This window comes from Saccostrea echinata, unplaced genomic scaffold (genome assembly GCF_033153115.1).
Source record: "Saccostrea echinata isolate AGI-Se365-2 ecotype Australia unplaced genomic scaffold, CSIRO_AGI_Sech_v1 ptg000012l, whole genome shotgun sequence".
NCBI classification, from domain to species: domain Eukaryota; kingdom Metazoa; phylum Mollusca; class Bivalvia; order Ostreida; family Ostreidae; genus Saccostrea; species Saccostrea echinata.
Window position 1 is genome coordinate 23,751,749 of NW_026889761.1, and position 72,089 is coordinate 23,823,837.

Below are 72,089 nucleotides of genomic sequence, written 5' to 3' on the forward strand. Positions count from 1 at the left end.
AGAGGGGTAGTGTTTAGGTCATATAAATGACTTTCTCAAGTCTTTAATTTCTATAATTAGTAAACAAATTTTCATTAGGTTTGTTCGTTTTGCCAAGATGGTGCTATTATTATAACAAAAGAACAAACGGTTTCCTACCAATTTCTACTTACGGTGAAATTGTTTAAAATTAATTTATAGATATATGACTACCAGCTAATTTACTGCTATTTTGTTGAGTGTAGTTCTTCATTATTGCTGGAAGCGCTTTGAAACTATGAAATGAACAGATTAGCAAATTTCTTAAATGGTATTGATATTTTTGTGGCAATAGTTTCAATCAATAGCAAACCAATAAAGTGGAAAAGCTGCAAAATGTAAAATTTGTAAGATTAAATGAAGCGGACGAAACTTTAATTACATAGCTAGATTAACTAGCAAAGACATTGAAAGGAATATTGATATTTTTTCTCTGAAATTTTCTTGTACATTTCTGCCCTATCTTATGTAAGAGTGATAAAATTCACGCGGCAGTCGATAAAATTACACAGCAAGATGAGGTCGTGTTTATGTGATAAGAAAAAGACATCGTTAGATGAAAAGGACGATAAGTCAAGATGTAAATATAGGGGCATTATAGTGAATACTTGGTTTCAACCATTTAAACGCATAATGAGGGACCATCGCAGATCGAATGAAGTTGCGAGACATGCACAATCTGGGAAGACAAAAACATTGGATTTAAATCAGGATGGAGAAGAAGGGTTAAACAGAGACGAAACCCTTGTTGGAAGAGGTTATATGAGTTATTTTGACAACATCGACAATTACCAAAGGGATAAGTGTAAAGAATCTACATTCAATTCAAAAATTTCGCCGGGAAGACCAAAGACCGTATCTGAGACTAAAACGATAGCACTTTCTTCTTTGAATATATCTGATCCACATGTATACAAAGACAGATTGGATTTAAAATTTTATGAAAGATGTTTAATACAAACAAACAATGTTAGAAGAATTCAATCAGCGCCTGCAAATGTGAAAATTTCATCATGTCTAAGACCTAAACAGATAAATCAACTAAATTCAGAATCATCCATCTATAACAATTTATCACAGTACTGGAAAACAAGATCAGAACATCATAAGAAAACAGGCGTTTTCCCATCGAGAATAGGATCTTTACTTGATAACGAAAAATCAAAAGGTTCATTGCTGCAGCCATATTTCAGACCGATTATGCCAATGAAACATGACACTGGATGTCCCTATAAGTGTCAAAACTGTTTCCGAGCATGTTTAGTTTCCTCCAATTATATGGATACTATGAGAAACAGAAAGGATTCTGTCGCAAATAATTTCAGACATCGACCCAAACTTTATCACCAATCCATTGTCCAGAAAGCTTTAGCACAATCACAGCCTATTCAAAAATTGATTGCAAGAACAACAAAAGACGTTTCTTGATTTAAAAGGAAATGAAAAGCTGGGAAAGTGAAGTGTCTAAAGTATGTTTAAATTAGGTTTGAAGCGAATTTCTTCAATGTAATATACCTTTTAGAATCAAATATTTGAGAAGGGATTGTTTAGTATCATAGATTGTTTAGTATCAAACAAAAATCGAATGTTAATTTTGAAATCATATTAATAAATCATGAAGATAACGAATAGTTATCAAGCTCAAAGTCCACTGGAACAATACAAATTTGGAGCAGAGCAAACACGTACCTCTAAAACCATGAGGTGGGATCAGATGCCATTGAGGAGTAAGCATTCCCAGTCTACCGGCAAAAGCCGCATTATGCGCCTTGTCAACGGACAAACGGAAAAATCAATAGGCAGTTCAGTGTGAAAATAATGGCCTTATAATTTGTATGATATAGTCAGTCAGCATTCGGCTTAACGATAGATTGTGTTTGCTAACAAGGTCATTGTATCGACCATAGAATTTGTTGACTTTGAACGAGACTGTTAATATCTTTGTATCATCAGCATATTTTTCAATAGCTTACCTCGTTTTTAAAAGTGTTCGTACGTAGAATAAATCAACTGGGAGACATAAACTCCATATGTAGGTGATAATGGTACATTAAGGGGAAGTTGACGATAGAAAACTTGATGTCATCACTTTATCAAATTTTTGTCGTTTGTTTGCCATTTATGGCATTCTATATATCCAAATATGAAACAGATAGGGGACTCTGTGGTGTCTTTTATTTCGGGTTAAAATGATATATCGAATCAATGAAAATGAATATTATTAATTGATTAAACGTCGTCAATGTATGTAGATGTCAAGCTGAAGGCCACAGGCAGAAAGTTTTGACTGTATTCTGCTTCATCTGAGTATATAAATAGGTCTGCTAATAACGGGGCGCAATTAGTAACAATGGAAAATTTAACAGATTGTTGGAGGACTTGATTTCCAAAAACTACACAGATATTGTCAATCATAAACTCAAGCATCTCTTTAATATCGACGACGGAGTACTTGTTGTACAACTAGATTATTTTTTAAGAAAAATGATTTTGAAGATGACCAATGACAAGGTATGTAAATTCACGAGTTCCATTTTTGTTGAAAAAGCAGTTGTCTATGACATCAAAAAGGCTGGACTTTATCATGAGGAATGGTTGAAAGGTAATACCTTTTGATGCTATTGAATTTTGTGAAATTTTGTGATTTCTCATTTTGTAAAAGTTCCATGGAGTTTTTAAGTATCCACATCTGATTAACACCACTTCTCAAATATGTTGGTGTACAGCATTTCTAAAGTTTCTCTTTCACTGTTGTTAATAATCTGGCGAGGAATAAAGGAAGAGTCTTAGCAGAAAATTTTCCAGAATCCGCTATGTATCTTTCTTTGTAAGGATTTTTATGTAATTTAGGAATCCAATATTGGTATGGTAATTTGAATTCAATTTGATTGTTGAAATTTTTACAAATATCTAAAACTGGCGTATAATTTTGAAGAATTTCCTCCTTAGAAAGGGAACTATGAGTATAAGTTGGATTGCCACTTGGAGAATTAAATCCAAGTTCCTCTAAAATACAATTAAATACTGAGCCTTACAAACAAAGACAATGTTGTTACCTGCTTTTATAGCTGGGACCAGTACATATTGATCGTATAATCTATTTTATTCTTTTTTTCAAATCTGAATTATTGAAGACAGAAGGAAAGATGTTTTTCATATTGCCCCTGAACTGTTCAATGCGAGATTTAAACATGTATCTCATACTTTTTATTACCGGTCACGGTAGCATAGTAGTAGGCGTTTGCTTCGTAATCGGAAGGCCGAGGTTCGATTCTCGTTCGGCGCGCCGCGTCAAACCTAAGACGTACACATAGGTAGTGACTGTTCCTTCGACAAGCGCACGGTACTAAAAGTGAGTCACGGGTTTTTCGGATGAGACCTTAAAAACCGAGGCCCCGTGTCACGGTAGGCTTGTCACGATAAAGAACCTTCATTGCTCAATGGCCCTGAGTGCCGACTATAGGTCTAAAGTTGAAGCCCTTCACCGGTATATGGTTGCGTCTCTAAATGAGTGAAAAATTCTCGAATGAGACATAAAAAACATACAATCAATCAATCAATCAATCATACTTTTTATCCATTCTGACAAAGCGTCAAGGTCTTATTTTTCATGCCTGGCACATTGCCTGGCATAATCTTCGACAGAATTAGTAATATTTATGAATTTTGACGCCGGTTAAAAAAATTCTGGGGTTCCTTTTATTATAAAGTGATTTAAGATCTTTCACGTCACCAGTAATGAAGTGGCCAGCAGAACTATAGTTGTATGGTGAAGAAAAATATGAACATGTAAGACGACCATGTTTCGGATTTTCGATATACAGGCACTACAGAGTTTTTCATTTGGAAATTAAAGGAAATGCTCTTAATTTGTTTTTATAACTTCTGTAGTCTTGAAATCGAAAATATGATATGATCTAAATTAACCGCATATATACATTGGACAGAAAAAATTATGATATTAGTCTGTGCCAGCCACAAAACATTTTAAACATATTTTTTGAATGATTCTTCTTTTCAAAATAAAGTTAAAATATATTCTAGAATATTTTTCTTGGAAAAAATTTCTTGCGATTTGAAACCCTACTTTCCCTGATGGAACTCTCTTCACCGGATAATGTGGCTGTTGACGCATTGAAGATAGAATTAACGTTATTATGGCTCTACTCTAGTCGCCTTTTATGCGTCCAAAATAGAGGAAATACCAAAGGTCACGGTTCAGCTAGTGACAGTTAAAGGATTTCTATGGTCAATTTGTAGTGACCTCTTCCGCGTGTTTTAGGACCAAGACCATGAATGGACAATACGAATAACACGCTTAATGTTTGTTCATTGGAGTGATACAATGTCGTAAACCAAGTATACCACTTGAACTAAACTGACATTGGTGTACCTCGCTGACACTGGTTGAAATGCTACATCAAAAATCTGCACTACATATAGACGAGTGATGATTAACGATCTTCAGAAACCAACATCAAGGGAGGCATATGCATCATCTTAGACAAAACAATCTCGATTGACAATGATTTTATCATGTATAACTATAAATATACACTTATTTTAAGAATCAAAAAGTATTAATTTTTATATTCAGGAAACATTGGATTGAGCATACTGCATTTCAATGAAAGATCTAAGGAGCATTTTGTGTTTTTATTCAATTCTCACACCTGTTGCCCAGGACTCATTCACGTTTAATATTGAATCAGCAATTAAAAGCATGAATGCAAATAAAACAAGCATTTAAATAATTGTGTTTTAAACAATTGTTATTCTTATTCTAGATGGTTAGAGAATGATTATCAGCCTTTCAAACCTTTGGTGTACTTAGAAATGTTAAATAGTTTAACGACTACTTATATTATCTAAGAAAGTTAAAATAATTTTTTTTTTTAAATTCTGCATACCTATATTCGCCAGTCGATTTTTGAATTATGAAATAAATCTGTTTTAAAGAATCTATAGTAATTTATGGAATTTTCTCAATGAATCGGGTATAAAACTCATTATATTTTGTGCGGACATGTAATGGGCAGTGTTATTATAATGTCAATAATTACTACTTTCTTTGTCTTTAAAAACCATCATCTTATAATCGTATAAAAAATGGGGAATGATAACGTATTCAACATTGAAATTCTTAACAGAGAAAACTGCATTAGTATCTTGAAAAAAAGGACAAAGTGCTATACTATTTCAATATTTATTTAACTGTCACTTTATTTGAACATGTGTAATGATTAATAATGATAATTTCTGTTTAATCATAATAATTTATTATATTGTAACTCAATATAATATGTACATAATTACAAGAGATAAGGTCATACGTAAATTGAAACAAGAAGCATTTAAAAATGCATAACAGTTTTTAAAAGACAATCAACTAACCCTACTAATTTAGTAAATAAAAGATCTTTAAATTAGACATATAAAATAACAGGCTGGATTACAATTTCTATTTTTCAAAAATAAGAATGAATTGAGTTGTTTTAACTTCATTTTTTTCTTCAAAGATTCTATGATTTGAATAGTTTAACACATCTTCTTATCATAAGTTTTGATGTTAAAATGTTTAAAATGTTTAAACACATTCCATATTGTAACATTCGAATGTATAAAGTAACTTCGCTAATTATTCGCTATTTAGTATTTATTTATCTATTTAAATTTAATAATTTGGATTAAGTTGTGAAATATTTTAAGGAGACGGACATTGCTTTTTTATCGAAAAATAATGCACGTACTGAGCTGAAATTTTCAGCAAATGTTTATTTATTATATTTAAGAACATTGTAATACTTTCGATAAATTATATTTAAAAATAAAGATTTTATTATACTTGAATGTGCACAGGGTAAGTTCCTACTGCGCACGACCAAAAAGCCATAAAGGTTTTATCAGGTCCCATGTGTGTGTGAGATTGGTCCCTGGACTGTTTATTGAGTAAGAAAGGGGAACTCGAGTGAGTGCATCAGTAAAATTCCCGGAATTAAAATGGGCTTTTACAACTTTTTTAAGCAAAGATGAAACGCGACGTTGCTTTAAACATTTTGAAGTTATCATACGTGCGCCGTAAGCCGATACCACACGTAACATAAAATCCCGTGTTTAATATTTTAGCATATAACTCTTTGAAAGTTGTTATATTGATTAAAAAATGCACTGAAAAGTAGGGAAAATTTGAGTAACTTATTTTTCTCTCTAGACTACATGTACTTGTCCACGATTTTACTGGACAACCCATGTATAAGTTTATCAAACTTATTTCCGAATTGTTTTTTTTTCTTCTTTTTTGGTATTTTCATTCTATTTTTTTCAAATAAAATATTGTTTACATCAACGTAACCTCATACATGTACTATTTCTTATTTTCCATAATGAGATGTAACTAAGTTATTTTTAAATTAAATATATGGAGATAACGAACAGTATTTTTAAAACAATATATACTAGTAGACCATCTTTTATTTCATGATTACGTTTCAGCTTAAAAATGTGTATTAAATATTATTTCCATTAGTTCCTTTTCCTCATACTCAATGGGAGATACAAATCACAACTATTAAACCCTTAAAAGTGCATCAAATCATTATGTATCATCCTTTTTTTATTTACAGACAATCAGTTTTATGACCACATAAACACAGTTAGAGAGTGCATATTTGGTTGTGGTTAAGCTAATTTCAGGTTTGTTGTAAATTACTTGTTAATTAGGTACGTTTAGTTTTACAGACCATTATTTACGAGCTTAAACTGCACAATAAAGACAAATAAACTTTCTTGGTTTTTTTGTGAATCTTGAAGACATTAATTAAGATAAACATACCAAAAATAAAAAAAAATGCTTAATAGATTTCTTATGGGTGTTATCAAAAACAATAAATCTTTCTAAATCTACCACAAATTGTCAATGATATATCTGTGATTGTTTGTACTAGTACCGTGACAGCATATCGTGTCTCTGTCAAGTTTATGTCTGTTAGAACTAGTGTGCTTCACGTTTTCAATTTTGTAACATTCTTACATACATTTTTGTATTTTAATTTGCAAAAGAAAACTTGATTTAGTCACTGCATAATGATTATTTTTACATATATATTTCTCGATAAACACATTCAGCTATAGATAATGGTGTATGATGCATGTGTACACACTGGGTTTCGCGTGTTTGAAGTAAATGTAGTTCCGGGTTCAAGGTTCAAAAAGTGCATACAATCACACTGAAACAAAAAAGAGCCCTGTAGAACGTTCTATAGCTCTGTTTTATAATATTTTTAGCATTTCATACAGAGCCATATGTAAATCCCAGATAAGAGAATATAGGTGAATTTATTTAGGGTTCGACTCAGTCACTGAATAATGATCTTTTATTGCTCGAGTCCCTTTCTGCGTCTTTATCGCATAGTCTTTATTTCAAAAATGCGTAATAGTTATGTTTTCAGATTTACATCTCTTTCAAACAATATTTCGAAATTTAATATTGCATCATTTTGTTGAGGATACATTGTACATTTCTTAAATAAAAATTAGTCATTTTTAAAATGTTTTTATAAAATTAAATATTAAAAAATTACGCAATACTCTGAAGAAAATTGGAAAATTATTATGTTTACAAAAGCTTACACAGAACTTTTGTCTTGTTTATTTAATTTTTTCACTCTTTTGACGAACAGAACTGGCTTTCAAAAAACTGATGCACGTCACGTAAAACAAATGACAAGATACAAGTAATATCATTGGATGAATGGTCACACCTTACTTAAGACACCTCGACGGCTCGTAACTATAAATAGATAGCACGTTCTGCATGGACATCACATTATCAGAACAGGACGGTGTGTAAACATACCAACTGAATATTCATCATGTGGACCTCTTTATCAGACTCCAATGTCCTTATCATATTTGCCCTTTTATCTACCCTGAGTACTGTACATTCGGCTCCAATGATATCTAAAAATACAAAGGATTGTCATGATTCAAGAATAACTGATGGAATAAAATGCGGTAAGATATCATTCTTTTATTTACAAGATTTTCAACATTTATCTAAAAACAAGATGGATTTTTTAAAAAAATTATTTGATATGATGGTGATTTTATTTACTCAAATTTAAAATTATTCTCTAGTGGATTAACATTTTGCATTATTTTTAAAACATCTTTAAGAAGTTGTATTTGATATAAATCTCAGTTTTCAATTCTATTACAGCAAGGGAATTTGATAATCTCTGGCGAGACAGACCAACGAGGCATTGTCCTATGCAAATTATTATTTGTATGGTAAGTGTTATGTATTTCATGACATTATCTAATGAATGAATCTAATGTATAAATGTTATGTATAAATCAAATGTTATATCAATTTTGCTCTTCGAGACACAAAAATTGTTCTTTGGAATTTCTATACATTTGGCGTAGATGATTGACAAAATACAAAATTTAACAAGCTTATATTTGGAATGCCATGAATATAATATACTTGACATTCAAAATAAAATATAATCAAGACTTTCTGTTTTGTTTTGTTTTTTATTACTCTTGTTGAAAATACAAATTATTTTTTCTTTTTTTCAGTTTCACTTCCATACACAGGATTACGATTTTTTGAAGATGCGCGTGGATTTTATGTGATGATAATTTTATTTAGTATCATTAATTTTTGTTTCATTTCATGTAACATTTTATTTATTGCATTCATGTAAATTAGCTTTATTTCAATTTTATTGACTATTTATGCACTGTTATGCTATTGAATCCCTCCGAGTGCCAAATTGTTGCGATTTTTTTATCAATATTTTTACAATAAAATTGTAAAAAGTTCTTTAAAAGAAGTTTTCTTTTAATTTGATGAGTGAGCATACCTTCAGATAGCTTTACTAATGAAGTAAGCAGTGATATAGTCTTAGGAAATTTCCATGACATTAAGAACAGAGGAAACAAACAAACTTTTATCAAAAATCTTGAAAATAACAACTTCTATAAGTAAAATAAATAAGTTTAACTGCGTAGATTTTCAAAATTTCATTCAAAATTTTATAATAATACAATTTAAAGTGACAAAAAATTGTATAAATTAATAAGAAGGTTACAGAAAAGTAGAATATTGAACATCATAGAAAGTTTTCAATTTCTTAATGTTTTAGAAATTTATTATTGACATAATTTACAACAGAAATAGGACCATATATATATATATATATATATATATATATATATATATATATATATATATATATATATATATATATATATATATATATACCAATCCAGGCATCCATTTTTGTTTTATCATCTGCCCTAAAGACCCCAAAAAACGTCCTGATAAACTTTTTTTTCCAAATATATGCAGCAATATACCTCCATCACCTGCATACGGGGTTTATATCTTTCAATTGATTTGATAAGCAAGAGCATGCTCTACGTACGTACAATTTCTAAAAAGGAGGGAAATTATTGACAAACAAGTTGATGAAACAAGAATATCAACAGTCTCGTTTAAAGTCATCATTTCGTAAGTTCTATGATCGATACAATGACCTTGTCAGCAAATACAATTTATCATTGAGTCAAATGCTGACTGACGTTTTTCATACTAATTGTTAGGCCATTATTTACACACTGAATTGTCCATGGATTTTTCCGTTATTTCCCGATCATGACAAGGAACACACGGCGGGTTTGACCGGTCGGCAGGGTATGCTCACTTGTTCCCACCTCTGATGTTTTGGAGGTCCGTGTTTGCTATGCACCTATTTTGTAATGTTTAATGGACTTTTGAGCTTAATTACTGTTCGTTACCTCCATATATTTCATAAAGATGTCTTATGTATCTTATCCCCTGTTGGATTTCAGTACAGTTTTATATATATCATGGAATACTGCGGAAACAGAATTAAAAAAAAAATTCTGCTTCTTCTTTTCTGACCAAGATTTGATATCATTTAGTATACATCACATGCAGTAAACTTAAGAATGAGTTTTACTACTTTTTGAACCTAATTTTAATTAAATATTTTATATCGTGACATCACAAACTGATAAATGAAAATCCATATATATAAAAGGACGCCATTTGATTGTTCTAAATACTCTCTCTCCCTCTTTCTCTCTCTCTCCCCCTCTCTCTTTCTGCTAGATATTCGTAAATATTTAAATCATATGAATTCAGGAATTAGAACAATAATTTAGTCAAAACCAATATTTTATAACATGTCTATCTTTGTACCAATAGTAAAAAGTCGCATTCTTCTTTAATTTTGAAATTTCCTACTATAATAATCAAAGAAACAGGGAAAACCCAATGAATAATCGATGTTAAAAACGATATTATTTTTAAAACTGTTGGAAGTAAATATACAATACATTTTATTAAATTTAATTGTGATTTTTAGAGCTTGTTTTTAAATTTCCGAAGAAAAACAATTCTTTGAATGGCTCTGAACATCAGCAAACGAGATTACAAAGCATAATAGTGGGTAGTTTTAATGTTTCAACAGTATAATTACAGCGATATCAATTAGAATATTTAGATATTTTCTTTTTTAAACGAAGACTAAATTTGTATTCTCTTTGATTTTTTAAAAATCTGTTTTTTGTTACTTGATTTTAATTAGAATTTAAAGGAACTTTTTTTTTTATCATTTTATATCATTAAATTTATACACAGAACGCCTTTGCTATTATCTTTTTTCTATCACAAAGCTTTTTATGTTCCAGTTTTGTTTCCTACTTTTTTCTTCATTTAAAGAAAACTAATGCTAAACCTAGCTCTAATATTCTTGTTTAACTTATAAATGGTCACACATGTATGTACACTTAAACGTTCTTGAGAGGATAAAAGTTAATAACATTATAAGGAAAAGCGGTTTGAGTAGTATTGGATCAAATTACGCGTCGATGTATAGGCTTTCACATATTAAGAAATTATTCTTTGAATTAGATGAAAATAAGTGGCATGCAAAGTTGTATAATGAGAAGAAACTAAATGATATCAAATTATAAACATATCGTTTATATAAGAATATGTTATGCACTAGAAATTATGCAATAGCTTCAATTGCAATTTCGAGATCAGAGCACCTTGTCGAATTTTCGCAATAGTTCCTGATCACTTTTCGCAATAGTTCCTGATCACTAGAAATGGAAAAATGTAGATGCAACAAGTCGGTAACATTTTTACACTGTAAAACCTGTATATATATATTGTACAGAAAATGTTGTGAAGGATGATTTTTTTATTATTCTGTGAATTTCATAGCGACTTATAATTACGCTATGATTTATATGCACAAGCCAAAATCTTTGAGAGTAGAGAAAACGTTATGGTTTTCAAATCACAACTTTGATATACGGAGAAATATGGAGATAACGAACAGTATTCAAGCTCAAATTCCATTAAAAAATACAAATCAGGGAGCAAAGAAAACACGGACCTCCAAAAACAGAGGTGGGATCAGGTGCCATGGAGGAGTGAGCATCCCCTGCCAACCGGTCAAACCCATCGTGTGCTCCTTGTCATGATCGGTAAATAACGGAAAAATCCATAGACAATTCAGTGTGTAAATAATCGCATATCAATTAGTATGAAAAACGGCAGTCAGCATATGACTGAATGATAAATTGTATTTGCTGACAAGGTCATTGTATCCACCATAGAACTTAAGAAATGATGACTTTAATTGAGACTGTTGATATTCTTGTTTCATTAACTTGTTTGTCAATAATGTACCTTGTTTTAGAAATTGTTCATATGTAGAGCATGCTCTTGCTTATCGAATCAACTGAGGGATATGCACACCATATGCAGGTGATAAGGGTATATTGCTGCATAAGTAAGGGAAGTTGAAGATTAAAAAGTTAAAGTCATCACGTTTATCATAAAGTTTGGTTGTTAGATTATCATTAACGCCTTTTTCTAGTAAAATATCCAAATATGAAACATGTGTCAGACTCTGTAGTAACTTTTATTTCAAGCTCACTGGGATATATCGTGTCGACATATGAATGGAAATAACTATTGTTAATTGATAATACGTCCTCGATATATCTAAATGTAGAGTTGAAGCCCACAGCAAGAGATTTCTTTTTCTCATGTATAAGATTTTGAATAAATTCTGCTTCATATGAAAACAAAAATAGGTCTGCTAACAACAGGCCGCGGTAGCTAAAAATTATTTTTAATATACAAAAGAAGGAAAAGTTCAGATATATCTTTGTAAAAAAAAAAACAGTGAATGAGGGGATGTTTACTCCTCCTAGGCAGCTGATCCCACCTCTGGGATTTCCGAGCGTCCGTGTTATATGCCCTGTCCACAGATTTGCATTGTGAGTAGATTTCTTTTAGACCGATCACTGTTTGTTATCTTCACTTTTTCATTTTTCATTTTTATTCGACATTGCTTAAAAATGAAACATAACTTAAAGTTTTTTAAAATAGTGAAAGTATGCAATTTATATTTTTTCTTTTTTAGTGTCTCATGTGTCTTTGAGGTAGGATGCCATTATTTTATATGCAATTGTAACTATATTTTACTTGTAAGATTTGGTGTTGTTTATATAAACAATTACTTACTTAATTACTTATTTTTATAAAGATATTAGATAATGGAATGAATGTAAATTTCAATATATTTGAAAAGAAAGTTAAATAATCATTCTATATATAATGGATTTGGGTTTCACATTTAAATCTGAATCAATTTAAATTACGCATTTAGTAATAGAAAGAAAGTCCCGATTATTTTTCTGAAAAAAATGTTGCAAATAAAGACATACCATCATTAACTGTTATAAAAATTACTGTAATATTCTTTGAATGTGTGATATTGAAAAATCATGTTCTAGCAAGTTAGATGTCTGCATATCTACTTTAAGTAAATGATATGAAAAAATAAATTTATCATTTCCTTAATGTGTTTAAATGACGCAACTAGTCACAATTGTGGGCTACCACAAAAATTATCGACTACCCGTATACGCCACAGTAACTCAAAATTCTGTACAATCTGTAAATAGAGGGATTGCATACAGGGTAGGTTAAGTACAAACTTCACCAGTGTAAACAATCAATCTATCTATCTATTCAACAAGATGACAATCAGAAAACTAATTTGGGGTACCCGACGAGATCCATGAATGAAGCAGATGGATTAGTTAACATAAATATGTCATTGACCTACCACATATTAAGAACTAAATTGCACTCTTGAGTTGAGTTTTGGGTGCGATAATCACAAATGTGATAAGGTCCGTAAGCTTATAAAAAGAGTGGACATATTTTCTGGCGTTCAAGTAGATGTATAGAAATAAGAACAAACAACCTTCTAGAACTGTTGATTTAAAATCATGTAAACAGGGTTGTGTAAACGATAAGTAAGAAATTTTTTTATATAAAAAAAAAAACCCAAACAACTAAATAATGTATTTGCTTAAAATGAAAATAAAAAATGAACAAAAGGAATTTGAACAACAAAATTCAGACACAGTCAAACATGTAAAATACATACATACATGTTTAATTGAACATAGAAAAGATCATTTGATAAATCAATCTCTCTCTCTCTCTCTCTCTCTCTCTCTCTCTCTCTCTCAAACAAACAAACAAACAAACAAACAAAAAGTGAAATACAAAGAAAAATAATTCATACATTATGGGGACGAACTAAAGTTTAATCACCTATTTTTTATGGTTTGAAATATTATCTCCAAACGCTGACATCTAAATTCTACTTTAGAAGAAGCAAAAATAGCAATATGATTATTATATCTGTATGAACAGCAAATAGTTTCTAAATAATTATTTCTAAATCATTTAAAAAAGAAATAGTGTTTTTTCTCCTTGAATTCGTAAAAGGAAAACACTTTGAATTGGAAAACAATAAATATCTATTTCAGAGAATTATTTGCGTCAATTCAAATGAAAACTACATCACAAAATGCATAATCATCTTATTTTCTTTAGGAACAAAACACTTTTTACAGGGACTCTCAATTTTCATGAAATCAGATTATAAAGCTGAATTTTTAAGCATTAAATATGGGTCATGATAGGAAAGGGCAATTGACACTTTCAATCCTTCTACGTTTTAGAAAAATTATCAAGTATTATCTTATCTTTGGATTTCCTACATTTTTCACAATAATGGAGTTCCATTATAACTTCCGTGCGTGTTTGATATAAAATGTAAATTCTACCTAATAATGGATGAAAGAGGAATCAGTAACTCAATTTAAAAACGGTTTTTAAAAGGTACGAAAGCATATAATTTTTAATGGTTTATGTTGATCATGACCACATTATGTTGGTGGTTTAATTCCCCAATTCCTGTATAATACAACGAACTAAATAAACTGATGAGATTTATCTTATAAAAAAACAAACAAAATGCTACTTACTAATATATATAAATGTTTACTACTCCAAATAAACTCAACCTCTCTTCTGACTGAAGAAAAATAAAGGACAAACTATGGACACGAAAATATACAATGACGTACTAGCTCCAATGAATAATGTTAAATGCTTTATTCCAAATAAATCCAACAATGTCAAAACAACTCAACTTTTGGAATAAATTTGTCACTGAATCAAAATTTAGTTCTAATTACGTTGTACAACAATAAAAATAGAAGACAATTAACATTGCAGCCGTTTCCTACATTATAACTTCTATGAATCTTTCCAGTTTCATCTTATACTCTTAGGCTAATAAATACCATTAGAAACAAAAGACTCACGACTTCAAAGCCTCGAAGTTAAAACTTTATCAGTTGATGTATTTTGAATTTAGTGAGTCTTGAAACAATATAAATATCAAATAATTTTCATTTATATTTTATATATATTTAACAATAAAATATTGTTTATTTTCATTAAATAAAAGTGATATTTTTCACAGTGTGAAAAATATTAAAGTATATTTTATGTTATTAAAAGATATTTTTGAATATTTCTTTCTAGACTACGTACACGTATCAGGAATATACCACTTACAGTATCTGTATTTCTGTGGAATATGTAGCCAGTGTTTATCTAAGTCTCCCATTCAAAAACTTCTAAAAAGAAAAATAATCATATTTGCACTTTTTCTGCATGACACTTTATTAATTTATCATCAGGGCATGTCTTATCGAGGACTCTTCTGCTTTTCTACGCTTATCTTTATTCCATTGAATTTTGTCATTATTAGTAACATAATGATTTTTGATAGGATTATTGATATTCACACTTATTACAATTACTTACATTTTTAGGTAAAGTAAGATAAGAACTAGTCTATTGATTTCTCTTGTAACACCTGCACACCATTACATCGAGTAATTAATAAGACTGAAATATAAAAATGTATACAAGAAGTGACCAGTCGAGACCTTTATGTAACACATTATCTAATGTTAGAATTATTGTAATCTTCCCTAGCCTCGATTGATTGATTGATTGATTGTATGTCGTTTAACGTCCCTCTCGAGAATTTTTCACTCATATGGAGACGCCACCACTTGTCGGTGGAGAGCTGCAAATTTTGTCCTATACTCGGCATTTACGGCCATTGAACAGTGAGGGATCTTTTTCAAGCCAGCACCTACTGCGACACGGGACCTCGGTTTATACGTCCCACAGTGGGATTCGAACCCGCGACGTAAGGATCAACTCCTTACTTCGCGACTCTATAGCAGTCGCTCTAACCACTGCGCCACGCGGGCGACCCCTAGCCTCGAAAAGACATGGATGATAAAGCTTGAATTTTTATGGGACTTTTTCTTTACTATAAATTAATTATTTTGAAATATAATATTGCTTGGTTCCTGCCACCTAAAATATAGTAATCAAACAAAACACCTTAATTACTTTTCAGTTTTATTTCTAAAAGGTTGTTTATTATAAGATATGGATTTTTGACTCCCAAATAAATAAGATTTTCTGCAATTGTTTATCGTTATGATGTCTGTCATAGACAACAGATCAAGGTCAAATGAGTTTTTCTTTCTTTAGATGGCGATCAAATATGGAGATAAAGAATAGTAATCGTAATCAAGCTCAAAAGTCCATAGAAAAATAATAAAATCAGGAGCAGAGCATACACGGACCCCCAAAAAACATCAGAGGTGGGATCAGGTGCCAATGAAGATCAGCATCCCCTGCCCACCGGTCACATTCGCGGTGTGCTCCTCATCATGATCGGGAAAAAAGGAGAAGACCGTAGACAATTCAGTGTGTAAATAGTGGCCTAACAGTCGTTCGTTGTGATGTTACTGATTTTGGTAAAATTTTGTGATTTCAAATTTTCTAAAGATTCCTTGGAAATTTTAAGTATCTACATCTGATTTACAACACTTTTCGAATATATTATTGTACAGTACTCCTGAAGTTTCCCCTTCACTGATGTTAATAAACTATCCTATCACAGAAAATTGGTATATTGCAGATAATTCAAATTTTACACTAAATATCTTTGTATGCACCCAATCTGGGAATACTGGTAAATATGGTTACAAGCAATTCATCGTTATATCTCACTTTGTTTGAAGAGTTATTGATTATTTAGCAGGTAGATATATAGGCATACTGGGTCGAACATTACAACGTTAAAATAAATTGTTTATGTAGCATAAACAATTTTTATTCTTTTATCTCAATTCCATATTTCTCCCAAATGATAGAAAGGAATTATTTGCATGATTTGCAAATACAATATGTCTTATACAGATATTAATCTAGGCTCAAATAGTAATGCACTAAATATTTTTGACATGATCGAAATGTGTTTTGCAAGCTGGCACTATGATATGAATATTCAAGTGTAGCCGTTCCTTTGAGTAATGAAAATAGTCATAACAATGAATTTAAATGAATTAACATAACTTACGATTGGGGTTGCCAAGTAGTTTATTGTTTTGTTTTCCCCAAGCTTGTTAAGAATATACATTGTAAAAAGAAATATGGCAATCAGGCAAATGGACAAATTCGGTTCCTCCTCTGACAAAACGTTCAATTTACATATGCATGTAATTATTTTGTGTTATGTTCCCTGTGTCAGACTTCATTCTTATTTTAGAAAAAAGCATGTAAAATGGTCACATAGTGTTCATTAATTAAACTATTTTTGCTGAATTTCCTCATTTTGATGCATTGGTACGGAATTTTTCCTCCGGAACGCAACAACCGCAAGATGTTTCATTTTAAGGCCTAAGATGAATTGGGCTTACAAAGAAGAAAATAATATTGTGCTCCAATTATGTCTTTCAACCGTGAAATGAAATGGGAAAAATAATTTTCAAAAAAAAAAAAAAAAAAAAAAAAAAAAAAAAAAAAGAAATTTGAACAACAGAAATCTAGATTTATTGTTGTTGTTGTTGTTTTTTTTTTGTTTGTTTGTTTGTTTGTTTGTTTGTTTGTTTGTTTTCTCAAAAAATGCATCCCAAATACTCAATACTTATTATAAAATGTAAAAGGTAAATATAACAAACAGTGATCAATCTAATAAATACAGTAGACAAAAAAATTGCGAACAGGGCAAAGAAATACCACAGGTGGAATCAGGTGTCTAATTAGTATGTAATTATAATAAAGGTATTTTGAAAAGAAGTACATTTATGCACTCTAGAAGAAATTTTTAAATTACATTTTGTGTACAAATTATAATATACTTTATATGATAAAGAAGAATGTTTCTATAATATAAATAAATACAAACTTCCAAATATTTCCAAAATATATGCTAGTCGTTTAAAAGTAAATCATTTACCTACAATCAACAGTAAAATTTGCATGTATTTCTGAAAACACAAAGTAGTTGAAGCGAAACATGGACTTTGGAAGGTTTGTACATATTGAGTTTGTGTTGTACATGTATCGTTGTAATGAATGATTTTCCGTTTTTTAACTAGAACGCATTTCACCACCACACATTTGTTTGTTTTGCTTCACCTGCTTTATTATAAATTTAGCCTGAGTTTTATCACGTTTTATAGATATTCCCAAAATAACAAAATCACGTTCCAATGTTATTATCCTTGGCATCAAACCAATTTTTAAAGGAAAAAGACCTTAAAACACAATATATTTTGTCATGGACGATTTCAAGAAGATTCAAGAAGTGAACTTCAATAAGAAAAATAAGGAATTAGTGTGAGTCAAAAAACTATTAAGCTGTATAATTTATTGGCTAGGAGAGGAATTGAATATTTGCAAAATAAAATTATTACAAGTCATAGAAGAGTTTCCACATTGGCAGTGTGCGTCACTGAAAAAAAAAAGAGAAAGGAAAAGAGGGTTGAAAATAATGCATATTGCAAAAAAAGGTTTTAAAGTATTTTTCTTAATGCTGCAAAATATTTTAATTATTAATTTTAAATAAAAGCAATATTTCTCATGGCAAAATGAAGTAATTTTCATGTATTCTATGTAGCAAGGAAATAATATGTAAATATTTAAGATCTTGTAATTTCGAGACAAGTAAACGCATATTTATATGTGACAAAAATCCGATGAGACATTTTTTAAAGATAATGTTTATTTTAAGAAAAAAGTCATGTGAAAGTATGCTATATTTCTTATATCATTACACAACATCAGGCAAATATTTTATAACAAAAAAAAATGAAAAACTACTTGTCAACAAAGTGAATATTTGTCAAGATTATTTAAGTTGATCTTGAAAGCTTTCTTTCATAAGATTATGAAGTTTTTTTTTTTTTCGATATGTAACTTAATTAACTTGACCTTACTTTAAGAAAATAAATCTCAAATTCTTAAAAGATTGAAAATATTTACTGAGAGTTTTCTTTTTATGTTATAATCAATAATAAGTTTTGTTCATTAATTGATATTATTTGAACGATTTTCGTAATTTTAGTTTTAAATTTTCTTACCACTGGTATCCCCAAATATTTCTTTTTAACTCTAAAATTATCCAATTGATATATTAATATTTTTTTTTAAAAAAATGACAGAACATTAAGCTTTCATTATTTTGAGTAAATAATTGTAAATTGCCGGTATACTATTTGCAAGCATCGATATCTAGGTTTGAGGACATAAGAAAATATAAATGAAAACACTGTGAACATTTGTATTGTTCATGTTTGCGGAGTTATCCATTATCAAAATTATCATAAAAATTATTGGCTAGCAATTGGTGTGAAATATGTTTTATCAACAGGCTATGTAACTATATGCATAAAAGCTCGTTTTCCTCTATACATACTGTATATTTCATATTTGGGCCAAGTTTTTTTTTATACATATATCTGTGTAAACTGTACTGTGGTGGAAATATAATAAACTCATGGGTTTAAATTACGGATTACTCCTATTCCGGATCGATACAGAGGGCTAATGGCCGATTTAGCAGGTCAATAGGATATTTGTAATCCTATGCATTTGATCCCATATCTGGTATTTTCAGAGGTCCGTGTTTATGTCCTGTTCAGAAATTGCATTCTTTATTAGACTTCTGAGCTTGATTAATGTTCAACATCTGCACGCTTTTTGTAAATATGAATTCATCCCCTCGTAATGTAGATTCAAGTGGCAACAATTGTTGAAAAAATTTACACAGAAATACTGTGGAATCATTAGATTTCGTGGTGGCTTAGTATTCGTGGAATTCGTAGGTCCCTACTAATTTTGATGATTCCACAATATATAGACATGCTGAAGGATAAAAAAGCCAAAATGTATAAGGTGCACATCATACTCTAATCCACAGTAAAGTAAAATTGACAACAATTGGATATTGTCAAGAACAGAATGGTGATGATGGTGATGAGCGGTGTTGCCCATGGGCCTTTATAGTAATGAATAAGTAAAAATACTGATATCGTTCTTTTTGCTTCCTCAAGTATACAACTGTCAGAAAGGGTTTGTTGGGGTGTAACTATATGAAAAGTAAACATTACGAACAATAACCAATCTCCATAGTATAGATATACCAATATCGTTGCTGAGAGATTCCGGCAAGATATGAGTATTAGCCGACATCATCATATTTTCTTTAGCGGGGGATACATATTTTCAAGAGTTCAGAATGTGGGAGAATGTTTCGTTTTGAAACAACTCTCCAATTCTTTGTATACATAGACCACCAGAGGAATCTAATTCAATTAGTTGAGGCTGATAATGAGGAAAATACTGTCAAAAAGGGGGGTACAAAAAGTTTGGCAATCTGCCAAATTAGAATACAAAATATTCATTCAAGGTAAATGTAATGGAAAAATACCTATTTTTCTTTTATCTTTATTTTTTAAATATTAACATTTAAATTTTTAACAAGTAGAGAAGCGTTTATTGTGAAGATTGAGTTTAGTCACACCCCAGTGTTTGAGGGGATTGTGGAACTCCATGAGGTGGACAGGAATGTCGATTATCTCCCCTAGATACTGGAGTTCCTCCAGTTCTATCTGCATGTCCTCCACCAGACTTCTGTGATCTTCACAGCTCCACCTTAACCGGATGTCCTGTATCTCGTGGCGGAGGGTCAGTAGCTGTCTGGCGAGAGCCTGATCTACCAGTCTCATGGCCTTCTGTAATATCATAATGGAATACAACTTAATTCATTATAATTGAAATATCGCATGCTTTTATTAGGGGGCTCCAATGCTCATCAACATACAAAAGAATAGTTTGTTCTGTGTAGGACTTTGTCCTAGGAATATAAGGATTAGCAATGTAGATAGCAGTTTTCCAGGGGAAAGATAATTACATACATAATTATATATTTCATTGAAAATTTATATATCAACTTTTTTTCCTTCACATCATTATACGAATTAGACAATGAATAACCAATGTTAACTGGTCAACAAACTTGAGCATCTTAACCTTTATATTTAGCCACTGTGCTTTAGTCATTATGTTCAGAATTTTGAGTCATTCAATAACAAGTTGGTATTTATAGATAAACAACTAATTTTTTCAAATTCTGAGAATTCAATTTTCGACAGCAATGCTTTTGTAGGAAATGCACTGTCAAATATTTACGAGGTTTTAAGGAAATTGTTTCTCAAGGTAAAAAGGTAACCATTGAACACATTTTCTTCAAATTGCTACACGTATGCATCGTTTAATTGTTATTTTAAAGTCAATAAATAGATATATCTTTTACTGTTTAAAAAACAGCTTAATTTTGTAGTAGATTTCTGATCAAACAATACCATACATAGCAATGATGCAGTCCCTGTTGAGGACTATTTTAACAACCAAATCATTTGTGAAATGACAAATTAAATACATGTAGATATATATTTAGCATATTGGTTATAAATGTGGGGAACAAATTTATCGCACGACTTAAATGTGTCTTTGTTTGAATGCTTCGTAGAAAAACTACATCCTATACTTAAGTTCTGATGATACATTACTCGAATAACCGTCGTTGCATCTCTTCAAAATATACCAGAAATATTGATAATTGTTTTATTATCTTCTGATTTCTAATCTGTTTTCATAACGTCTAAAAATACATACAAATCAAAAACTATTATATCAGCAATTCTAGGATTATATTGCAAATAACATCCAATGGAATATGCACAAATGCCTGGTAATGCACTTCATTTTTTTTTGTAAGAAAACTTGCTTAAGGTCAAGATCTAGTAAATGACTTCAGACTAACTTTTTGGTGCTAGATCCATTATGACGTCATAATCAATTTTAACTTTCTCTTTCCCGTACTTTATGGCTCTAGTAGAATTTTGTAGAAAATAAAGTACTTTCATAGAATTCAATTTGAAATCATGTGAAAAGTAATCCCGATACCTATATTCAATTTGATATTATTTTAAAGAAGAGGCCAAGAACATACAAATTACCGTTTTCTGAGAGACTGTAGGCAATCTGGATGCATTTCTTTGTCTGATATGGAAAAAAAAACTCCCGTATTCATGACTAGTTTTCTTAATTTTCCATTGAAAATGACAGTTTAAAATATGATTTTTCGTCTTGTTCATCTACAAATTATGCCCCGAAACACCTTATCTGACCACGCTAAAGTTATAAAGCACCATTAAGGTCAAGATCTAGTAAATGATTTTAGACTGCCTTTTTGATGCTTGATCCATTATGACGTCATAATCATATTATACTTTATTTTTCCCGTTCTTTATGGCTGTAATAGAATTATGTAGAAAATAAAGTATTTTCCTGGAATTCAATTTGAAATCATGTGGAAAGTAATCCCGAAACCTATATTCAATTTGATATTATTTTAAAGAAAAGGCTAAGAACATACAAATTACCGTTTTCTGAGAGACTGTAGGCAATCTGGATACATTTAATTTGTCTGATATGGAAAAATCTTCCATATTCATGACTGATTTTCTCAATTTTTCATTGAAAATGACAGTTTAAAATTTGATTTTTCGTCTTGTTTATCTACAAATTATGCCCCGAAACATCTTATTTGACCAAGCTATACTTATAAACCTTCATTAAAGGAATTTATTTCTCAAATTTGAGAAATCTGTAGGCTCCTTTTATTTACTAGATCTTGACCTTTAGTATCAATATTTCAATCACGATTTCTTGGGGAAAATTATATATTATTGACGAACATATCGTCAGTCCTTAACCGAAACTTTACGAAACAATTAACTTTTTATGTACCGACTCAGTTTATTGACTAGTTTTTGGTTGAAGGTCTTAATTAGATAAAGAAGTCTTTTGAAAGATTTCAATATTTTTTTTATCTAATGTAGGTTCTTCTTCCTAATCAAATCATAAACTTATCTTGATTTTCCTTAATTCTTACTAAAACTGAATCTCCTTTGATTCACAACTTAAATGGAATATATATTGTGGAAAATTTGATCTGTTAATTATATTGTTTTATATATAAACCCGACAAAATTAATACAATTTTGTACACGTCTCTAAAAGATATTATTTCTTTTATATTATATAAAACTACTTAAAATTCTACCAAGGTCCTATAAAATGAGAAAAAAAGAAAACTTTTCCCAGTAACTATGTTGATGTTTCGAGATAGATGTTGGACAAAGAAGCATAAATCCTACTAATCAAAACTTCTTATATTGTTACTCGAGAATTAAACAAGGTAAATGTACAGAAATAGTTCTAAGTGAAACTGAGATTTTATAATTTACAATGAATATACATACATTGGAAAAATGAATTTCTCTTTCTCTAAAAAATATCTTTGGTAACATTTAAAAATCCTAGGAAAATAAGCAAACTCAAATACCTTTTCCACTAAATGCACATATACAGTCTGGAAGTTCACAACCTACACAAATATCAATTCTTATTTCAAAAGACAGTGAGACACAAACTTTTACTACGTTTTTAGTTCTCAAACTGGTTAATCATTACATGCAGATATATTAATCATAGTACCAGCTCTTGTCGAATCCAGTTCAAAGCCTGATCAATTGTCATCGTTTTCCCTTCACAGTCCACCTGGCCAGCAGGGAATCCTTTCCTTTGTGGTTTCGTAGTCCGACATTCCTCTGTCCAGTTCTTTAACGCATTCTCACATAAAACAGCCTTCCTGTTCCTCTGTTTGAAAAAGTTGTCATAATGATTCGTTTTCCAGTTGATGTAACTCTGTCTCTTGGTCTGGAGTCGTAACCTTGAAGCTGTGGCGCGTAATCGGACGAGGTCAGATGGGGAGCCCGGGGGTACAGGCTTTTCCTCCTCATGGTCAGGATTACAGTCGGAATTTTCGGATACTCCTTCTTTAATCACATTTAGACCTGGTTGTCGTGATACAGGTTTCATGTCCTTCGCAGTTTTGATGTATTTTACTTCATACAGGAGCACCTTTCTGATTTTCCGACATAGTTCCGGTTATATCTTTCCTGATTGACACAAGAAATTGTAATGTTTTTAGATAAACAGAACGTTATCCGTTTGTATCATTTTCTTATCCATCGTCTTAATTGACTCATCAGCATAAAAAGCAATCCCGACTTGTTATCGTTCACCCACGATTACAATGTGCGTGGTGCAAGATCTCTGTTCCTTATGAATTCAAGTGGTTCCTATCTTTTAAAAGTTCAAAGCGTTTACTTAAATATATTCATTTCAAGGAGAGATTCCCTGTGAGTACTGCGCTGTAAGCTGAGACCGTTGTTAATTACAGTAATGCTCAATTGAACACATGTTTGTTTCCTCGCGTCTAAGACTATTTCTGACTTCTGATCGCGAAGAGTTATCTGTTGAATGAGTGCGTAAGAATGTCGGCTATTTTAGAGAATGCTTTCGTTGGAGGCTTGACCATAGTTAGCATCAATCAAATTTACCATGAAAAAATGTTTCCACGATGGCAATTTATTGGCTTTATCAAATACTAATTAGTTTATTCTTTCTTTAGTTTCCACTCATTTCTCTATCTGAATGAAGAGCGCATTGTTCATTATGCAAAATTAAAAATTTTGTGCATGCATATGCTTGTAACAAGCTTATAATAAGCATTTTCAATTTTGTTAATCGAAACCAAGAAATAATCTAACAAAGAGGTGTTATTTCCATCAGCGTTTTTGAAATTAACGGCAAACGATAAAAAAATTTCTCGCCTTTCTCAGCTTAATGCCTGTCATAAGCTGTTAAACGCCAAGTGATTATGCGGAATTTCCAGTAATATACGTAAAGATTTATCTCCTTCGCTTGCATCTGTAACGTGTCAATCATAGATATAGCCGAGCCGAGCGAGTCAATCAACGCGTGATTAATAGAGAATCAACAAGTAAACACAAATTATACTGGCTATTTCTGTGTTGAATTTATTCTTCTGATGGCGAGGCCGAGCACTAAATAGACACAACATGTCCGAGAGGTCAAGATCCAGAGAAGAAAATTCCAATATTACATTATACGTCTATTGTTGAATTATAACAAAACGAAAGAAAATTTAATGTATACTAATTCGCAAACGAAGGTTTTATCTATTTTTTCGGAGGAAAAACTGAAAATAGCAATCAATTCATTGGCATAAATGATAAAAAAAATGTTGTAATGATTATCTAATGTACAGGAAAATTTCAATGAGTTTGATTTCTAATTAGATCTAACTGAAAGAAGATTTTTTTGTCTAATTCTAACTTTTGAAAAATTGTTCAATTTTGTTAAACAGTCATTACACCCCAAAATCATGCAGATTTCGACTGAACCGGTTAGCAATTACAATATATGCGGTCACGGACATGTATTTACAGTAAACCATTTCACTGAAAATTCTCAAGTTCAAAAATACTTGAAGATATCTAGAATCAATGGCATGCGATTATGGACTATAACGTGTATTTTAAATGCTATTTTATTCAGTTGCAATTCTATATTCCTTAATTTTCTATTAATCAAACGTAAAAATTCTTAATTTTATTTTATTATAAAAACAAATTTATGATTTTTACTGAATGCATATCCTAATAGCACTAGTTCGTCAACTCTATAGGATATACGCCCATAATGTTAAAATCACGTGATATTGGATATAACTGTAGCATGTCCACATTGTTATCAGAGTTTTGAGTTTAGGGATTCCTTGGTCGGAACTTTTCCGCCTGTCCCCATGAACAGCTGGGGTTTCCAGTTGGGGTCTGTCAGTGCTGGTCTGTCGATGTTAAATTTGGAAATGTCGTACCGAGTTTTGCCGTCAATCGCCAGTTCACTGAGAATCTTTCCAAGGAGACTGGCAAACCTGCGAAATGGATACTAATTTTTAAATTAGTATTTTAATTTTTTTGTTGTCTTTACATATCATAGTTTCTGCTTTCAATTTTCAATCATAAATGATTTTATGTTCTGTTTTTAGTCTTGTCGTTTCATTGGAAACATTCTATTATTACACATTTTGAGACAGAGTTTCATTTCATTGGTAACATACTGTTACATTTACATCAGAAGATTTATTTCATTGGTAACATACTGTTATATTTTCAGACTAAGGACACTTACTTGTAACAGTGCCCTGCTCCACAACAGAGAATTACATTGTTGTAACCTTCCACTCTCTTTCCACAGCTATCCACGACAAAATGCCGGTCAGGAGGCATAGTGTACAGACAGGTCTTAGTGTACATCAAAGGACCCAGAGACTGAAATTGTACAGAAAGGTCTTATTGTACATCAAAGGACCCAAAGACTGAAATTGTACAGACAGGTCTTAGTGTACATCAAAGGACCCAGAGACTGAAAATGTACAGAAAGGTCTAAGTGTACATCAAAGGACCAAGCGACTGAAATTGTACAGAAAGGTCTTAGCGTACATCAAAGGACCCAAAGACTGAAATTGTACAGAAAGGTCTTATTGTACATCAAAGGACCCAGAGACTGAAATTGTACAGACAGGTCTTAGTGTACATCAAAGGACCCAGAGACTGAAAATGTACAGAAAGGTCTTATTGTACATCAAAGGACACAGAGACTTAAATTGTACAGAATGGTCTTATAGTACATCAAAGGACCCAGAGACTGAAAATGTACAGAAAGGTCTTAGTGTACATCAAAAGACACAGAGACCGAAATTGCACAGAAAGGTCTTATTGCACATAAAAGGACCCAGAGACTAAAATTGTACAGAATGGTTTTGGTGTACATCAAAGGACATAGACTGAAATTGTAAAGGCAAGTCTTAGTGTACATCAAAGGACCCGGAGACGGAATTTGTATCTATTAGGCAGGTCTTAGTGTACATCAAAGGACCCAGAGACTGAATTGTATAGAGAGGTATCATAAAAATTCACCAAAATCAATAACATCAAAAGTTACGACTTTTAAACACTTAATACAACAATTCCCAACGATAAATTAAAGATCAGGGGCCGGTTGTTCAACTTTTCGACATCATAGACAACTGCTTCTTCAATAAAAATGGAAGCCACACATTTATATAACTTGTCATCCGTCACCTGCAAACTTGTTTTGTGAAAACATTATGATTCTACACAAAAGTACTCCATTGGAAAGACCTTTGTTTCTCATCGGCAATATATATATATATATAGTTTTTGGAGACCAAGTCTTCTAAAAATCTGTTTGAATTCTCATAGTTACTGAGCCAGCCCTCTTCTTAAAAAAAATTGTTTTCGTATTCAGATGAAGCAGAACGTCTTCAAAAAATACTACACGAAAAGAAGTCTCTTGCTGTGGCCTTCAATTCAACATTTAGATATATCAACGGCGTGTTTCAATTAACAATATTTAGTTTCATTCCTACGTTGATTCGATATATCCCATTCAACTCGAAAAAGTCGCCATAGAGACTTTTACATGAAATAAGTGGAATTAACGAACAGTATTCGAGCTCATAAGTCCATTAAACATTACAACATAGGAGCAGAGCAAACACGGACCTCTAAGACATCAGAGGTGGGATCAGGTGCCATGGAGGAATGAGCATCACCTGCCGACCGGTCAAACCCACTGTGTGCTCCTTAACATGATCGGGAAATAACGGAAAAATCCGTCGACAATTCATATGTTTCATATTTGGATGTTCTGTTAGAGAAAGACATTGATGGCATACTAGTAGCTAAATTCTATGCTAAATGTGATGACTTCAACTTTTCTATCGTCAACTTCCTTGCTTTATGCAGCAATATACCATTATCGTCTGCATACGGATTTATGTCTCCAAGTTGATTCGACTCGCACGAGCATGTTCTACAGTGTACGTACAAATAATTTTTAAAAGGAGACAGGCTACTGACAAAAAAGTTGATGTTACAACTTAAGATCATCAACAGCCGCGTTATAAGTCAAATTTCACAAATTCTATAATCGATACAATGACTGTTTGCAAATACAATCTGTTGTTTAGTCGAAGTTGACTGACGTCTTTCATACAAATTGTTTGGTCATTATTTTCACACTGAATTGTCCACGGATTTTTCCATTTACGCGATCATGACAAGAAGCACACGGCGGATGTGACCGGTCGACAGGGGATGCTTATTTCTCCATTGCACCTGATCCCACCTCTCTTTTCAGAGGTCCTTACCCTATTGATTTTTAATACCTTTTAGATTGATAACCCTTTACCTTATAGTTTTATAGGGTAGGTGGATATATTTTTATATGAAAAAAATATGTATTTTTTTTATATGAAAAAAACATGTAACGACAAGTACCTGTGGTCTTAGTATACATCAAAGGACCCAATTACTAAACATAAAAAAAGCAGTGTATAGACAGGCCATAGATTAAATTGATCGAAAGATCCAAGGACTCAACATAAAAAAATACAAAGAAAGGTCTTGGTGTTTATCTAAACATAATTATACAGACAGGTCTAAGTGTATAATAAAACCATTAAAAACGTATACAGACCGGTTCTAATGTATATCAAATGACCTAAAGTCCTAAAGGATCCTAAAACATTTTAAAAGATGAATAATCTTTAAAGCAATCCGAGGGATGGGGGGGGGGCTGTCTTCCTGAATTCCAGGCTTTTAAGTTCTGAATCTTTACAATACAAAAAAAAAAACTTATTTCTGTTCCAAGGAATACGGCATAGGTTCCATGAGTATTGCAAATAAGTTACGAATATCACTTGGATTAAAAACCAAGGAATGGGTGAAAATGGGCGAATGAATGGGCGAATAGCTATAGAGTACAGATTGTGAAATTTTGTTTTCTTCCTTTGCAAAACATATCTTCATAATTATTGCTTTGCAGATCACTACAACCAACCAAATACTCCTGGGATTTCTGTGAGGTGTTAGAGAAACAAAACAAAACAAAAACTCTGTGTATGTTGAAATAGGATAAAAATGTTATTATCTGAAAACAGTTATCTTTCTTTCACCATTCTCTTTAAATAGGACTTCTCATTATATGTTGTAAGCAACTTGTGCAATATTATGTATGAAATTTGTTATTTACTCTTGGTATTGTTTTCTTCAGATGATCAATGCAGGCCTGTTCACGGACCGGATCTGGATTGAAGTTCCGGGTATCTGCTGTGACCACAGGGCCCCCTGCATCAATACCAATCTTACTTCCGGAGTTACCGTGCATCGGAAGTCCGTAAAAGTCATACTTAGGTGAATGGTAAATCCAGATCGGGTATCTATGAACAGAATTAGAGCATAATATTCTTGCAAGCAAGTTGTTTCTTAAAATTTTTCGAGAAAAACTTTTATTTTGAAACTAATTTAATTTGGTTTTTATATTTAAAAAACCCCCAAAACTATACTTTTCTTTAGTGAATTCCTTGACGTGGGGCGTGGCAAAGTAAGTGACCTGTTCTTGAGTGACGTAAACAGGAATGTGGAGTCCGATAGAACCCAACACGTGGTTTATCCAGGCCCCTGCCGATACTACCAATTTCTGACACTGAAACACGCCCCTCGGAGTATAAACCTATAACGATAGCAATAATCTTTTCAAATACGTGTACACCATTGTCAAAATAATTGTGTTGTGGGGGACTAGGTAGTCGTGGCCATTTTTTGACTCCCTTGTCCTCTTGAAAAAGGAAGGCTTTATATAATAGGAAAATGCATTTTACATTAAAGGTGGAACATGTGGTTGTCTCTTCAAAATATTTCATATTTTTAGTTGGATCTGTTGGGTAATTCGTTGATACCAAACTTCCGTAATTTCAACAAATCTAAAAAGTTATCTATTCTGGTAAAAATAAACAAGAGCAGCTAATACTAGGTATGACGTTAACTTTATGTTGAGAAATTATCGATTCGCTAAAACATTAAAAACAATTGATTCAGTGAGTAAAACGATATTTAAATTCGTTTTAAAAGAATTTTCTGAATCGCCTTTATAAAAGTATAACTTGAAGTGTCCAAATTTTTTTTTTTGTTTCTTGAAAATACACTTTTTTCACAGAGTTTTGGGGAATTAAGGGTGTGGTTGAACAATTTTGTGTGAAATATTTGATATATGTAACAACAATATTGAAACATTTTTCATTATTGTTTTGTACATATCAGTAACTGCACTGGCTTAATTTTATTTCTCTCCAAAATTTACACACTAGTTCACATTTTTTGATATGCCAATTTTACATCCCAAATCACATTTTTTTAAGTTAACAATTTGTTTGGTTAAGCTGGATATTTAATTCCATTGATTCCATTTGAATCAATGGAATCAATTTTTTTTTTATAAATCTGTTATATAAGAATCAGTCTTATTCATGTATTAAATGAAAATTGAAATACATGATAACATGCCAAATCTTTCTCTCTCCCTCCCCTCTCTCTCTCTCTCTCTCTCTCTCTCTCTCTTAAAAACCACAGTCTGAAAAATGTTAAACTGTATTATATCATATCTCTCCCCCCCCCCTCTCTCCCTCTCTCTTAAAAAACTACATTCTGTAAAAATGTTAAACTTTGTATTATATTATGATATAACAGATTGTGTATTAAATAAAGAATTTAAAAAAAAAAGCTGGATATTTAAAGAAACAATATTCTAAGAATATATTCAGATTCGTCAGAAACACTCTCTGTGACGTGTCAACTTCAGAAAGTGGTTGAATAAGACATTTTCTGAAGCACATTTCTCAGGTCTATATCAGTCCGTTTATTACTGTCATTTTTATAAGACATTTATATCAAAAGGCATAAATGGTAAGATATCACCAGTTATTTGCTTCATGCATGTCTTTGAAAACTGTTAAATTCATTGACGTTAAGAGAAAAAATAACTATCTAAAAAAAATGACATATTTTCTTAGCTCATTTTACTTGTACTTTCCACGCATAAACAATCCTAGCATTACAAAATTTAAGCTTTCACAGATTTCTTATTTCCGTCATTATTCTTCATTTTTCATAAGGGGGGGGGGACAAAGTTATTAATAAAAACAGCATTTTTCTAGGGTCATGAGAGGTAGTAGTGCCAGAAATAATAACAAAAAACCCAAATGTTAAACAGAAAAGGCGAAAAAAGTTCTCATGTTTATTTCATTAGATTGAGAAATTTTGCTTAAATGACACGCGTAAGAATTTCACCATTCATATAAATTAGAACCAAGTTTTTTTTTCTCAAGCGCATTTGTCTTTATCCCGTTTACATCATCATAAAAACCGCATATCACATTAAATGCTATTTCATTTGCATATTTATTTTCTTAATACACTTTTACAATTTCTCTACGCAGACATTTGCAAGGTCAAGTGTTTCTTGCACAAGAGCGTATTTCCTTGTCGTGACAGCATTCGTCTGTTCTTAGCGTAACTTAAGGCGGTGTACCACCCCTCTGTTTATCATGAAGAATAAAAATACAAACATATTCAGCGTACCTTGTGGTGCAAATTTTGCCATATAATTGGTCTTTTAACCTTAAAGTACAACTTTTTAAAGTTATCTCTCATACCAGAGTGTCAATGGTTTGTTTTTTAATTTGTTTTTTTTTCTTTTAATTTTATCGAGCTTTAATGTTTGCAACATCTAACACCAATCACAGAGCTGTTATAAAGTAGGCTACTAGAAAGTGATGCATGACCAAAAATAAAGATCTGCAGCTGTATTTAAAAAAATCATTGGAATTACATATATTTACTTTTATACCACCATTTGCCAATCTCTCAAGTCTTTGGACGGGGCAGTTTTCGAGGACTGTAGCACCGTGTGCCCGGGCTAGCTGGATATGTACTGCGTTGCCCATGGCAGCGTCAACTAGGCCAGCCATTGGCTCATATATGGCCGTATATTCGTCGGAAGTCTGGAACTGTGGGAATTTGGCTTGAAGTTCTCTACCAGTCAGTCTCTGATATCTGAATTATAATATTAACTCAAGTATTTTTTTTATTTTTCAGGTTATATGGTCTTCAAAACTCTCGACATTCTTTAATTTATACATATATATGTTCATGGAGATGCTGTTCTTGGACATTTTCAGCTCATTGTTGTACCTGATATTGTGGGCGCTCATGGCGTCTGCGTACTTGTCAATGATGTACCCCATTTCGTCCTTCCTGGCCCAATTAACCCCTCCTGTCTTGTAGACCAGCTGTGTACCGGACTCTTTCTCCACTTCTTTCCAACTGGGGTAAAATAAGGAGCATTAAAGGCACTCCCTTTTTTTCAAAGCTATTGCAAACGTGACTGATTTCTGACGTAAATTACTAGTATAGTTATTTTTTATGCATTATGTACAACTTTCTCTACTGTTTCAATTTTTGTTCAAAATTTTGGATTTAGTGAACAAAACTAAGGAGAAAAGAACATTATATCATTGTCGAAGATTCATATAACTATACACTTAATAACAAGATAAAGAGGGACATGTGAACATTTATGCACCCAAGATAAATCATATAAAACTATAGAGTAAATGTACAAAATTTTGATAGCTTACGCTCTATACGTTTCCGGGGTCAGTTTGGTGTACATGTCATCATGATAGGCCAGCCGTCTGAAAAATACGGAGTTATAGCCCTTGTTCTCTAATAAGTGATCTGAATTTAGACTATGATTTGATTTGAAAATATGCATACTCTTGATCTGTGTTTAAATAACTGATGTTCGTTAGGAAATGTTTAAGTATTATTTTAACAAGTACATCGACATGTTGGTAAATAAAAGATACATTCATATTAATCACCGAAATATCTTAAATGATGGCGGGTGAAATTGTTCCCGACGAACGGTTGAAACTTTTGTCCATAAAACCGGTGTTCTTCCCACGTCCTTTGGATTTGGACAGAATATCACAAAAAGGAGACACAGATTTTCATAAATAATATCTTATAGACTTCTAGTACTAGACAGAGATAGACAAACTATATCCCAAATAATAAAACAACTCGAAGCAAGACGTCCTGATACAAAATGCAATTGGCAGTATACTAGATTAAATTAAACACGTGTGAGAAATTTAAAAGTAATATTGACACGAGAAAGAAACGCAAACAAACATTTAACTATAAATATCTAAAATTTTTATTTAATGATATTACAATTTAAAATAGATTTAAATAGTAAGATAAAAATTGATTTAAAAGAAAGACAGTTGTGATTGAAACATTGCATGTTATCTTTTATATTTGGAAATAACAGATTACCGTTTAACCCCCCCCCCCCCCCAGTTATTCAATTGAAGCAAGTCCGCCATGCACAGAATTGCAGTTCGGATTCTATTCTACGATGCATTAAGTTCATTAGTCTTTTAATTTGAGCGAAATCAATAGTCTTCAGCCTTTTTGAAGTGCCTGTTTTTCAGATACTGAATTCGAATTTCCTCTAAACTGGCGCAGAGTAGTAACCCTTGGACTTCCGGTCCATGGAATGTCATTCAAGCTAATGAAGCGCAAGTACAGTAATGTATCAGTACGTTTTGTTTTGGTTTTTGATTTTTGTTTTGTTTTGTTTTGTTTTGTTTTTGTTTTGATTTTTGTTTTTGTTTGTTTGTTTTTATTTTTTTTTTTTAATTTTTTTGTTAAACACGCAATTTATGATTCCGTTTACATGTAAGTCGGGCTTGGACTTTGGTCCGTAACGGGATCATTCAATCGTTATATTAACGACTACGCAAAAAGGAAGAATTCCTTTTTTTAAGTATAAAATTACTCCTTATATATCTGATTTTTCTTTTACGTGTCAGTATAGTTTTGTTGATAAACAGAAAATGAGTTCCGAAATGTAACGTCAAAAAGATTTACATAGTTCATATAGTCTAATTTTTTGTTTGTATATTTTTAGCATCTGACAGTAAACTGTTGTAAATGATTGTATTACTTCCTCTGAACTAGAGTTGCGACTCATACTATGTTGTCAGATTTCATTTAACAAAATGAAAACAGGCAGCACCTCTTATACTGAAATAGCCCTGACATTCAAAGAAATATCATTTAAGTGCTGATGTGATTTCCTGCATTAAACACTATCTTACATAATCCTAGAATGATCCTGTATTTAACACTTTTACAGGATCCTGGAATGATTCTGTATTAAACACGATCTTACATAATGCTAGAACGACTCTATATTAAACATGATCTTACATAATCCTAGAAAGATTCTGCATTAAACACGATCCTACATAATCCTAGAATAACCCTGTATTGAACACGATCTAACACAATCCTAGAATGATCCTGTTTTAATCATTAAACACGATCTTACATAATCCTAGAATGACTCTGTATTAAACATGATCTTACGTAATCCTAGAATGACTCTATATTAAAAACGATCTAACACAATCCTAGAATGATCCTGTATTAAATATTAAAGACGATCTTACACAATCCTAGAATGATCCTGTATTAAACATGATCTTACATAATCCTAGAATGATCCTGTATTAAACATGATCTTACATAATCCTAGAATAATCCTGTATTAAACATGTTCTTACACAATCCTAGAATGATCCTGTATTAAACATGATCTTACATAATCCTAGAATGATCCTGTATTAAACATGATCTTACATAATCCTAGAATGATCCTGTATTAATTATAAAACACGACCTTACTTAATCCTACAATGACTCTGTATAAAATTATCTTACATAACTCTAGAATGCTTTTGTACTTATCATTTAACATAATCTTACATAATCCTAGAATGACCCTGTATTAAACACGATCTAACACAATCCTAGAATGATCCTGCATTAAGTATTAAACACGATCTTACATAATCCTAGAATGACTCTGTATTAAACATGATCTTACGTAATCCTAGAATGACTCTGTATTAAAAACGATCTAACACAATCCTAGAATGATCTTGTATTAAATATCAAAGACGATCTTACACAATCCTTGAATAACACTGTATTACACATGATCTTACATAATCCTAGAATGATCCTGTATTAATTATAAAACATGACCTTACTTAATCCTAGAATGACTCTGTATTAAAATGATCTTACATAACCGTAGAATGCTTTTGTACTAATCATTTAACATGATCTAACACAATCCTAGAATGATCATGCATTAATTATTAAAGACGATCTTACATAATCCTAGAATGACTCTGTATTAAACACGATCTAACACAAATCCTAGAATGATCCTGTATTAATTATTAAACATGATCTTACATAATCCTTGAATGACTCTGTATTTAACATGATCTTACATAATCCTAGAATGATCCTGTATAAAACATGATCTTACATAATCCTAGAATGATCCTGTATAAAACATGATCTTACATAATCTTAGAATGATCCTGTATTAAACATGATCTTACATATTCCAGAATGATCTTGTGTTAAACATGATCTTACATAATCCTAGAATGATCCTGTATTAAACATGATCTTACATAATCTTAGAATGATCCTGTATTAAACATGATCTTACATAATCCTAGAATGATCCTGTATTAAACATGATCTTACATAATCCTAGAATGATCCTGCATTAAACACGATCTTACATAATCCCAGAATGATCCTGTATTAAACATGATCTTACATATTCCAGAATGATCTTGTGTTAAACATGATCTTACATAATCCTAGAATGATCCTGTATTAAACATGATCTTACATAATCTTAGAATGATCCTGTATTAAACATGATCTTACATAATCCTAGAATGATCCTGTATTAAACATGATCTTACATAATCCTAGAATGATCCTGTATTAAACACGATCTTACATAATCCCAGAATGATCCTGTATTAAACATGATCTTACATATTCCAGAATGATCTTGTGTTAAACATGATCTTACATAATCCTAGAATGATCCTGTATTAAACATGATCTTACATAATCCCAGAATGATCTTGTATTAAACATGATCTTACATAATCTTAGAATGATCCTGTATTAAACACGATCTTACATAATCCCAGAATGATCCTGTATTAAACATGATCATACATAATCCCATGCAGAATGATCTTGTATTAAACATGATCTTACATAATTCTAGAATGATCCTGTGATCCTCCACTATCGTGACCCAGTTTGAACTGCTCTAACCCAAGTACATCTGTTTTGTAAACAAAAAAATAAAGAGGATGCACCGTGCCATAAAGTCATTTAATAAATATTTTTTTACGGCTTAAATCTTTACGACTTGAAGCGTCCAATATCATCTAACATCCTACATATAGGTATCAATGGGACAATTCGTTTATAACTTACAATTGTAATGCTTTATTTATGTCTCCATCAGGAAAATATGTCAAGGTAGGGACTGATGATTTTAAAAGCACATTTTTGACGGTTCACTTAGCATAGTTTGTAATGTACGTAGGTATAGTTACCTTTCCCTGCCCTTTTAGCCAGCCAATAGAGAGCAGCACTCCCCACTCCCCCACATCCCACCACTATGTACCCGTAAGTTCTCTTACTGTCCGCCATGTAAAGAGTCGGTCTCTTTGATAACACATATTTATCTGGGGGCATTATTCAGTACATTAGCCTAAGTAAAATGACACCAAGATTCGTTTATTTATGAATGTGAAAATACTGTATTTCATGAGTGGATCAAGAATTTTTTTCCAAGTGAGTGATTTCACAACCACTCAAAAAAAAAAAAGTGAGCAATTCGCCTTCCCCCATACCTATAACTCGCCTTAATTTCTTTTTACCAAGGGTCCATGTTTTTCGGGGGGGGGTGTAATATTCTGAGAATAAAAAAATTCCCCCGAGATCCGCGCAGGTATCTTTTTTTTTTCTAATTTGACAACAATCCAAGGCTTCAAGTCACATCTTTATATGAAACAATGCGATTGCAAATGTAATATTCCTACTATATTTGGTGTCGTAGATTATAATGTGTTCATTTTAAGAAGTTAAGACTATTGTACCACAGAAAGTGTTACTATGATACAACAGTAGGATAAGAAGTCTTAAATGATAAATTTACATGTGTATCATCCTGTATAAAGATTACAGATATGCATGAAACAGACCGCTAGTAAATTAACATAAACCAGCCCTCGTTTTTTTAATTGTCCACTAAATATCTGCCATTTTAAGGTAACGTCATATAATGTCAACTGCACTTTCAAGTATTGTAGGTCTTTTCTGTTTAATTATCTGACTGACACATGAATTCTATAAACTGCATACATCGTGCAATTAATTCACAAAGAAGTGCACTTCAATGTGGGACACGCAAAGGGAACGCGTCTCTGCTTTCCATTGCACTGTATAGGATCAGTACATGAATGGAGTTTCAGAATGAGTTATTTGAACAAAGGAATTTTGTTTAAAAATGTTCATATAAGATTAAATAGATAAAAGTTAGAATTAAAAATAAATAATAACTTTTCCACTTTTGCAAATGTTAAAATTACAAAATTATGTAGATATTGTAGAGAATACGACACGGTTAGATCTGAAATCGGTTTGATTTGGGATTTGATGGAGAAATGACAATTATGTGTATTATTATACCAAGTCAATACGCTGTCCAATGTAATATGTGGAAAATTATTTAAATTATACAACAACCCCACCAACTGCAGCACTATAAATTTACTTAATAAGATGCGGGAATAAATAGCGACTAGGGAACTTATTATGAGACTCTTTTCTATGGCGCTATAAAAAGATAAATTATGAAGTTATTCAAATGAGATATAAAGGTTATATTATTTTTGTATATTCTCTGCTTTCTTTAGTTTGCCTTTCAGTCGTATCTTTGCACATATTTGCTTTTGATGTAAGGCTTTACTCAAATAATATGCAATCAATTGACCTTCCTCTGAACATATGTTAAGTCTTAAGGGATTTCTTTTCAATAATAAAATAAAGAGCAAAAATATCCCCAGCAGGAAAAAATTATAAGCTTAATTTCTTCTTTAAAAGATTTTATTTATAAACTAGAAAAAGATATGTGATGGAGATTTTCGTTTCGCTTCAATATGCTTTTATCAAAATTATCATGAAATAAGCCAGACAGTATATATGGCCAAATAACCTGCAGGAACAATTACACTTCTAGTTAAGGCTACCTAAAGAATATTATTCTAAACATAACAACAATAAATAACAATATATCGAACATGACTATTTTCTTAAAACGTAATACCGTTGGTATAATTTTACAATCAGCAACTAAAATGATTACAAATTAACATACAATCTATCAATATAAATCAAAACCAGATGGGTTATAAGATTTTAAATTTTCAAATATGATTGATTTTTGCATTTATGTGTACCTATCTATTATCGGTCCTAGTCCGCCGCAGGTAGACAAAATATTCGTCATACTAATTAGTGCATAAATTAAGTTCTCTCGATTCCGTTCCTAAGACGAGCACGTATGTGAAATAGAGAGCTCAATCTATTTTCGTGGGAATTAATCATAGATTTTTTTTTGTGAAAAAAAAGTGAAGAAAAAAAAAAACTTATTGAGGATTCTTAATATGTTCGGAATCTGAATCGGGATTTGACAGGTAACTTAAAGGTAATTTTTCCTTTATTGTTTATTTACGTTCTGAGGACAAACTGTAGGTAATTTCAAGTAAGAATTGAATGTCATGATTTTTTTTTATTGGTAGAATTCTCTGTATGAAAGTTGAATACTATTTTATGATATCTTGCCAGATTTTATAAACCGGAAACTTTCTGAAAATATTAAGGGGCCAAAAAAATTAATTAGCACGTTATAACATTTATAGGCATCATAGACATAAATCTAAGAGCTTTTGTTTGTATTTCTGTATACTGGGGAGAAATAGTGTAAATGATCATACTTTACACGTTTCCTTTGTTTAGATATGGAAAATATGGTCTCATCTTATTTGCAAAACGACATTCAAAATAAAAATCAAGTATAAGCTTGTTATGCCAATGGTTGTTTGATAAAAATTTCAGGAACGCACGACCTTTACGTAAGAATCAATTAGGAAAACACGAGAACAAGTTGAACGATGTATTTATGAATTATGACTTATTTGTTTTACACAAAATCCCCTCGGGCAGTATGAAAGCATCATAAGAGGAATTAATCCGTAACATGGAAAGAATAATAAATGTCGTAATATCATTTTAAATTTTGCCGAAAATGGTCTATTCACTTCCTGTGGTTGTATATTTTAGTAGAAAAAAAATCTGGATTTATTTTAAACCAGACATAACGACTTGTTTTAGTGGATAGTCTCAGTAAATAAGGAACTTGACACTATACATAATTAGAATATGTACATTTGAAGTTACTTGACACCAAATATAACAGGAATATGTACATTTGAAGTTACCTGACACCAAATATAACAGGAATATGTACATTTGAAGTTACTTGACACCAAATATAACAGGAATATGTACATTTGAAGTTACCTGACACCAAATATAACAGGAATATGTACATTTGAAGTTACCTGACACCAAATATAACAGGAATATGTACATTTGAAGTTACTTGACACCAAATATAACAGGAATATGTACATTTGAAGTTACCTGACACCAAATATAATTGGGATGTATACATTTTAAGGTACCTGACACCAAATAGGGATATATACATTTTAAGGTACCTGACACCATATATCATTTTAAGGTACCTGACACCATACATAATAGGAATATATACATTTTAAGATACCTGACATAATATATAATAGGAATATATACATTTTAAGGTACCTGACATAAAATATGATAGAAATATGTACATTTTAAGGTACCTGACACCATATATAATAGGGATATATATATATTAAGGTACCTGACACCATATATAATAGGAATATGTACATTTTAAGGTACCTGACACCATATATAATAGGGATATATATATTTTAAGGTACCTGACACCATATATAATAGAAATATGTACATTTTAAGGTACCTGACACCATATATAATAGGGATATATATATATATATATTAAGGTACTTGACACCAAATATAACAGGAATATGTACATTTGAAGTTACCTGACACCAAATATAACAGAAATATGTACATTTGAAGTTACCTGACACCAAATATAACAGGAATATGTACATTTGAAGTTACCTGACACCAAATATAACAGGAATATGTACATTTGAAGTTACTTGACACCAAATATAACAGGAATATGTACATTTGAAGTTACCTGACACCAAATATAATTGGGATGTATACATTTTAAGGTACCTGACACCAAATAGGGATATATACATTTTAAGGTACCTGACACCATATATCATTTTAAGGTACCTGACACCATACATAATAGGAATATATACATTTTAAGATACCTGACATAATATATAATAGGAATATATACATTTTAAGGTACCTGACATAAAATATGATAGAAATATGTACATTTTAAGGTACCTGACACCATATATAATAGGGATATATATATATTAAGGTACCTGACACCATATATAATAGGAATATGTACATTTTAAGGTACCTGACACCATATATAATAGGGATATATATATTTTAAGGTACCTGACACCATATATAATAGAAATATGTACATTTTAAGGTACCTGACACCATATATAATAGGGATATATATATATATATATTAAGGTACCTGACACCATATATAATAGGAATATGTACGTTTTAAGGTACCTGACACCATATATAATAGGAATATGTACATTTTAAGGTACCTGACACCAGATATGATAGGAATTTATACATTTTAAGGTACCTGACACCAGATATGATAGGAATTTATACATTTTAAGGTACCTGGCATCATATATAATAGGAATATATACATTTTAAGGTACCTGACGTAATATATAATAGAAAAATATACATTTTAAAGTAACAAACACCAGAAATGATAGGGATATATACATTTTAAGGTAACAGACACCATATACATGTATAATAGGAATATATACATTTTAAGGTACCTGACATCATATATACATGTAATATGAATATATACATTTTAAGGATACTTAAAATAATAGTAATATATACATTATGAGGAATGAAATGGTCAATGACAATCAACACAGACCACAAACATTAAGTAAAGCTAGCCTAGCTGCGATCAACAACGACATTCGATTTTACAGTTTTCTTTAAAAAATATCTTTAATTAAAATAAGTCACCTTTAATACTTTTCACTCTTGAAAATTAATTATAATTTGAAAAGGACTCAAAATTTACAGATCAATAGGAATGACTTTATTTACTGATATCTTTTGTTTAAATTTCTTTTCATACAGAAATTCCATTGTCTTTTCAGTTTTTTTTCTACAGAATTCCTTAACAATGAAGAAATCCAGTGTTTATATACTTTCCTTGTTGGTTTTGTTGAATGTCTTTAGACTACTACATTCATACGAGTGCCCGGAGTACATGCGGCGCCGATACGACTTTATTGTAGGTAATGTTTATAGTCAAACACAGACCTAAATATTACCTTGGGAAATTTGGTCAATGTAACATTTTATGAATGTATAACAGAATATTTTTATGTTGGCCGTAACTAAAGGTACAGTAATGGGTCAGGTGTGTTACTAGTTCTTCTGGTCATGACCTCGTCTGACCTCTATAATACAACGGTATATCTGTAGAATAAATGTTTGAAATCTTTTCCTTTCTGCACTTGTTATTGTATCGAAGGGTTATTACTTATTTATCTATATTTTTGGCAACAAATATAGAAATTAATTATGGAAAAAAAAACTAAGAAGAAATGTTCTAAACTCATTAAATTCTTTTGACCTGTTTTACTTTGAATTTTCACTTTTTTCATAGAATACATGTATATAAAAAAAGATATCATGTCTACTTATCCCCATGCATCTTTATTTTCGCTACAGTTGGATCTGGATCTGCAGGAACAGTTCTCGCCGCGCGACTCTCAGAAGATCCGGACCACCGTGTTCTCCTGGTGGAGGCCGGCGAGTCTGACAGGGAGAGGAAGGAAACTCCGTACATGGACATCCCTGCCCTATATCCCCTGCTAGTGAACTCCAGTGTAGATTGGGGATATTACAGCGTACCGCAGAAATACGCAGGATACGCCTACAATAACAGGGTAAGTGCTATTCCAGAGTAAACGTATTAACATAAAATAATATTCAAAATCTTTTCATCATTCGTAAAATAGCAGAAATGTAGAGAATCAAAAAGATTTTTTTTTCAAATTCCTGCATATAAATAACTGATATGTAAGGTTAATGCTTCTATACGAGAGTAATTTTCAGAAAAAAGAAAAACAAGGGAAACTGCGTATAGTTCTTATTTAGATTAGAGGCTGGATATTTTTAGCAATTTCCTCTCCCTCAAGGAAAAGTTAGTGGAGGAACATTCAGTATCAACAAAATGATTTATCAGCGAGGAAGTCGACACATCTATGATTATTGGGCATCATCCGGGGCATCGGGTTGGAGCTTCCGGGAAATTCTGAAATACTTCCGGCGGTCCGAGGATATCGCTGTTCCCGAGTTAGCTAGATCAAGTATGATGGTTCTTTATTAGGGAGTAATCACGTAATTGAACACACACACAAACCCTCTCTCTTTCTCTCTCTCACACACACCCTCACCCTCACCCATCCATCCACACACGCACAGAGAGAGAGAGAGAGAGAGGGGGGGGGAGACAGAGCAAATGAAGAAATGTCTCAACTGTGGTAAAGTGTCCCCTTTTTCAGCTTCTTAAATTCCAAAATTTAAATGAAATGACACTCTTAAAACAGATCGATCAAATATCAAATATAATTTTAATTCATGACATAAGGGGAAGTGAAAAGCATACAAACTAAGCCTAATTATGATGTGACTCTAGCACATAATATTGATATTTCTTACAAGAGTGACGATGCGGACACATTTAAACCATTGTTTCTCAGTCTCTATGGAAATTGTTTGATCCTGATCTCCGTTATAGAGTGAGCTACCTGTTATTCACGCAAAATAAATCGGAGATCCATCATATAATGCCAATCATTCTCTTTCCATATGTACATTCTTCTTTATTGTTTCTTTGATGATGAAAATTTTTTTAAAAAATGACATTGCAGTAAAATTAGATCAGGGGCCCGTTTTACAAAAGAACTTATGACTAAGACCAAAAACTTCAGTTAATTGTAAAATTTTGCAAAATTAATAATTCTGTTTAAAATTGCTAGTGTAAAAGTATCTTTCTACATACCTTTTAAAAAGATTAAAATCATTTTCTTTTTATTGTAAATTAGAAGGTTACTAGCAGAATTAAATTTTGGTCTTAGTCGTAAGTTCTTTTGTAAAACGGGCCCCAGGAGATCAAATGGTATGGAATCTTTGTATCAAACGATTGAATTGACCAAGATATGTAACCCGAATCTAAGAAATTCAATTTTTCTTTGTAATTTCGTGTAAAGTTATATCACTCTCCTTATCTGATACAACGACACAGTTTACATTCAGAGAAATGTATTTCTTTAAATTTACTTCGATTTATATATTAATTAATTAATACATTAATTAATTACGGGGAAATAGATACCTATTTTGTCATGAAGACTGTTTAAATAATCATTCAGCAGCGAAGCCCACGAAACATTGGATAATGCTGCACTGAATTAAAGATAATTATAATGAATTACTCATTAAATTCTGACATCATGATTTTGCATTTTCTTAAACGTGGTGTAAAACTTATTTATTGCTATCACGCATTAACTACAATTCAAAAACCCTCAGTAAACATAAATTGTAGGTCTATATACATTTAAACTGTAAGAAAGTATTCAAGGAAGTAGAATTTGTACAATTCTAAGATTATGAAAACTTTTTAATGATTTATCACATTTTAATTTAAAGTTTAAAACCTTCATCATAAAGATCACTTTCTCTTTCTTCTCGACGTTTACAGGAAACTAATTCTTATACAATTTGTAGCGTACCATGAGAGGTGTGGTAACCTCCGCGTGTCTCGTTTACCTCCCAGCCCCTTCCTTAACACCTATCTGAATGCTGCCAACACCCTGGGATACAAAACCATCAACTGTAACGAGGGAGCAGATATTGGTAATATTTGCTTTTTAAAACGATGCCAATTGATAAATAATATATGTATCTTTCTTTCAATTTTAATATCCGCTCTACCTTGCACGGAGATACCCGAATCTGAAGCCACTGAATTCAGAAAAAAGAAGGAATTATTTCATTCATTGCTTTTGAAGACTTCTTACTGTTTAAGGTATCTGCAGGATACATACTAACATTAAGTTTGGTGAGCGATGGAATACATTGAAGGGATTCATAAGGCCTGCTCTGGGGAGACGAAACCTTGATATGGTCACAGATGCACATGTCTCCAAGGTATATCTATTCACAGAAACACTGCTGTTCTTGAGAAGGTTCTTCCTAGAGTTTTTTCGTGTATTTATTTCCATTTAAAGGAAACTTTGACACAAATGTATTTTTCTTTTTTGAGCAAGATGTGCCATATCTTGGAAGAGGACTAAGATCTGCGCTCTGTATTATCACAATTTCATCAGTGTTGCTTCTTCATTTGGATTTGATTTAAACAAATCGTAATCTCATTTAGTTTCTATGCAGCAAATTCTGTTAATTGTCCCCATATTCTGTAGAAGTCCAAAATATAGAAAGGTTTTAGAAGAGAGAAAAGACATAGAAGAGGTTCCTTTTAATCTTTGATCAAAATGATCTAAATTGGAAATAGTGCATCATATATATATTTTACAGGTATTGATTTCCGACAGAAGAGCTAAAGGAATAGAGTTCATACATCGAGGAATTTCCTTCAGTGTCCAGACAGATAAAGAAGTGATCCTGGCGGCCGGAACTTACGGATCACCAGCAATCCTGATCCGATCTGGCATCGGACCACGTGACCAACTACAGAAACTTCAGGTTTGTTTTGTCTTAAAAACCGAGGTTTTTTGTCTGGTTAGAGCTGAACTTGCAGGCCCGTAGCAACGGTTTCAAAAGGGGGGGGGAGCAATTTCCAAAACAAATTCTGACAAGCAGAAACCAAAAAAAAAAAAACCTAATTAATGTCCAAATCCTGGAATATGCCAGAGCTCATCGTTACAGCATACAAAAGGGGGAGCGCGAGAGGATCTTTATAAAGAAAAATTTACTAAAGCAAAATACTATACTCAGAAAAAGTGCCCCTTCCCTGCGTTCTACAGGCTTGACTTATCTGCAACATCGTTTACCAGTTCTTCTATAATAATAATAACACTCAAAGGAAGTCCCGTGTAAAATTGGTATGCTTCTAAGAAAAAAAAGTAACTGATCAAAAAATGTGTGACTGTCTTCATATTAACGATGTCTAAAATCTATCAGAAAGAGTCATGGTTTTGAGAAGGTCGTCATTAATCCAGGTAATTACGTGTATATCATTTACAAGGTTCCTTTTTTAATTTCTTCGCTTTTTCCCTTTTATGCCTACTTATCTGGTTGCAACTAACACTTAATTCCCTTTCTTTGTTGTTTCTGGTTGACTGGAATATGCACAACATAGTTTCTGTTTCAAGACCAAGTAGTCAAAAACATTTTATTCATGGTTACATAAATTCTTACATAAAGAAAAATAAGCCGGTTTAATGTCCTCATTGGTTAACAGTATGATAATAGACAACTTCCTTATTCTGTAGTTCTAAGGAGCCACTCTGTAAACAAACTGTATCAGCCACTGTAGTATATGACATATTTTCCTGTTACGAAACATAAAAAGAACTTTATAACAAAAAAGAATGATTTTGATGTAATTTGACATTCAAAGGAAATACAATTGAATAAAATGCTGATCATTTAGTATTTGATAGTCTTCTTACATCAAATGAATGTATTTAGTTAATAAACATACGTAAAGGTGATCAAAATAAAGCATAAACATAAACAAAATAAAGCGTAAACATAATCAAAATAATGCATACACATAATCAAAATAATGCACAAACATAAGATTGAGATTGTATTCAGAAATAAATTTTAGTAAGATCTAGAATAGAATTCAAAACAGGTTTTATGTAACATAAAAGCATGTTAAGGTAGTTTACTCATTTATTGGAATGGTGTCAGATGTGGTTGTTGTAGGTCTCTCTTTAAATAAGAAATACGAAATCTTTTTAAATTACGTGTTAAAATGCTCGTCAAATACAAAATATGTTGAAATGAATGAGAGTCTGTTTAATAACTTCAATCTCACAAATACTGAGTATGGCAGACAAGCTACTTAATAATTGGTTATGTGCCTGTTTTTTTAACAACGTATTACATCGTTCATACTTAATCTGAAATAAATGCCATTCGACTTAATTCTTTAAAGCACGTTTAAGGATGATGACTTTGTTTGTTCCGTTACTGCACATCTGAATAAAGTAATCATACAGATGAACCAGATTGTCTAGCTTTAGTGTTTTTATCATATTTTGATGTTTTCATTATTATCTATACTGTCTTCTAGCAGTACAGGAACAACGCGCTGGACCGCTTGGCCATCGAGGCAAGTCAAAAACCTATATGAACACCCCCCCCCCCCGCCCCCCACAGAAGAACACAGTTAAGGAAACGTGTGATGCTTAGGTCATTATTTACAATTTTAATTAAGCAAACATAGAGCTAGGGCCCAGTTCTTTGTAAATGATTACGAACGTATATCTTCCACGAAATGTTCAAATTTCAAACTTCAATCTGCTCGGCTTCAGCTAGGAAATCAAATGCTTATGACATGGCATTCGAAAGAAATTAAATGCCGATCATTAAGTAATGAAAGTTTTATGATATCTAAAGTAAGCAAACAAATCTAAATATGTTAACAAACATGTAGCAAATACGTGATTTAATTTCGTAATACAAGTCAATGTGAATGCAATTTTAACTTTCTAACAGTTCATTTAGTATGGTGAATATATTTGTTTTGCTCTCTTCAAAAGTTTATTAATTAAGGATTGACACAGATTGTCTAGTGTTATTGTTTTTGTCAAATTATGATTTTTTTTAAGAGTAATTTCCAATATTAATAATTATGTAGATGTAGATTCTATAGAGTTCTACCTAATGGATTACACATGCACTTATAAAGAAGCGCTTGTACAGATCTATGAAGACTAGTTGTATTTAACAAAATTACATTATTCGTTTATGTTGTAGAAGAAACTCAATGTGTTATCGCAGTTCTTAGTTAAAGTGTCGATTATTGCTTAGTACAAGACAAACAAAAGGCAGCTATATAAACTAAGCTGCTATTGCCATCTCTTTGACTTGATATTCAGTTAAAGATAGTGTCGATAATGGCTTATACAAGACAAACAAAAGGCAGTTCTATATAATTAAGCTGCTATTGTCATTTCTAATCAGTTTTTCTTTACCAAATGTCTTAATGTCGACCATTGTTTCCAAAAACTGCTGTTTAACACGTTTATTTTGGGAACAGAACAAAATGACACAACCAGAAGATAAGATAAGAAAATGTGATGCATTCTGTTCAGTCTGCCTCTGTCCGTGTTATTAGTATTACTAGTATTCAATGCAGCTTAACAAAGTTTGTCATGTGACTTGAAATGAGAAGAACCCAAGCTTGATAAGAGGAACACGCTTGCTGCAATTTTTAAAACAATGTGATAAGAAATGGAAACTTCATTTTGAAGTATAGATATAAATAAATTCAAAACATTTCAATGTGTCTAAATTGGAAAAAAACAATAGACTTTAAAAAATTAAAGAGGATTAATAGGAAACACAAATACTTTACATATCCCCTCTTCCATGTTTCATTCGAATAAGTGGCATATAAAGATACAAAGCGGGATCTAGAAAATATTCTACTAAGCCACACGGAAATACTAACAGCAGTGAAGGAGAAACTTCAGCAGTACTGTGAACCGACACTTTCGAGAAGTGGTGTTAATCAGATGTGGATACATATAATTCTCAAAGAATTTTAGAAAATTTGAAATCACAAAATTTTATCAAAATAATTTTACATCAAAAAGCATCAATCTTCAAACAACAATTCCCATAGATAAATTAAAGAGCAATAAAATTATAATTAACATGATAAACAACCGCTTCTTTAACCAGAATGGAACTAGCAAATTTCAGTATCTTGTCACTGGTCATCTACAAACTCACTTTGTTAGAACTCATTCTATGCAAAAGTACTGTGTAGTAATATTGGAAAGATGCTTGACATAATCCTTTTAGTCTTTGAAGATCAGGTTTTCCCACAATCTGTTGGAATTCCTAATATAGTTACTAATTATGTCCAAGATAAGAAGACCTGTTTTTGTAATTGTATTCTTATACAAAAACTTCTACATAAAAAGAAGTGTCTTGCAGTGGCCATCAATTCGATATTTAGATATACCGATAACGTTTCGAAAACGTTTTATTAATAAATATTTATTAATACTTCTACGTCGATTCAATAACCCACTGACCTCGAAATAATGAAATTGATGATGATAACGAAATGCTTGTATATGTATGCTAATGCTAAATTTTCAGAATATGAAAAATATTGGAAAACTATTTGTGATATGATATAATGTATTTATTTTTCTCAAGTTTATATACAAATGTACAAGTATGTTAAAATACTTAATACTGTTCCCCCCACCTCACTTTTTTGCACCCTTTCACCCCCTTTTTCCTTTCTTTAATTTTATCTCTGTATATAAAGCTTTCACAGTGAATATTCATTAAAATGTACAATATGTCATATACAATTTTAATGTGATTTTGAAATGCAACATATATTTACTACAAAGAAATTATATTTAATATGAAGTATCAGGCAGTAGAAATGAAAGTATGTATTGAATGTTAACTAATATATTGTATAGTCTGTATATGTGAAAGCACAAATAAAATCTATGAATTAAAAAAAAAAAATTGATGATGATAACGAAATGCTTGTATATGTATGCTAATGTATTTACGAAATGCTAAATTTTAAACGAGGTTGTTGTAATCCCTGTAACATTAACTTACTTGTCACTAGCCTGTCTTGGTTTGATAATTGGCGGTATTCAGAGCATGTTCTTGAGTATCGAATACGTTGGGAGACATAAACATAAAGTCTAACTCATCTGCTTCATATCTGGATATTTTACTAGAGTAAGGCGTTAATGGTACATGTAACCTAACAACAGAACTATATGATTAAAGGTGCTTACTTTAACTGGTAAACTAATAACTAAACCTTATGATTAATGTGATTACTTCAACTTTTCTATCGTCATCTACCCATAATTATGTAGTAATATACCAATATCACCTGCATATTGGGTTTGTATCTCCAAGTTGATTCGATACGCAAGAGCATGTTACTTTCACAAAGAATTCCTAAAACGAGGCAGACTACTGAGGAACAAGTTGATGATATGAGGCCATGTACAATCTCGTTTAAAATCAACATTTAGCAAATTCTACGAACGATACAATGACTGTCTTTGCAAATACTATCGGCCATTAGATTTATTGTTGACTGATGTCTTTCATACCAATTGTAAGGACATTATTTTCATGCTAAATAGACGAGTAGACGTATTTCTCCGTACGCGTTTACCCGATCATGACTAAAGGCACACGTCGGGTATGACCGGTCGAAAGGGATGCTTCCTCTTTCATGTCAACTGATGTTTTCGGAGTTCCATATTTGCACTGCTCATATTTACTCGCATTCGTATGTAGGACAAGACAGAAATGGACCTTAAAGTAAAAATTGCGCTAAGCTTAGGCCATTTTTTTTTTTAAAGATTACTTATAAAATCAAAACATATTTTAAGAAAAAAAAGGGTTACATTTTCTTTAAAATTTAAAAGGAAAGTATCAGTAATGCAAGCATCCTTGTACATCATACACATTTTGGTCATTTTCACAGCAAGAAGACATTTGACGTAGATTAAATGGAGATGTTATCTTAACAAAGAACATTTATTCTATTTTATATATACACGTATTTACTCTGAAATACCACGCATGTTACAGAAGTCTCCTTTTTCTTATTCCTTTTGGCCATCTTAACAGAGGAAGCATTTATTTTCTTGTTGAAATATCTTAGATTTATTCATATTATTGACCATGAATCATTTTAAATTGAGTAACGTGTTATAAAAATATTATCATGTCTATTAGATGTAAAATCTCCCATGATTTCCTATTGTTTCATGGATGACAAATTATTTATTTAAAATTGTGTAACTGGGACCAAAACGGTTTCAGAACACGATCCGGGGACCACAATAAAGCTAGAAAAAGGATTTAACACGAGGTCTTTTGTCAGGCTTTAAATTAAAATACATGTATTTAAAAAGCATCTTTACACCGAAAAGACTATAGCTGTGAACCACAAAGTCTCCGCATTTAAAAAAAAAACTACGTAAAAAGTTAGAATACACTTCCAAGCATTCTTAAAGGAATTAAAAAGAAATTAAAGCTCTTTAATGGTTCCTCAGTGTATAAAGATTTCAGGATGTCTTTTGTGTTACAGGTACCACCCATCTCTTTGGTTCCAGTTGGAGAATCTCTTCAGGACCATCCTACAATCAGTCTTAGAGTTCTTGTCCAGCAACCAACCATCAAACCACACGCTATTGCTGACCAGGTGAAAAACAACCAGTATCTATTTCAGAGAACAGGTAATGAATGACCACATTTCAATTCTCAAATTATTCTTATTAACTCATGTTTTGTCTATTGTCAAATAATTTACCTGTCTGTCATATTTAAAATCTGTATATAATGGATATACTTTTCATTAATTTCAGGATTGCTAGCAGAACTTCGTGGCACCGAGGCTCTACTGACGTTCCAATCTGACCCGACCTCTATTATCGCTTATCCTGACCTTCAGATAACCTTCACAAGTTCTCTTGGTGACCATGACCCAATGATTGACTACGTAGGAAATAAAAATATTTCTGTAAGTAAATCCAATCTTAAGGATGCATAATTAAAAAAAATTGATGCATGGATTGATATAAAAATTATGTATTTTTAAGAGTTATTTTGAAAAAAATAATTAATGTACGTTCCTGAAATATAAAGAAAGTTTTCTTTGGTGTTCAAATGTACGATTTGTTGCGATTTTCTTTTATAAATCTATACAAATGTTTGCATACATTTTATGACATTAGTACAAAATTTTATAAAAATTCCAAACTTACTCTGGCAAACATATCTCAAGTTACCTATATGAACATGAATCTATAAGTTATTTTGATGATTTCTGAAAAAAAAGTTTGTGTTATCTATCTTTTTTCCTGTGGTTATTTAATAAGAACCATGAATAAATTCGGTTTTCCATTCAACCAAAATAAGATTTCTTTCAAGATTTATTAAAAGAAATATATAAATCATTATAAGACTGAACCTAATTTTTTGCCACAATTTCTCCATTACTTTAGTTTATAAAGTCCTGGTTCTCCTTAGCGAGAGGCAGAGATGGTATAACTCTCAACATCAAACTGTTACATCCCACAAGCAGAGGGACATTAACATTGAATAGTTTGGACCCAAAAGTTCCTCCTGTCATAGACCCGGGATATTTATCATCTCCTGATGATGTCAGAGTTCTTATAAAAGGTATAACTTATTACCGTTAACCAACTTTTATTGGCGTGAGGGAAATATTCGCAAGTTTTGCTACTTTCTCCAACTCGCTAATAACTGTTTCTATTCTTAATCTTCTTTTACGAAAATAGTCGCCGCCAGCAAATTTCAAAGTATTGAAAAGGGAGAAATAAAACGTTATTAGTATATTTTTAATTTGAAAATGCATGGTCGCTTTCTTAAACTAAAGGAAAACAAAAAGATGCGTTTTGATGTTTCTGCCTTGTCTGTACAGTAATTGTGAATACTTTACAGGAATCAGAAAAGCACAGGCACTGATACAAACACCACAGTTTCAGGAAATGAAAGCCTCTTTGGGACCTTCCTTCTCGGGTTGTCTACATTTTGCACGTGACTCTGATGCATACTGGGATTGTTATATTCGCCATTTCATGGAACCAGGGCACAACCCTGTCTCAACAAATAAAATGGGATCCGTAAATGATGGTTCAACAGTTGTTGGTCCCGATTTGAAGTACGTTATTTGAAGTTTGCAAAATTTCTGTTTTCTGTTCAATGATTTTCTTTACACATATTTTTTTCAATTTTTAAAAAATGTTTAAAAAATTGGTATAATCTTCTTCTTCTTTTTTTAAAGTACTTAGAGAAGTCACATACACTGTATTAGTATTCTTAATTCATTATTTTCGTTACAAAGTTGGGTGAAGGTTGTTTATTTATCCTTTTGATAAAACTTTTGAACAATGTCTATTGGAATGAGAGAAATATGATGGGAATTTGAGAGGACTCAAGATTTAAAGCTGATTCTTATTTCAATTTCGTTTTATAGTATTTGCATTAGAATATGGCAGACTTCAACATTAACAAAAATGCCTATTCATAACTGACATGAGCTGTTAAATCTGTTTAATTCTTATTATTTTATAAATTGCCCGCTATGCATCTGGCTTATTGATAAAGGAGACTTTTTTCCAATTCAAGACACAACCTGTTGATTGCTTTCTTCTAAGGATAACAAACCTCGTGTAAACATTGAAGTTACACACATAAGTTGACGTCAGTCATAACTTTGTTTTGCATTTAGGTGGAAACAAAAAATAATATTATTTTATTAAATTTTAGATAGCAACAGCTTAATATTCGATTCGATTTTTCATATATTTTCTAGAGAGAAAAACAAATTTTCTTGTCAATGTTATTATGTTTTCAGAATTTTATTAACACTTACCTCTGATACCCATTTGCTCTGCATGGTTCTGCACCAATGACTGTTGCTTTTTTTTATTATTAAAAAAAGCTTTGATTTAGATGCTGTAAATGAAAATGAAATGTTAAAAGCGAACAAATGTAATATGTATCACTCATGAAATAAAAATTAAATCTAGTAATAATGAATAAAAGTCAACTTTAATTTTTTATTAGGCCTTTTGGCGGTATGATTTTCACTTAAGAAACAGTTCTGACGTCATATATTTAAGTGATTGAATTACACACTAAAAATCTACATGTACTTCACTCGCTGTCTATTCGCAGTTCTTTGAGACTCATATGCTTAAAATGTATTAAATGACACTCAGATGATATGGAAATGCATGAAATAAAAACATAAATTTTAAAAATATTCAATTAAAATGTAAAAATATACGAATTATTCTTTTATATTACAGGGTAAAGGGTATAACTGGTCTACGTGTTGCTGACGCTTCAGTTATCCCAGAAATAACGGACTATACAAACGCAGCGACAATCATGATAGCAGAGAAAGCTGCCGACCTGATCAAAAGTGATATTAACCAGCCAGTGTAGAGTCAAAAGTGATATTAACTAGCCACTGTGGAGTCAAAAGTGATATCAACCACTGTAGTGATAACAAAAGGAAAAACATTAGATCTCGTGGGGAAGGAATAAGATTACTAAAAAATAAAGCTAAAACACAGGAATTGTTTCTAACATATTTTATTTCTCGCTTCTGTTTAATGCTGACATTTCTGCCTGCCTTGTATTTCATGATATTTTAAGCTTACAAAATTCAAAATTTGGAAAGGGACACAGAAAACAACTTTACCTAAGGATTCAATTCCTATAAGTAATACTGATTCATATACAGTGAAACCTGTCTTATCCGGCATGCTGAGGGAAATAAAAACAATGTCGGATTAGGCAGTGTGTCGGATTACCCAGTGTTGAATATTTCTGAGCATTATCATTAGTGTCAGACGACTTCATACAAAAAAAAAAAAAATCATTTTTCATTAGGTTAAGAGTACACTTGTATTTAATTGTCAAAGTGTTTGCATAATTGTGTGTTTCTTCGCTGTATAAATTATATCTGATTAGCATTTCTTTGAGAAACAGCGGTTGTGATATAGCATTAGTAAACTCTGTAGTAATATACGATGTTTTTCTTTTTTTTTTTTAATGGAGAAAACATGGAACTGCCGATCGCTTCGAGATTTCGAGATGTTGCAATTTAATTTTTACTTACTGACAGTCGATACTAAAGTAAATATTTTGTCTACCTTCTCTACACAGTGGTATTGTTTGTTTTTTTTTTCTACAGATTTTCGCCATTGTTTATTTCTCAACATAGACTGTGCTATTAATACCGTCACGCGACTTTTCATACAAACGGGACATAACTCTAAAACTGTGCGATTGAATTTTAATCAAACAGACGTAATATTTTACATTTAATGGGCAACTGAAAGCGGTATTTTTTGCTTTCGGCGAATCACTTATGTACACAGCCTCGCTTGATTCAGTGTATATTAACCCGGAAATGAAACGTTTTCTATAAGACAAGTTGCTGCTTTTCAAATTGTGTATTGTATACATGTTACACAGTAGTTCGCCGTACTCATTTTTTTTTTTCATAACATGGCTTTACGAAGGACTCTGGCTGATTATTTGATTTAATTTCAAGCGAAAAATCTTATTTATTCTGTAAGGTAAATGCGATCTAAACATCATTTACTCTTTTTTATTTTCTGTCGCGTGGATGCTATTTTTTCCAATGCGAGAATAAAATTGATAACAACAGGGACGTACGTATATATAACATCAAAGAGAAATAATTGCCTAATTTTTAATTCAAAAACTGTTCATTTATAATTGCTTACATAAACACTTTCGAACTCGTACATGTAATTAACTACTCTCTAAGTAGACCAATCTTGTGACCAAACGGGACATTCATGTTACCTGGCCAGCGGCTGATTACGGTACACCAGTGTAATTATGTCGGATTACTCAGGGTAAATCATAAAGTAATTATCTTCTTCTGTTGACAAAAAATCGCCGGAATTCGGAATGTGCAGTGGTCGGAATATACAGTGTTTTATTTTATATAAATTATAAAGAAATTTTTGGGAATAAAATATTAGGTCGGAAAGTCCAGTGTTCCGGATTGCACAGTTGTCGGATTGGACAGTGGGCACTGTACATAACGAGACGAATGTAGGCAAATGACAAATTAGTTCTTTCTTTACAATCAAGTACTAATAGTTACTGTGTAACTAAGGATTGTATCTAAAATTAGCATCGTTGGTGATTTTGTTCTCTCAATGACTTCCCCTTTATCTTAACTTCAGTTGAGATTATGGTATAAATCTGTTCATGGTGTGACACAAATTTGTCAAATACTATAACACAAGATTCACTTGCTCAGTGCTTAAAGTTAAAATCAATATAGAAAACAACAATAATCCTTTGTTATTAACTTGCTGAAATAAATATGTCAAAACTGGAAATGTCTTTGTAGTCTTTGTAATATAATATATGGACTCGATTGAAATCATCTGCTATAGTATATATAACTCAGAGGACATAAAGGTGGTTTATGTTTATGTGAAGCCTATCAAATTTTTCATGTTTCTCAGAAATCTTTGTACAGTATGGACATAAAAACAATCTAAGTTACCGTGTTTTATACCGCTATTTGATTTGACAAAACAGAACATCCATCTCAATAAAATTTATTTGATATATAGTTTAATATGAAGTCAAAGAACTTTTAAGAATTTTGAGTGTTTTTGTTTAAAATACATTATTGGTCACGATTATTGAATCGATGAAAAGACATCTAAGTCGAATAGTTTAAGAATGTTATAAATCTTTATTTCAAATTCGAAACATGACTATAGTGCGTATCATGAACCCTGCTTGATAAGGAGAAGGTAGGGGTACTTGTTGTCGAAAATGAATAAGATGTTTTACTTTTTAGCAGAATTGAGGTTTAGTTTTCGCTAGACAACACTCATGTACAATTTCAGAAAGATGGGGATGTTATGTCAGAAAAACTGTGTTCCTTTATTAACCAACCTGTATTACATTGCTATGAAGAGATTATTTGGAAATATCTATCATTTACATTCATTTGAATAAGTAATTAACAACTAAATATTACATATAACAAAAGGGAGTGACTTCCGCTTTTCCATAGTCAACTTCCCATATATACAGTTATGAAGCAATATTGTGGATGATGTCTATTTAGGAGTTTCAACACTCTTTTAAAAGTAGCATTTCTCAATTTTTTTGTTCTATTTATAGATCATCTTTACAAATACAACCTATAATTGCATGTCATTTTGACTGACATGTTTCATACGAATTGTTAGACTTCATTTTCAAATTAATTTCCCTCAGGAATGCGCAATTAACCTGATTAATACTTAGGGGTCATGGCGTCTGTGACCTGTCGACAGGGGATGCTTACTCCTCCGATCCAAGGCACATAGTCATATAAGTATACGTCAGGGAAGTGATTAACTCTGTTGTAGCATGAAACTGGAGATTTTTTAAAAAATTGAACCTCTCATATAAATTTAACTCGAAAGAAAACCTTATTTAAGAATTTGTCATTTTCATCTTCAAGTAATCATATATTAAAGTACGTCAGAGAACATGCTGAAATCGAGAGGATTAAACATTATTCAGGATCCATGAAGTACAATATGATGTGGTCATTTCTGAAGTTATTAGGTCTGTTAATGAAAAATTTATTTTATTTACATGTATTAGGATGTTACCATCGTTTTTAAGTTCACCTTTTTTTAAAGAGAAGAACAAATTAAAAACAGTGTATCTCAAACACTGATATCTCGAATACCATGGGTGAAATATGAAGATAACGAACATTATTCAATCTCAAAAAGTCCAATGAAACAATACAAATTTAGAGCTGAGCAAACACGGAGCGCAAAATTTAGAGGCGGGATCAGCTGCCATGGAGGAGTGAGCATCCCCTGACGACCGGTCACACCCGCCGTGTGCTCCTTGTCATGATCGGAAGAAAAAAAAGGAAAAATCCCGTGGATTACCATTTCAGTGTATAAATAATGGCCTAACAATTAGTATGAACAACGTCAGTCAGCATATCACTTAATGATAGGTTGTATGTGTTGAAAAGGCCATTGTATCGACCATAAAACATGCGAAATGATGACTTCAAACGAGACTGTTGATATCCTTGTTTCATCACCTTGTTTGTCAATAGCTTGCCTCGTTTTAGAAATTGTTCATACGTACAGCATGCTCTTGCGTATCGAATCAACTGAGAAACATAAACCCCATATGCAGGTGATAAGGGTATACTGTTACATAAGTAGGGGAAGTTAAAGATTGAAAAGTTGAAGTTATCACGTTTATCATAAAGCTTTGTTGTTAGGTTACCATTAACGTCTTTTTCTAGTAAAATATCTAAATATGAAACAGATGTGTCAGACTCTGTGGTATCTTTTATTTCAAGCTCTCTGGGATATATCGAGTCGACCGATGAATGGAAGTAACTATTGTTACTTGATAATACGTCCAGTTTAAGGCCCCAGCAAGTGTTTTCTTCTTCTCATGTAGAAATTTTTTTTTACTAAATTCTGCTTCATATGAATACAAAAATAGGTCTGCTAATAACCGGGCGCAATTCGTACCCATGGGAATTCCAACAGATTGTTGGAAGACCTGATCTCCAAAAACTACACAGATATCGTCGATCAGAAACTCAAGCATCTTTTTTATATCAATTTTAGAGTACTTGTGTGTACAATCTCAATGCTTTTTAAATAAATAATTTTGTAAATGACCAATGACAAGGTAAGTATATTTACGAGTTCCATGTTTATTGAAAAAGCAGTTGTCTATGATTTCAAAAAGCCTGGACTTCAGTTTATCGTGGGGAATGGTTGTAGAATGTGTACGCTTTGATGTTATTGATTTTACTAAAATTTTGTGATTTCAAATTTTTTGAAAGTTCCTTAGAGTGTTTTTAGTATCCACATCTCATTTACACCACTCCTTCTCCTTCTTTACAGTAAATATTTTAGTGAGGAGTAAGGAAAAATGCTTGGTAGAACATTTACTGCAACCCGCTATGTTTCTTTGTTTGTGAGGATTTTTATGAAGTTTAGGAATCTAGTAAAGGTATGGTAATTCAAATTCATTTTGATTGTTGGGAATATTAAAGATATCAAAAACGGACAAATGATTTTTAAGAATTTCCTACCTAGAAAGGGAGCTATGGCTGTAAGTTGGATTTCCACCTGCAATATTAAATCCTAGTTCCTCTAAAATACAATTCAAATAATGAGCCTTACAAACAAAGACTATGTTGTCTATCTATATCTACCTAATTCCTTTTTCACATCTGAATTATTAAAGACAGAAGGATAAATAGTTTTCATACAGTCCCTCAATCGCTTAATGCGAGATTTCAACATCAATCTGATGCTCTTAATCCATTCTGACAAAGTCTCAAGGTCTTCCTTTTCGTGTTTGATATGTCAAAGAGATTTGGAAGTCCCAAACACTTGTTCTTTAAGTATTTTACCCTAAATATCTCGAATCTTCAGATAGCTCGAACTTTTTTGTCGGTCCATTTGAGTTCGAAATTATGAGGTTTGACTGTATTTGTTGTTCTGTAGCCCTTTTCACAAAAAATCTTAAGTTTTTGCGTACGATTTTAACTTAAGAATTTCTTAAGACAAATCTTAAGTGCGTTTCACGAACGCATTCGTAGCAGATTGAAGTTAAGATTTTACTTACGACAGACTTCATCCCTATCAACGACTTCAATATGCTTTATAATCCTTAAATAAGTGGGTGAAAATAAAAATAAAACTTAGTTTTTAAAATTTTTCAGCATAACAAACATTATTGACAACAAATAATGAATGCAATCGTTTGTGAAGCAGGAAAATTTAAAATCTGACGTCACAATCACAAGTCTGACGTAAAAGAAGGTCATACGAAAATCTTAAGTGAGACTTACATCGTAAATATTTTGTAGTGTAATTTACTTACTTTTTCGACAATGATTGTGAAAAAAATATAAAATATTATTGTAAGTTGCTTTACAAAGATCAATTTAACGTGTATTTGGTTTTTGCGGTGATATTTTTACAATAAAATCGGTTTTAAAATACTTAAGAGAGGGTTGTGGCTCTTGTAAAGTTACGACAAATTTTGCACTTACGACTTTCTTAAGAATTTTTGTGAAAACGATTTTTATCATGTTTTCACTTAAGATAAAAATATGTCGTAAGATTTTTTGTAAAAAGATCCACTGCTTATTTTAAAACAGTAAATAGAAAGAACTTTAGTTGACTGGCTATCAGATATGGGTTGTTCTTTTTCAGACTATGAATTGATGATGGATAACATTCGTCAGTTCTTTGCCTGTAAAATAACCGATAAAGGCCATTTAAAAATCCATCACTTAATATTTGTTGATCCGTTGTATATTCTATCATGAAGATTTTCATATTTTATTGGTCATTATTTAATTTAATGATATTTTTTTTAATCATAAAAATTGGAGAAAAAAAATATTAAAGAGTGGCAAAAATAAAGGCCAGGAATTATATACAGAAATTCATCGACAACCAAAAGGGAATTTTTTGCAAGTTATAATCATCTTTCTATGATTATGCATAAAGTTTTTTTTATTTCATGTTCTATGCATAAAAAAGACTTGAGTACAAAGAGACTGGGATAAGATAGATGTTGGATACTCTTACTGGGACATTGTGTTCAATAACAGACACTCTATTGCATGTATGTTTGCTTTTTGCTATATGTTTGTACTTTTTGATTTTTATATATTATTGTATATAAATTGATGTTTATTTTAAACTGTGTGATTGATTTTTGCTGGCATTTCGGATTATTCTGATCCAGAACAGGTATGAAACACGTCAGCCAAAATACGATCCCATGATAGGTTATATTTGTTAACAAGGTTATTATTACGACCATAGAATTTAAGAAATGCTGATTTTAAAAGAGATTGTTGGAATCCCTGTAACATCACCTTATCTGTTATGTCTCATATGAGAGCTATTGCACATGGGCCTTTTGTGCTTCATTCTCAAGCTTGACACTGCTGATAAGACTGTCTCGAATCATATTAATTTAAATCGTTCATCTTTTTTTCCAAACCTGAAGATATTATGATATGCCTAATGTTTTGAACCATACAATTCTTTAATTGAGCATGATATTTCATAGTTTTTCTAGTTTTACGTCAAATGATCGCAACATAATTCTATGGTCAATAATGTCTTTCATTCCCTTGCACTAATAGGAGCATTTTTTCTTATCCTTTAAATCTACATTATACTCTGAAAATATATATTAGTCAAAAGTCTTGAAAACAATATAAAACATGGCATTTTTCATTTTGAGTAAAAATAAGCATATAATTGTTGATATGATCTACAAGATGTGTTTTGAAACCAGGATTTTCGCTTTTTAATGGAATTCTGATTCTATGACAAAGAGTCACAGATGTACCTTTATGATATAAAGGACGAAATTATCTTATTCGTACTATAATTATATTAGCACTTTGATGTTGTTATACCGTGCCTAATTATGTGCTGATATGACGTGAGGGTGAATGCTTTCACATCGTGACGAAGAGTTCAATGATCTGAATCTGTGAAGGAAGTCATCGATACGATTCTGAGACATAATTGTCACTTATGCAATTCTTTGACGTTATTCCATGTTTGATTGCCTCTGTCTGAATGGAATTGAACATTAATGCACAGTGTTTTGAAAAATTGAATGAATTAGAGAATGATATTATCACCTTTCATAATAAAAACACAGTGTTTGTAGCGTTTCATTAGTGTTGTTAATCAAAATTTATTTATTTCAAAGGTGAATCTAGGTGATCGACTGTTTGCCAGATGGTACATATTCTTGAGTGAAATAATACAATTATATAAATAAATATATAGAGAATAATAAATATCCTTTTTCATATCGCACTCTATATCATCCCGAGACACTAATATCAACCAGAGGGCCGAAGGCTGATACAGTATGTTTTATTATGTATATCATACAGTTAATAGATCCTTACCTCGCTGGTTCGAATCCACTGCGGGACGTATCCTTCGAATGAGACCGTATAAACGGAGGTTCCGTGTCGCAGTAGGTGCTGGCACGAAAAAGATCCCTCACTGCTCAATGGCCCAAAATCCCGAGTATAGGTCAAAATTTGCAGCCCTCCATCGGCAAGTGGTGGCTTCTCCATATGAGTGAAAATTTCTCGAGAGGGACGTTAAACAACAAAGAAACATACTAAGTAATAAAATACAGCACACACACCAACTTGAGAAAAATACAAATAAATATTCATGCACTGACTTCTGACATGTAGCTTATCATATCAAAGAACAGTAATTCAAAATTAAGAGAATGTGAACTAAAAAAAATAGGTGTATTACCACAAGTACTGTTTTTAAGGTTTGATCTACTAGGGGTGTGATATAAATCCGTATCAGCCCTGTAGATCCATATCAGCCCTGGAAGATGATACGGCTATTGTGACAGCAGACAAATCGCATATGCAAAAAACTTGTTTTTATTACTAAGTATGTAATATATATATATATATATATATATATATATATATATATATATATATATATATATATATATATATATATATATATATATATATATATATATATATATATATATATAAAATTAAAATTAAAAAAAAACAGCTTTCATGTGAATAATATATGTGGACATTGTGTTTATTACAACCATTTGACTGAAACTTAAGGAAGGCAGAGATTATTAGTTAAACTTTTCTTGTCAGAAATCCTACAATCATTCCAACATCAATAGCAGGACAAAATATAAACACCTGAAAGTACCAGAGGATGGACCAGGTGCCTAGGAGAAGTTAACATCCCCTGTCGACCGGTCACATCGGTCACACTGCCAAGGCCCTCTGTATTGATCAGGTTTACAGAGCAATTCTTAATCAAACTGGTATGAAAATAATAGCATAACAGTTGGTTAGCAGTACTTTGTATGTCATTCAAAATAATACCCAACGATATGCTTTTTTTAAAAAAAAAGAGTCATTATAAAAATTAGACAAAAGAATTGTGAAATTTTGATTTTAAATTCAGCCATTGAAACCCCTGTAACGTTAACCTCAGTTGCCTCTGGCCTGCCTCCATATAAGGATAAGAAAAAAGGCAACAAAGCTGTCATCGACTGGTTTCAGAATCCAGGAACAATATCCAAGAGAAATATATGAGCAGCGAAAACAGTTGTACCCAATACTGAATGAAGCCAGGCTCCAGGGCAAAACAGCAAAGCTCATTAAAGACAAACTTTTTATAGATGGAGTAGAGATTGACCCATCTGACCCTCAGAATAATCAACAAGACGACGACGAAGGCTGGCAAACGGTGGGACACAGATAGGATACACAGAAGAATGTATGTAGTTTAGAGCAAGAAGACCTAAAAATATTATGCTGGAACATAAATGGCGGTTTTTCCAGTAAATTTGAAGACAGAAGTTTTCAAAGTTTTATCTTCACTTATGACATTGTGCTACTAACTGAATGCTGGTTAGAAAAAAAAATACGACAAACAGGTATCAGACTACAAAATCTTTTATTTTCCAAGAATGAAATGTAAAGCTATACAAGGTGGTGGAACTGTTGTTATGATTCGCAAACATCTTAAAAGATTTGTTTAGTGTTGCCAAAAATCAGTACGATTCGCTCATATGGTTAAAAATCAGCAAAACATTAAACAGCATGAAGAGTGATTTATATATTGGTTGTGTATATGTTCCACCAAATAACTCATCCTTTTATAAACAATATGATTGTGACCTCTTTCTGGAATTGGAAACACAAATTATTTCATATATGTCCATTGGTAAAGTTATGCTTATAGGTGACTTTAATGTTAGAACGGGAGACAGGAATGATTTTATTGCAAATGATTTACTGAATAACGGCTTTCTACAAGAAGTGACAGAAATGTTATCATACGAAATGGATTCTGTATTACCTCCCCGTATTAATCCTGACCGAGGAATTAATGATTATGGAATTAAGTTACTGACCCTATGTAAGTCGGTAGTTTAAGAATACTTAATGGACGACACAATAGAAACCTGGACAGAGATTTCACCTTTATGGGATCGAAGGGGCTAAGTGTTATTGATTATTGTATATCTACCCCAGATGTTTTTGAATTTATCGAAAAATTTATTGTTTCAAACTTTACGACGTTTTCTGACCATACACCTTTACATGTACAGCTGAAAATTACCAGTTTTGATAAATGTGAAGAAAAAAATGAATTTACAAATACGCAAGGAACCCAGTCTAGAACAATTAGGTGGAAGCCACATTATTTAGAAGAAGCCAAAAATAGTCTTTTAACGCATTTAGATGTATTAGAGTTCTGTATAGAATGTCCAGAGAAAGAAAATCAAGAATCAATAGATAGATCTATTGATCTTTTTACGTCAGAAATATCTAAAGCCATGGAACCCTTGTTTGAGATCAAAAACAACATTCCGACACGGTCTAGTAAAGAAAATTACTCATGCAGAACCCCGATTGATAAACCTTGAGTGACACCTGAATTGAAAAGAAAATATCACATGTATAAGACAGATCTTCGCATTTTCAATAAAAATAAAGGAGCGGACACTCATCGTAAACTGATCGAATCAAAGAAAGAATACAAGACTCTATCCGCAAAGCTTCGGAGAAACTACCAGCGTATTGAAGGGAACATGTTAGAATATTTACGTAAAAACAACCCAAAAGCTTTCTACAAAAATTTCCGTAAGAATAATAAACAGCAATCAGTGGTTAAACCCGAGCGATTCTATGAACACTTTAGAGAGCTTGCAACATCCGTCAGTGCCAATATAAGTGATATACCGTGTGACGATACGACAGTTTTCGAAGAACTGGACTGTGAAATATCTAATAAAGAAATACTAGACGCACTTACTAAGTTAAAGAGAGAAAAATGTCATGGAACTGACTTGATTATTAATGAGAATTTCATTGAATTTAAAACTATTTTGCTGCCTATTATACATAATTTATTTAATAGAATACTTCATTCTGGTATTTTTCCATATATGTGGACAAAATCAATTCTTGTGCCTGTATTTAAAAAAGGGGATGCAAATGATACAAATAATTACAGAGGTATTTGTCTTCTCAGTTGTTTTTGCAAACTTTTTACTACTGTATTAAATCAAAGATTATGAAAATGGTCAAATGAGAACTCTGTTATAACAGATGCACAATTTGGATTCCAACCTAAACGTGGAACAACTGAAGCAATATTTTGTCAACATACATTGATAAATCAATCATTAAGCAAGAAAAATAGACTCTATTGTTGTTTTATAGACTACACAAAAGCATTTGATACTGTCGAACGTGCGCATTTATGGTACAAACTTAGTGTATATGGAATCAGGGGAAAATTACTTGGCATTATACGGTCGATGTATTCTAGTATGAAATGTTGTATAAAATACGCGGGATTGCTATCAGAATTATTTAAAAATAATAACGGCCTCTTGCAGGGTGGGCTTCTGTCTCCTATTTTATTTTCTTTATATGTAAATGACTTTGAACTAGAGTTTTTGAAAAAAAGGAAATGTGCCTGTTGATTTGCAAGAATTGAATTTATTTGTTTTAATGTATGCAGATGATATGGTCATTTTTGCAGAATCTGTAAAAGAACTTCAAAGAATGTTAAACACTTTATATGATTATTCCTTAAAATGGAACCTCTCTGTAAATATATCGAAAACAAAAATTGTTATTTTTAGAAACGGTTGCAAAGTTCGTAAGGAAGAAAAATGGCATTTAAACGGTGAATCAGTTGAGGTTGTTGACCAATTTATATATCTTGGTGTACTTTTGAATTACAATGGGAAATTTAATATTACTCAAAAACAGCTGGCAATCCAGGGTAGAAAAGCGATGTTTTCATTGAAATCAAATATCAACCACATGTGTTTAAATACTGAGACAATGTTTTCACTTTTTGATACTTATGTTGCAAGCATATTGAATTATGGCTGCGAAGTATGGGGCGGACACAATGCTAGTGATATTGAAAAAGTACATTTGGACTTTATTAAATATGTCTTAGGTGTAAGAAAGAGCACAAATACTGCTATGATTTATATTGAAACTGGTAGACTTCTGATGAAGATTGTTCGCATTTTTCGTATTTCTAAAGTTTGGTTCAAGTTGTTAGAAACTGATAATTGTATCCTGAAAATGTGTTATAAATCTTTGTTCGATGAATGTGAATATTCCAGCAAACACTCTGACAGCTGGGTTGTAAATATCAAGGAAAAACTTTTTGAAAATGGACTTGGATTTATCTGGTATGAACAAGACAAGAAATTGATTAATAAACATTTTCCTATTATCAAACAAAGAATAACAGATAATTTCATACAAAATCTCATGGCTGAAATTAATTGTTCAACAAAATGTATTTTTTACAGATATATTGTAGATTATTTAACATTGCAGTATTATTTAAGAAAGTCAATACCTCCTCTTTACAAAAAACAAATAAGTAGAATAAGAATGTCTTCACATAACCTTGCAATTGAAACCGGCGTCATAGAAATATTGTAAAAGAAAGAAGATTTTGTGAATTTTGTAAAACCAACATAGATGATGGATTTCATTTTGTTTTGATTTGTCCCTTATACAAAGAACTGAGAAGTAAATATATTAAAAGTTATTACTGGAAAAAACCATCCGCATTTAAACTAGTTCAATTACTGATTATTATGTGTTACAATATTTGTACTATCTTTTCATGCATAGAAGCGCCAAACCATGCAAATTTGTTCTATAATGCATGCGCTGCTTTTCATGTACAGAAGCGTCGTACCATACCATTCTGACTTTTTCTGTGTATAATGTAATAAAATTGTGATAATATGTATGTATTGAGCAAATAAAGAATAATAATTATATAATTTTGTTTGAACACAATTTCATACTGTAACTTGAATTTAATATCTACAAATTAATATTGTAACTTGGATATAGTAAGTTGACGAAGGAAAACCTGAATCCCGATTACATGGCAACCAAAAATTTCAAATGGATATTTCTTATCAGTATGTTGCCATTCTATGATTTAAATATTTTCTTAAATGTTTCTTACATCATTTGTAAATGAAGGACACTATATTGATAAGGAAGAGAAAATTAAAGTTTTCTAGTAACATTCCAATAATACATGTATTATCAGCTTTAAATGGGTAATAAATATCAATGAACAATGATACATGCATCAACCAAAAGCTAGTTCCTGAGTTATTTATTTAATTGATTATATTAACTCACTTCTTAAATTGACCGTCTCGGTTGCTCAGTCGGTAGAGGGTTCGCTCCGTGATCGGAAGGTCGTGTGTTCGAATCAAGGCTGCGACTGACCTAAGTCGATAAAAAATAGGTAACACAACTGTTCCTTCGCCAAGCACTCGGCACTTTGAAGTGAAAATTGCGGGTCCTTCGGATGAGACCTTAAAAACCGAGGCCCCGTGTCACGGTAGGCGTTGGCACGATGAAGAACCCTCACTGCCCAATGGCCCTGAGTGCCAAGTAATGGTCTAAATTTGAAGCCCTACACCGGTATATGGTGACATCTCTATATGAGTGGAAATTCTCGAACGGGACAAACTTAACTGCATTGTAAAGCTTGAAAGGCTGCAAAATATAAGTGGCGGAAAAAACCGTTACCGTTATTATCGTCCATGTCAAGGCCACCCAATTTTTATTTTTAGCGTAATATTTTTCACAAATGTTGAATAGGAATATGTAAAGGTGAGGAATATGTTCTGATAATCTTATTTTGTATCAAATTCCTCGGTCTACCGACATTCATTTCTTGCGACTCGAGACCACGGTTATCTCTTTTCTTCGCACGCCTACAATAAGAAGGAAGAAGTGAAACAATATTTTCGTCTTGGGACAGACAATTTGTTTTCTCTATAAACGTTTCTTTAAGGTTCTGAAACCTGTAATATTTTTAAACCTAATATTTTCAAGAGTTGAACAAAATCCATCTGTGTCATGAAAAAATCCTATGTTTGACAATTTTCCTGTTTTTGTGTCACGGTGTCGCTTTAATGGAATTGATTGAATGTAAGCTTTAAAACTGAAATTTTTCTCAAAGGAATTAAAAAAAAGAATACTTTTTTTAAAAAAATTGTTTTCCACAGGTTATTTTTTTCTTCTGTAAGTCAAAATAGCAACACCAGTACTCTACCTCTGTTTCATAAGAAGTATTGTTCATGTTTTTTGTAGAATTAATGACAGAATATACATTTGTAGATAGAAATAAACATGTTTTAAATGAAGTGTTATCTTGGTGATTATATCCAACCAGCATCCCAGATCTTGCTTTGTGTGAGTGGGTTGAGCAGCAGAATAGAACCTGATGCTTTTCGAGGAGAACCTTATGAATGGACAATAAATCGATAGAAACTCTCTTTGTTCTCTCAATACGCGCCTTATATAATTGCCTTTTGTAATAATTGAAAATCAGGACTGTTGGTTCTGGATGCCGTAATTTTAAAAATTGTGGCATTAACATTTCCGAACAGGATCCATTCTCTCTTTCTGCAAAACAATTTATGATGCTGCAAATCCTTGAGGGCTATTTTTGGGGTAAAATGTAATTTTTATTTTAAATCGTATATTTTTATCACGCGATGATGGAAACAAAGTCAACGAATCCCTTTTAAGCAACCTGCTATTTGCAAAGTCAGCAAATGAATTAAAATTACTGATAGTTTTATTGTATGCACACACACTAAACAAATTTACAAAATGCTAACTTAGAAATTGTCAGCAAAGGAAATGATATCTTTATTGTCAGGACGGACTAGGCAGACTTATTAAGAAAACTTATACAGAATGACTTGATAAAGCCTATAAGGTTTACAATCAATTGGCCTCTTAATCTGGAGACTATTTTTCCTTCATAGGATGTGACTAGTTTTCATCCTGTTCTGTCTCGTTTAATATAACGTCAATAGGGCAAGACAAATGACCAAAAGGTCTCTATTATAATTAAGAAAAGCAAAATTAATGAAGAGGGCACTTTTGAAGATATATAGAGAAAGGAAAGAAACACAGGAATAGGACCAGAATCCAATCAAGGAGAAGTACAGCTGGCACAGGAAATAAAGAAGATTGGCCAACTAGAGTAGATAACGAACATACTACTTAGGTGAACTTGTTAACCTTATTACTGAAGTAATTAAGAATTTGTCAGAACTAGACCAATAAGGAAATATGAGAAACAAAGGAGGGTATTTATGAAGAGTTTAATAGGACAGGAGTGGATTCTTAGTACTTGGTAGATAGCATTTGAAATCTGTATCATACATGTGTTGGTTGAATTTGTTCCAATGTGATATTTCAAAGATAGAGATGAATCCATCTAAATATTATTCCATAAATTCTGCTTTGCTATGCAAAACTTCTGATTAAATAAGGCAATGTTTGGGTTATATCAGAGGAAGAATATACATATCCAAATGGACAAAAAAAAAACAAGTACATAAAGATTTTAAAAAGTGTACACAACACAAAAATGATAAGATGACTGATTTGAGGATGATATTCCTATATATTTCATTCAGAAAGTTAAACTAATTTTAAAGATATTTTGCTATTTTTTAAAACAGAACGGATAAATACTATGTTTAGCCTTCAATTCTGATTCCTAAATGATTAGACACTGAAGCGTTATTTACAAAACAAAAACAAAAAGGACTCCTAACTGATATTTATTTCAGATTAACATGAATCGTAAATGCACATGATAATCCTGTCTAATGTGATTTTATGAACAATAACAGCACGAAGCGACACTTCAAGTCTTATTGACCTTGGGCCAAAACATGACAGAAACAATTAATCGATAGACTTATTAACCATCTTCCGCGGTCCATTTCGAAGGAAAAATCATCTGTGTCGCTTGATAACGAAGTCACTGAACATGAAATATTGTGTATCGCATTATCAGGCTGTTTCCAGTCCATCAAGATAAATATGGTTACCACGTCAATGATGTCCCTGCTCCGCGTGTTTTTGAAGAGTGCCTTCCTGTCTTTGACACTATTGATTCTGGTCTAATTGCTTTTCTTTGTTTTTACCGTAGAAACTGTTGATCAAGCATTGTTTGTGATGTTGGGATTCATGCTCAGCGTTACAGGACCAATTCCTCTTTTCAGGGCTGCAGCCATTCGTGTTTATATTGGCGAGTGATTTACGTGGCTATTTTCAGGTTGCCATCGTTTATTTGAAACCTAATGCGTGTACTGATAATACATATTAAGTCCAAAATTGGTAGTCATTATGATCCATTGTAGAGGTTCATGTTAGCTGATGATGTTAAGAGAAAATAACAACAGGGTTACAGGAGATGAAAATTACTCTGCTGAAGGAATGACGCTTCAACATTTATCCTAGTCTGATCAGTGAAAGCCAGAAAAATTATCTTATACTTAATAATTTTTTAAGGAGAGTCAGTGCAATATGAGTGAACAAGAATTTACATCTATACTTTTTGATAATGTATTGTAACATTTCTATACGTAGCTATACATCTTATTGATGACATACTCTTTCTTAAAGGGAAAGTATGTAAATTGTGAAATCTGTTTCTCATTGAAATAATAAAAAAAAATAAAGCTAAGAATATCTAAGTTTGTATAGTTCATTTTGATTCAAAGTTACATAAGGTACAGTTAATTGAAATTGGAACAATTTCCTGCATGTCCTCATTTTTTTTATGATTTTCCTTCCAATCTTAGATTTTTTCATTCAAAACACTAAATGCAAAGTGGCTTATCATTGAAATTGAGCATAAATGTAAAAGCTGAACAGTGAAATCTTAATCGCATAAATAGAGTAAAGAAAACAAATCATGAATAGTAAAAACACGAATCTCTGGAAATACAAGAATTGCGATCAGGTGCCTAGGAGGAGTTAGCATGCCCTGTCGATCGGTCACACAAGAAGTGAGCACTCTTTATTGGTCAGTGGTCAGATAGACGGGGTAACCCGTACTCATATTTCGTATAAGAGCAATGACCTAACATATAAGAAAAAATATGACCCAATTATAGGTTGTACTTGCAAAAAAAATTCATTATAAAGACTATAGAAATTCTGCGAAAATGCTGACTTGAAACGAAGTTGTTGAAATCCCTGTAACATAAAATTATTTGCCATTAGCCTGTCTCGGTTATGAAATTGATTGTACTCAGAGCATACTTTCACATATTGAATACGTTGGGAAACATAAACAGCATAAGTAGATGAAAGTGGAACATGGCTATATAAACAAAGCAAGTTGACGATGAGTCTTTTTTGTCATAAAGCTAATTTTTTGTTGGCCATTTTCGTCTAGAGTTAGTAAAAAAACAAAAATGAAACAGATGCAGCAGATTCTGTGATGTCTTTTATTTTGAGTTCAATAGGATGTAAAGGTTGAAGATAAAGAAAGTGATCAATCTAAAAACAAAAAAATCCAGTAAGAATACAAATCTGTGAACAGGGCAAAAACATTGGCCCCTCGCTACACCAGGGGTGGGACCAGGGGGTAGGAGGCGTAAGCCTTCCCTGTCGACTGGTCACATCCGCTGTGATCAGGAAGACGGAGGATATATCGGGTGGACATCTAAATAAAATCAACTATTGTTAAATAGTTTATCTATAAAACATCCACAATCCGCAATCTAAATGTCGAGTTGAAGGCTTCAACAAGCATTTTATTCTTTTCATTTAGAAGTTTTTATATAATTTCGGCTTCATGGGAATATAAAAACAGGTCGGCTGACCTTTGCATAAGTGTTTGCACGAATTATTTCACAAGTTTTGTTTGAGTTTTAATTTATACACCTCATTCGGACGAATGTATTTTCATTTCTTGTATCCAATAACGTAATGGTAGGTAATGGTTTTCTATTCAAGGTCACATCTGCGCAGTCAGAGCAGATGATATCTTGGAATCGCAAATTCATGTGTCAAATACTACTATATTTCTCAAACTGCATATTATTAAAAACTATATGATTTAAATTTAACTTACGGTCATGTTGCAAATGTTCATCGATAGTTACCTTCTTGTGAATTGTCGTTTAAATTGATCACGGAATGTATGCTCTTGATCTGACATAAGATCATCTTATGCAATGAAATTTTGAGATCATGTTTAAATTCATCTTTGTTGCACTTTCTTCGATTTAAGATTGTATAATATCAAGTTATTTATGGCATTAAGAAGATTAACCGAATTCAAATAATCATGAAATCATATTAACAAAATGTATCCAATATACTTCGAGATATATTTCTATTCACCAATGAGGAGTGATTTTCTAGGGTAAAAACATAAAAATGTGTACATAAAAAGTTCCTACGCATTCTCAGTAAAAGGCTAATTGATCTATTTTGGTCCCTGTTTTGCTCATAAAGATCAAACTTGCGTTGACAGTCATCTTCTAGAACACGTAGGTCTTTCTTTATGTGCAGATTTCATTTCCAACTCCAACCTCACTGGTAAAAGATTAAAGTATTTCTCTCTTATTTTATGAGTCAAAGAAACTTTAAATTGGTCTGTCGACATAGTATTTTAGTTATCATTCTAGATCTGATGCTTCCCATCAAAACTTTTAATAGGTGTACTGAACATTTAATTAGATAGTGCACTACTCGGGAAAAGGAAAATGTATATGTAGGTATCCACTAATTGAGCATAATATTAAAATGTAATCCCTGAGGACAGCAAAGTCACATCATATATTAACACTTTTAAGATAAGATTGACGTATCTATCTTAAATAGCAAGGCTCAAATTATCATACGAGAGGCTTGTTAATCAAACATGTCCATGTTCTGAATTAGAAATCAGTCAGCCCTACTAAAATATTGTAGCTTCAACTTTTATTACACGGGACCTGGATAATTGCCTAGGGCTTTAAAGTTAATTTTTCAAAAATATTCTTCGGAAAAGGAAAGCAAAAGTCCATTATATAGTTTTAAATTGTAATCCACTAGAGAGTATATTCAATCTTTACTTTAGCGGATAAGTGGTTCCACAAAGGAAGACAACATTCAACCTGTGAGTATATCTTATTGTTAAAATTTTTTCTCTTCTTCAAGAATATTAAAGCTACTAGAAATTGATTATTTACAACCGGTATCGTGTTAAATCAACTGGGTCTAACTCCAAGGTCAAGGTCAAAAGGTCAAATATGATGGTACCAAAAGAAAGGTCTTGTAAAAAGGAATAAACATGTGAAATATAAAAGCATAGCTCCAACCAATCAAAAGTTAT

General features: G+C 31.8%; 3 protein-coding genes across 5 annotated transcripts; 1 reads left to right on the top strand and 2 right to left on the bottom strand.

The window, feature by feature from the left end:
* Window positions 1-20,269: 20,269 nt before the first annotated feature.
* Window positions 20,270-24,202, bottom strand: LOC133186139 (protein FAM167A-like). Its single transcript, XM_061321413.1, has 2 exons — window positions 23,381-24,202; window positions 20,270-20,550 (listed from the first exon to the last, which is right to left on the bottom strand). The coding sequence occupies exons 1-2, from the start codon at window positions 23,762-23,764 to the stop codon at window positions 20,293-20,295; spliced, it is 642 nt and encodes a 213-aa protein (XP_061177397.1). The 5' UTR covers window positions 23,765-24,202; the 3' UTR covers window positions 20,270-20,292.
* A 1,150-nt stretch (window positions 24,203-25,352) lies between these two features.
* On the bottom strand, window positions 25,353-36,294 carry LOC133186140 (monomeric sarcosine oxidase-like). Its single transcript, XM_061321414.1, has 9 exons — window positions 36,198-36,294; window positions 35,851-35,920; window positions 32,313-32,369; window positions 31,867-31,998; window positions 31,515-31,728; window positions 29,184-29,350; window positions 28,871-29,057; window positions 25,943-26,082; window positions 25,353-25,685 (listed from the first exon to the last, which is right to left on the bottom strand). The coding sequence occupies exons 1-9, from the start codon at window positions 36,292-36,294 to the stop codon at window positions 25,505-25,507; spliced, it is 1,245 nt and encodes a 414-aa protein (XP_061177398.1). The 3' UTR covers window positions 25,353-25,504.
* Window positions 36,295-38,101: 1,807 nt separating this feature from the next.
* Window positions 38,102-53,610, top strand: LOC133185571 (L-sorbose 1-dehydrogenase-like). 3 transcript variants are annotated; one of them, XM_061320868.1, is made up of 12 exons: window positions 38,102-38,353; window positions 41,109-41,249; window positions 41,689-41,906; window positions 42,140-42,329; window positions 43,753-43,881; window positions 44,054-44,175; window positions 44,563-44,730; window positions 50,321-50,468; window positions 50,598-50,752; window positions 51,237-51,414; window positions 51,697-51,916; window positions 53,070-53,610. In XM_061320868.1, the coding sequence occupies exons 2-12, from the start codon at window positions 41,135-41,137 to the stop codon at window positions 53,206-53,208; spliced, it is 1,782 nt and encodes a 593-aa protein (XP_061176852.1). In that variant the 5' UTR covers window positions 38,102-38,353; window positions 41,109-41,134; the 3' UTR covers window positions 53,209-53,610. The 3 variants fall into 3 exon arrangements, with proteins under 3 accessions (XP_061176852.1, XP_061176851.1, XP_061176853.1); XM_061320867.1 differs by having other exon boundaries at window positions 41,123-41,249; XM_061320869.1 differs by having other exon boundaries at window positions 38,102-38,342; window positions 41,123-41,249.
* Window positions 53,611-72,089: the final 18,479 nt, after the last annotated feature.

Coding starts and splice junctions, on each gene's coding strand:
- LOC133186139 (XM_061321413.1), bottom strand. CDS start 23,764: ATGAAACCTGTATCACGACAACCAGGTCTAAATGTGATTAAAGAAGGA. Junction 20,551..23,380: donor ACTGGATTCGACAAGAGCTG/GTACTATGATTA, acceptor ATGATATTACAG/AAGGCCATGAGACTGGTAGA.
- LOC133186140 (XM_061321414.1), bottom strand. CDS start 36,294: ATGGCGGACAGTAAGAGAACTTACGGGTACATAGTGGTGGGATGTGGG. Junction 35,921..36,197: donor GGCTAAAAGGGCAGGGAAAG/GTAACTATACCT, acceptor TTTACAAAACAG/ATGTACTTGGGTTAGAGCAG. Junction 29,351..31,514: donor TGGCAAATGGTGGTATAAAA/GTAAATATATGT, acceptor CTATCGTTATAG/GTTTATACTCCGAGGGGCGT.
- LOC133185571 (XM_061320868.1), top strand. CDS start 41,135: ATGAAGAAATCCAGTGTTTATATACTTTCCTTGTTGGTTTTGTTGAAT. Junction 41,250..41,688: donor CCGATACGACTTTATTGTAG/GTAATGTTTATA, acceptor TTTTCGCTACAG/TTGGATCTGGATCTGCAGGA. Junction 50,469..50,597: donor GTATCTATTTCAGAGAACAG/GTAATGAATGAC, acceptor CATTAATTTCAG/GATTGCTAGCAGAACTTCGT.